We start from the raw sequence: 72,089 nt of genomic DNA on the forward strand, positions 1-72,089 counted from the left end.
CGACGTGACGCCGACGTCACGTGCTCCTTGCAAAGGAGTTCAGGAATGGCGTCCTGACCCCGCTGGACCACCAGGGAGTTTTGGTAAGTCTTGGGGGGGGGCGGGATTAAGGCGGGTGAGGGGTTTAAATTTTTATTTGCACATATGGACATAGACTCAACTTATGGAATTCTCCATATGTCCATATTGACCGCAAATGGGACCCCCTTTCGACTTATGGACTTATGAACTTAAACTTTTGGTCTGCACATCCCTAATAAATGCTTTGTTACCTCTCTTTACCTCTTTGGCAATCCTTTCTTCTGCTCGACCTTTTGCTTTCCTAATTTCTTTCTTCCTCTCCCTTAGTTTCACCAGGTAGTCTTCTTTGTATTTTTCTTTTTGGGATCTTTTATTGTTATGCTCAGCCTTGTGAACCCTTGAGCCGACGGGAGGATGGTATACCTTAGGAGGAAGATCCGTAGGTTCTCCCGTCGGGTGGCGAGGCAGAACAGAAGATGCGACCAGCTGACCCTCGGCACTGGAGACTGAGGCGACTGTGGAAGCAGATGAAGAGTCGTGACGTCAAGGAGAGGAATGGAGTCTTCGCCACTGGAAGTCTGCGGGCCCCACAGGAGGAGCCCATTGGGACCCTGACCGCTGGGACTTAGGTGGACCTTTGAGAGGTCAAGGAGTCGAGAGTTCGGTGCAAGGGCTAACTGGAGCGTCACCCCTGGAAGCCCACGGTCCCCCCGGGAGGAGCCCATAGGGACCCAGGCCGCTGGGACTTAGGTGAGCCCTTGGAGACGATGGTCCAGAAGAAGTCCGAGGTCAAGTGCCAGAGGGTCGTCGCTTACCAGTCCGAGGTCTTATACCAAGGGATCACCGCTTTCCAGTCCGAAGTCACACACCAGGAAGCACCACTTGCCAGTCCGAAATCACACACCAGGAATCACCGCTTGCCAGTCCAAAGTCATACATCAGGAATCACCGCTAGCCAATCCGAAGTCAGGAACCAGGAACACCAAGACAAAACAGGAACAAGGATCTGAAGTACAAGAACCAACCGAAGCAAGCAGACCTGACTACGAAGAATGTTGCCAAGTCGAGGAATGAGGAGAGGAAGCCTCCTTTTATACTTCCTCTGCTCTGGCTCATAGAGAACAGCTGTAGATGGTTAAAGGGATCAGGTCCCTTTAAATCTAATGAGGAGGCACGGCCTCGTGCCTAAAGATGGCGGCGGCCATCTTGGATTTCCTCCACGGAGGAAAGACTGCAGGACGCTGCGAGGGAGGAGCAGGGACGGCTCCCCACCCGGCGGCCAGACCGGGGACCTGTGCCGGAGCGATGGGCACTGGCTCAGGGGTTATTCTGGCAGACCCACCACGGGTGAGGTAGGGGGCCGCGCCCATGGCCATCCACGGGCGCAGAACACAACATTTTTACTTCCTGAACACTGTTTTTTTGCCTTTGCTTTTCAGCCTTTGAGAGAAAAATTGTTTTCTTTTTCCTTGTACTTTTGTTTACATTTCTAACATATAGATTTATTGCCTTTGTAATAGCTCCTTTTAATTTGGCCCATTGGTGTTCCATGTCACCCATTTTCTACCAGTCTTCTAGTTCTTCCTTCAGGTACATAGCCATTTTATCAAAGTCTGTATTTTTGAAATTCAAAATTTGGGTCTTCGTGTGGCTTCTCTTTATCTTATTCACGATATCAAACCAAACCATCTGATGATCACTAGTGCTTAGATGGCCACCTGTATGGAATTTGAGACATTATACCAATTAGTGAGCACTAGGTTGAGAATTGCACCCTCCCTCGTGGGTTCCATTTTGAGCAGAACCCCTTGAAGGGCATCCACTATCTCTCTACTTCTTGCAGACTCTGCAGAAGGGGTACTCCAATCCACATCCAGCAGTTTAAAATCTCCAATGATCAAAACTTCTTCCTTCTCTACCAGCTTTTGGATGTCTTTCACCAGATCTTGATCCAGATATTCAGTTTGATAGCCAATCGAAAGCAAAAATTATAAAGAAATTGTGATCAATGAAAGAAATTCAGATGCTCACTGCATCAGAATTTAGGTCAGGTTTGGACTTTTTGATTGGTCAAAAAATCCTGACCCAGCCAATTGGGTCAGTTCAGGATTTTTAGGATGATGACAAAGCTTAGACAGTAACTTTCAAAGTGGTGCTTGTATGCGTTCATTAGCCCATGCCTAGGGACGCAGCTATTTTATAACATATGCAGATATATGTCTGCATGTTATAAAATAGCTTGGCCGAGCACACAAGTGCACCTAATTTTAAGTGGTCGTGTGCCTGTGCGAGCAAAAGCTGCTTCTACCGTGTAAGTGGGGAAACTTTAAAAGGGACCCGAGGCGACACCATTTCCTGTTTTACCAGTTCCTTCCCAATCTAACCAGTTAACAGGTAAGTCCTCCAACCCTCCCTGGTTTGATAGCCTCTACACCCCCCCCAGTTGCCCCAGATGCTATACACCCCATAGATATGGCTCATTAGGGGTTTTTTTTTAAACTTACACACCATCCATAGCAGAAGTAAAGTTAAATGGCAAGGGACCTCAGTGCGTGTCAGATTACAGAAGTATTTACACCCAAATTTCTGGTTCAAAATGCCCATGTATCTCCCATGCCTTGCCCAGACCATGCCCACACCCAGCCTCTTTTTCAGAAGTTCTGAGATGGGCATGCAGTGGCATATACACGCATATGTAGTAGCTTTTAATATCCGCTCGGTGAGCATGAGCGCAACATATTCGTGCATCCCCTAATTAATGCGCACATTGGGCTTTTAAAATTCACCTTTTAGAACTCAACTGTAAGTAATTGGAAAAGACCAGACAAGATCAATGTCAATCTCAATAAACAGGGATATGAAGAGCAGGACTATGCATGGGAAAAACTTCATTTTGTTTCATTTTTATTTTTGTTACCCTTTTTTCCTTTTTTTTTGTTCCATTTCAGCAATTTGGTTAAAGACATGGTTTAATGGGACACAGTCAAGATGGATTTACCCAATGGAAGTCTTGCCTAACAAATCTGCTTCATTTTTTTGAAGGGGTTAATAAACATGTGGATAAAGGTGAACCGGTAGATGTAGTGTATTTGGATTTTCAGAAGGCGTTTGACAAAGACCCTCATAAGAGGCTTCTAGGAAAACTAAAAAGTCATGGGATAGGAGGCGATGTCCTTTCGTGGATCACAAACTGGCTAAAAGACAGGAAACAGGGAGTAGGATTAAATGGTCAATTTTCTCAGTGGAAAAGGGTAAACAGTGGAGTGCCTCAGGGATCTGTACTTGGACTTGTGCTTTTCAATATATATATAAATGATCTGGAAAGGAATACGACGAGTGAGGTTATCACATTTGTGGATGAAACAAAATTATTCAGAGTAGTTAAATCACAAGCGGATTGTGATTCATTACAGGAGGACTTTGCAAGACTGGAAGATTGGGTATCCAAATGGCAGATGAAATTTAATATGGACAAGTGCAAGGTGTTGCATATAGGGAACAATAACCCATGCTATAGTTACCAATGTTAGGTTCCATATTAAGAGCTACCACCCAGGAAAAAGATCTAGGTGTCATAGTGGATAATAATTTAAAATCGTCGGCTCAGTGTGCTGCAGCAGTCAAAAAAGCAAATAGAATGTTAGGAATTATTAGGAAAGGAATGGTTAATAAAACGGAAAATGTCATAATGCCTCTGTATCGCTCCATGGTGAGACCGCACCTTGAATACTGTGTACAATTCTGGTCGCCACATCTCAAAAAAGATATAGTTGCAATGTACAGAGAAGGGCAACCAAAATGATAAAGGGGATGGAACAGCTCCCCTATGAGGAAAGGCTGAAGAGGTTAGGGCTGTTCAGCTTGGACAAGAGATGGCTGAGAGGGGATATGATAGAGGTCTTTAAGATCATGAGAGGTCTTGAACGAGTAGATGTGAATCAGTTATTTACACTTTAGGATAATAGAAGGACTAGGGGGGGCATTCCATGAAGTTAGCAAGTAGCACATTTAAGACTAATCGGAGAAAATTCTTTTTCACTCAATGCACAATTAAGCTCTGGAATTTGTTGCCAGAGGATGTGATTAGTGCAGTTAGTGTAGCTGGGTTCAAAAAAGGTTTGGATAAGTTCTTGTAGGAGAAGTCCATTAACTGCTATTAATTAAGTTTACTTAGGGAATAGCCACTGCTATTAATTGCATCAGTAGCATGGGATCTTCTTGGTGTTTGAGTAATTGCCAGGTTCTTGTGGCCTGGTTTGGCCTCTGTTGGAAACAGGATGCTGGGCTTGATGGACCCTTGGTCTGACCCAGCATGGCAATTTCTTATGTTCCTAAAAAGTATGCACATAAATTCACATGTACAAGTTAAGTATGGCAAAGAGCAGGTGGGTGGGGTTATGTGCATACTTTCACATAAATGCATATTGAGAATTAATGTAATTTGTGCATGTAGGTGCTACAAAAGTTAGGATTTGGATTTTACATTTAATTACTTTATTTTTTTAAATATGTGCTCAAGGCAAGTTACAATTCAAGTGCTGTAGTTATTTCCTGCCCAAGGGAACTTACAATCTAACCCTTAGATTCTTCATTCTGCTATATTTCTAGCAGAATGATGTTTCACGATAAAAAAGGGGCAGGGGTGGTGATAGTGGGCAGCTGGCTGCATCGCGGAGGTGTGGTTTCGCCCACTGCAATGTGGCCGCATCGCACACTATCGCCCCCATAGTGCCACGGGAAAAGGTGTTGTTATTTCCCGTGGTGCTGCAGGCGATAATGTGAAAAACATTATCGCCTGCAGCATTGCCCGGAGATAACTCCGTCCAAACCCCACCCATGTTCCTCCCCTTCCCCTAATTTTAATCATACTGCCGTGATGCAGCCGGTAATCGATTTTCAGTATGCATAATTATTGTTACAGTGGTGTTATTTATATGATTTTTTTCACATAACTGGTATCCAGTGCAATCAAATCCTCCATTTGTTTCCCAGAAGGAAGAACACATTTTGACACATCAAATAAAAGGAGAAAAGGTAGTGAATGTTGGTATTATTGGAAAAAAAATTATTATTCAAGCAACTGTAATTAGTACCTTCTAAACTGAACCACTTTCAAATTCACTAGAGATTCTTTAGAAATATCTGCTGTAATTTTAGTTATCATAATTTATAATTAATTTCCATACTCAAACTGAGTTTACAAGTGAGCTTTAGTAGTGTATATGTAAAAACATTTTTAATTACAAAATTGTTAACCTGTACATTTTTAATATTAATCTACACACATGTTTATAAATCCACTAGGAACATAAGTCAAACTATATCAAGCTTAAAAATAAGCCATTTAGGTCTATATTTATAAATATAATTTAAAAGCTCTGCTATGAAAGCTAACACCTATAAATGTTAATGGTTTATAAAACTCAGAAACTAACCACTGCTTTGTAGCTTTGTGACTTTTGATTCTTTTATCTGCAGTACAGCATGATATTAAGGATATGGATTCATTTTTAATGAATGCCAAAAAGGCAACAAATAAGGCCTTTTTTGGTTCATTCCAAATGGAACAAACTAAAAATAGCTTCCTATGAATATACTAAAAAATGTTCAGATGTTATGGGGTAGATATGCATGCAACCCCCGAAAACCTACCCCTGCCTCCCCCTGCGTGCGCCGAGCCTATCTTGCATCCGCTCGGTGGCGCGCGCAAGCCCCGGGACGCACATATGTCCCAGGGCTTCGAAAAACGGGCAGTCTGAGGGCGTGGCTGTGGGCGTGGCCGTGGCCAGAGGGCATGGCTGGGGGCATAGCTGCGGTCCGGGGGCAGTCTGGGGGTGTGTCCGAGTGCTCCAATACAGCAGTCTGTGTCGGGGCCTGGCCAGCCAGCGGGTGCAAGTTACGCCTGCCTTGGGCAGGCGTAACTTTCTCAACAAAGGTAGGGGGGTGATTTAGTTAGGGCTGGGGGGTGGGTTAGATAGGGAAGGGAGGGGAAGGTGGGGAGCCGGAAAAAAGTTCCCTCCGAGGCCGCTCTGATTTCGGAGCGGCCTCGGAGGGAACGGAGGCAGGCTGCTCGGCTCGGCGCGTGCAGGTTGCACAACTGTGCAACCTCTGCGTGCGCCGACCCTAGATTTTATAACATGCGCGCGGGAGCGCGCTCATGTTATAAAATCGGGCGTAGATTTGCTCGCGCCGGGTTGTGCGAACAAATCTACGCCTGTGCATATGTTTTAAGATCTGCCCCTATATTTGTAGCATAAAAAAATGGACCTCCAGAGGCCTTGGCTTGGCCTTCTTGGCTTGGCCTAGGTCATGTCCAGCCCTGAAGTCTAGGCCCAGCACTGAGGCCTATGCCCAGGCCAGATCTGGTTCTAAGGCCTAGGCTTGGGTCATGCCTGGTACAGAGGCCTAAGCCCAGGCAGGGCTAGAATCCAAGTCCTCCTGCTTTTTCATTGCTGGGGCTGGGGAGTTCTGATCCTAGCCCCCCATTTACCCCTTTCCTGGATCCAGTCAAAACAGGCTGGAATGAGGCTCATTTGCTTCTTACCAATTCCTATTCATTTAGAAATTGTGCCATTGTAAACAGTGGGCTGAGTGGGAATATATTACATCATAGAACACACAACACATACTGGTAAAAGCAAATATTTGTTTTACTAAATATTGTAAAATCTAATAAAAATCAGCAAAGGTAAATAATATAACAATGGATATCAATAAAGGCAAATGGCATCATAGCAATATTGCATAAAGTAGTAAAAAGCAAATAGTGTTATAATAATAAAAGATAAAATAATGGATGTCATAATGCCTCTGTATCGCTCTATGGTGAAACTGTATCTTGAATACTGTGTGCAATTCTGGTCGCTGCATCTCAAAAAAAATATAGCTGCACTGGGGAAAGTGCAGAGACCAAAATGATCAGTGGCATGGAATGGTGGCCCTATGAAGTAAGGCTGAGGAAGTTAGGGCTGTTTAGTTTGGAGAAGAGAAGACAGAGAGGGGATATGATAGAGGTTTACAAAATCATGAAAGGACTTGAAAACGTTATTTACTCTCTCAGATAATAGGAGGACTAGTGGGCACTCCGTGAAGTTAGAAAGTAGCTCATTTAAAATGAATCAAAGAAAATTATTTTTCACTCAGTGCATAGCTAAGCTCTAGAATTCATTGCCAGAGGATGTGGTTACAGCAGTTAATATAACTGGGTTTAAAAAAGGTTTGGATAAGTTCCTAGAGGAAAAAAAATCCATAAACTGCTATTAATTAATAAGCAATAGTAGCTTGAGATTTATTTAATATTTGGGTACTTGCCAGGTACTTGTGACTTGGATTGGCCACTGTTGGAAACAGGATATTGGGCTTGATGGACCCTTGGTCTGACCCAGTAAGGCAATTCTTATGTTCTTATAATGATTTATAAGACATAATAAAGCTTTATAAAGAAGATACATCCCTCACAAGTCTAACATTTTGAGAATCAATTTATCTGTGAAGAAAAAGGGAGACACAGGCCTAGAGATCATAGATGGGACACTAGTAGTGCTCTCCCTCTCACATGATCTAAAGGGCACTGTTGCAATTAGCATTATACTTTCATTTTCTGGCTATAGTCCAGATGCTGCAAATTCAGTTGGTCTTATTTTGCAAATTCAGTTGGCTTATTTTGAACTCATAACTTCAGTAGATTTATGACTTAATTGTGGTTTCTTCCAGCAGAAGACATCCTGCTACTGCATGAGTCACCAATAGTTCAGACACTAGCCCTTATCAACAGTCAGAAGATGTTTCCTGTTCCTATTTCAATTACTAGCAGACTTAAGAGAAAGAGCATTGAAAACTAGCATGGTTTAATAAGAATCTCATGTTAAGCTCTTGTGCAATTAATATTGATATATATTTTATTTATTGATTGGGGATTTGTTGCGACCGTCGCTGCCCGACATCTTCACCCCACCCACTTCACCTCTGTGGCGACTGCCTCTTTGCTTGTTGGATGTTTGGCTACCGCGGCGTCATCTTGCCGTCTTCCTCCGGCATCCCCAGACCAGCAAGACGCTGCACTCCGCCATGTTTCCCAGAAGCCTATGGGCGCGCGCGCGGCCCCGACTCAAGTACGAACAGTGGTGCAAACCTCAGGGGCGTTCCCCTGAGATGACGTCATCCGCACTGGATATTTAAGGTCTCTGAATTCGCTAACGAATCGAGTTAGCAAGGAAAGGAAAGGTTTCTTACTCTCCTAGCTACTCTGCCTCCTCGGACTTACCAGGGGTACCTGCTCCTCAGGGGCCTCGTTCTCTTTTGCCTTTCAGGTCACAGTCTGGAACCGGTACTCGCTCCTCGAGGGCCCACATTCTCGGACCTGCTTCTGAATACCACTTCTGCCAGGAAGTCATCGCTGCCTACAACACCAGTGAGTTACCGTCCTTCTCTCAGAGCTTTCCCTGGAACCAGGCACTCGCTCCTCGAGGGCCTAATCCATTCCAGCTCCTGGGCTGCTTCAAGAGACTATTGTGTGAGTGTTACCATCAAGGTTCTATTCCTGAACTCTGCATACTCTGCCTACTCACTATACTTAGTTTCTCTACAGCTTTGCCATCCTGGGATCACTGTTCCAGTATCTGAGGGACTACAGCCCAGCAGGGTGCTTCCAGCTCACTACTGCCACCTCTGGTGGTTCAATATACTGTTTAATAAAAGAACTAGTGTGTGTCTGTCTCCAAACTCTGAGCCTGACCGGGGTCCCTCTCGGGATCTTCCCCCGGGGGCGTGGTCATCTGCCACTGGCCCAAGGATCCACCCACAACTATCCCAAACAATAACAGGATTGCTTTGTCCCACTGTTATTATTCCCACTGCTTGCCTAACAAAGTTCTTCATGTAATCTAAAAATAATTCCTTTTTACTTCAGACACTTTACCCACCAAGTCTTGGAACAAAGGAATCACATAAAATGTCTGTTAAGAAAAATGTGGATTTCTGTGATGCCTTAAGTTATATTAGCAAAGCCAACCTAAATGAGTTTATTTTTATTTTCATTCAAAATTATCACGTGACAGTTCTTTATGCTGTCTTATGTACTATAGCATATGCATGATGTTCTTCATATGAGTTCTTAGTTTTTGATTTATGTGGTACTTCATATATAGTGAATGGCATGAGATAACAATCCTTTATAGTATTTTCAATTTCTCAATAAACCATGTACCACATCTCTCAGTTATTGCACCCTCTCTATGCTCCTTGTAAAATGTGTTTTCTCTGTCCATTCATTTTACAAGGAGCATAGAGAGGGTGCAATAACTGAGAGATGTGGTACATGGCTTATTGAGAAATTAAAAATACCACAAACTCATGTATGTACCTCTTTCTGTAAGGTTGGAGTTGCCAATTGCTGGATTTTATTAATTTCTGAATTAGGAATACACCGTTTACATGTTTGCCAGCTTATACCCAGAAATTTTACATCCTGACTATGTCCCTGAATGTTTGTCTGATTGACAGCCTACCCATCCTTTTCCAACACCTGACATACTAAGGCTAATGCATCTGCAATCTCCTCAGCCCTTATACCTGCTTGGGTTACCCCCTAATAATAGTGGCCTCTGCCCTTGTATCCATCAGGACATTAATCTGTTGCCTATTTCCCCCTTTCCATGAAACAGTTATATTCATATGGGGCCATTGATCACCTGTAGGGGAGAAATGTTTTAATGTAGCAATAGAGACTTGGCCAATTTCCTACCAGAAACTAGCAGAGTCTGGGAGGTGGTGGGGGAGGGGGGGGCTGAACAACCCATGATGCCTGTAGACTCTTGCTTGTTCAGTAACATCTGCATCAGATGTTCCCTGGGTAACCTGTCCATATCTTTTTTATCAACACCCATACAGCTGAGGGCATGTCAGATTTTACCCTGAAGGGACTGGAATGGTGGTTTATGCAAATGATCCTGCATAGAATAAGGAGGAGAGGGGCCCGTCAATGTAAATTCCCCCCCCCCCCCCTCATGACTGTCTCCTGTGCCATCATCTAAAGCCAGTGCATATAGGTCTTCTAATTTAGCAATCAGTTCTTTAATCATGTTATTGTTGCAACCTTGATCTGCCACTTCCTGAACTAAAGATAAGATCAAACCTTCCCATGCTGGTCTGGCAGTTTGTACAAAAGGCTTCATTACACAACATGTAAACGGAATATCCTCATACTCACCAAGGGGCATGTGTTTCTACACTGCTAATTGTAGGCCCAAATTCCTCAGGACCCTTGTCTCTTCAGAATTAGCTTCCCATGATTCTGGCCACCATGGACCAGGCCAGTCTCCTGGATCTTGGTACTTCTTAAAGCTGCACCAATGACATTAAGTAGACACGGGAAGGATTCACCATCAGGTAAGGCATCCACTACTTGTTTGGAGCACTCATGGAGAAAGTGTTCCTCATATGTAGGTCCCAAGAGTGCAATTTCTTCCTCATTAAGCTGTATTGAGGCACCAATCTGGTTAGCAAGGTGAACCAACCAGTCCCCTAAATTTTCCTTATCTTTATGTTTAAATCTATCTGCTAACTGAGCCAACTGTTTTGCAGTATATGTTGTGGTTATGGTCTACCGTGTTGCTATCTTACCCCCCTTTTTTCCCCCTGAATCTGGACCTTAATTCCTATCTAGGCTCTCACCCTTATCCTCATCTTCCTCGTCAGACTCAACTGACTTATCTTTTGAATGTTTGATAACCACCAGGAGGTGCAACCTCCTAGTGGAGCTACCTCACAGTGCTTCCTCCTCTGCCTCCTCCTAATCACTATCACATGTCTTCCAGATATCAGGGTTTGCAGTTGAGGCATCTCCCCTAATAATGGCAGCCACCTTTGCTGCAGATACCTGTAACCTCTGTTGCATGCGTTGTGTTAATACACGAGCATGACACACTGTTGAGTCTTGAACAGACATGGCTGGGACTGTGCTGACTCAAACAGTGTCCTCTTATAGCTAGTAATTGTGCTTCATAGTCCTGATTCTATTTTTCTAAAAAAGCAATCTGGCTGTTTAACCTCTCTTTCTTATAATGTTGCAAATTAGCCTGCAATAATAACTAACAAGCCTGACCTCCATTCACATCCATTTTTTCCCAACCATATTCCTCCTAAAATTGTGGATACTTTGACCTTTAATGCTCCAACATTATTGTTCAAAACCTTCTCCCACTGATCACAAGTAACATGAAACCTCACAATTTGCTCTGTAACACAGTACAAAGGTGTAGCCAACAATCAGCCTGGCATCCACAGAGTCTAATCCTTATTTTTCTTAAACAAGATTTTAACAATTAACACTCAATAAAATATTGCTATGACATAATATCCTGTTCTGGGATGCCAAATTCAAATGGTGGGCTGAGTGGCAGTATATTACAACAGAGAACACACAACACAAACTGGTAAAAGCAAATATTTGGTTTACTGCATATTGTAAAATACAATAAAAATCAGCAAAGGAAAAAAGGTATCACAATGAATATCAATAAAGGCAAACAGTATCACAGCAATATTGCATAAAGCAGTAAAAACAAAATAGCATAACAATAATAAAATAAAGATTTATAAAGAGATAATAAAGCTTTATAAAGAAGACACCTCTCTCACAAGTTTTCCATTTGTGAGTCAACATAACTGTGAAGAAACCGAGAGATACTGGCCGAGAGATCATAGACAGGACAACTCATAGTGCTCTCCCTCTCATATGATCTAAATTTATACTTTCATTTTCTGGCTCCAGTCCAGATGTTGCAAATTCAGTTGGTCTTAGTTTGTAAATTCATGGGCTTATTTTGAACTTACAACGTTAGCAGATTTATGCCTTAATTGTGGTTTCTGCCTGCAGAAGACATCCTGCTATTGCATGAGTCACCAACAGTTCAGACACTGGCCTTTATCAGCAGTCAGCAGATAATTCCTGTTCCTATTTCAACTGATCACTTACTAGCAGACTTAAGAGAAAGAGCATGTGAAACTAGCTTGGTGTAAAAAGAAGCTCATGTTAAGCTCTTGTAATAATGATCCACAATTTATTTATTGATTGGTGATTGCTTTGTCCCGCTATTATTATTCCCACCTGCCACATAACAAAGTTCTTCACGTAATCTAAAAATAACTCCTTATCACTTCGGATAGCCATCCACCTAGAGGACAGTGTTAAAGTGACATCATTTTGGCATCTTCCTCTGGTGCAGCTGGCACCATTTTATTGTACTACCTCAGCACTGGGCCTAGACCTCACTGCCAGGAAAACCCAGCCAAGACCACCGGAGGCCCTTTCCTTTTTTTTGTTTTAGTGTTTTTTTTGTTGTTTATTGGGGGGGTTGGGGGATGGCAGATGAACTGAACCAAAAAACATTAAATAAACTGAATTAAAATAAAAAATAAAATAAAAATAAAAAAATGTAGGGGCTGAACATCTCTAGATGTTGATAATGTATTTTGTATTCATATATCTGGTTCCCTTCATTTAAATAGAAGACTAAAAATGTTCATATTATTTAAAAAATGTGAAATATGTAGGGGTTGATTTATTAAAGATTGTATGGGTTTGGCTCTGCAAAACATATTTATTTTGATTTATAGTCTGCCTTTCATCCACTTCAAAATGTATTATATTCAGGTACTGAAGGTTATACCAGAATTACTGAAAAGGTTGCCCAAAAAGTCAACCAAGAAGTCAAACAAGTGCAAAGAATTTACCTTAGCAACCAAAGGTCTGATGCATACAACAAGGGGCAGATTTTCAAAAGGGTATGCACATAAGATACACGCGTACCTACCCCCCCCCCCTGAAAACCTGCCACAAGCTCCCCCTGCACGCGCTGAGCCTATGTTGCATAGGCTGCCGGCATACGCAGGTCCTGGGGCTTTGCTTGAGAGGGCGTGTCGGGGACCTGGTGCTGGCCCAGGGGCATTCTGGGGGCATGGCCGAGGCCTCCGAAATTGTTCCCAGGCTGGGGAATGGCGCTCCAGCAGCCGGCCCACGGGCACGAGTTATGCCTGCCTTGGGCAGGCATAACTTTTAAAATAAAGGTGGGGGGCGATTTAATTAGGGCTGGGGGTGTGGGTTAGGTAGGGGAAGGGAGGGAAAGGTGTGGGGGGGAACATAAAAAAAATTCCCTCCGAGGCCGCTCCGATTTCGGAGCGGCCTCGGAGGGAACGGGCACAAGAGTGCGTCAGATTTTAATAGATACACATAGCCACGTGTATCTTTTTTAAAATCCGGGTTTGGCGTGCTCAAGGGGGTGAACATTTGTGCACCTTGCGTGCACCGAGCCCTGCGCGCGCAAGGTGCACAAATGTTCACCCCCTTGCACACGCCAACCCCGGATTTCAAAAGATACACGCGGCTACGTGCGTATCTATTAAAATCCGGCGCACTCTTGTTTGCGCAGGGTTGTGCGAACAAAAGTATGCCCGCGCGCTTCTTATAAAATCTACCCCCAAATGAACATCTTATACCTTCTTGTGGTGTTCAGCAGTAAGTCCACACTGTGCAGAAGTACTCTGCTATTTTTTTTTAGTGATAACAGATCTCTGATATCTCTAAGGCAAGTTCTAGACATTCAAACACGCTACAGTCCATATCACAACTACAATCACAGCAGTTGCTGTTAATGAGTTCCTCGTTGATGGGAGGGTGGTATCCATGAGATGGACAGCATGTTTTGGCAAATATATGTTCACAGGCTGCAGGTAACATCAGCAGAAAGTCGCAAAATTTGCAGAACAAGCAGGCCAGGATTAAGGAAGCACATTCATCTGGCAAAATAAATAAAGAACCAAGACGATTAGTCAAACACAGTAAGCAAGCAATGTGGACAAAAGCTACAGACCACATGTCAAAGTTATAGAATGGTTTCAATAATATAAATAAATGGCACTGACAAACAATATGTTCTTCTAGCTTCCCCCAAATTAAAATGTTTTAGAGCTATTTACCCAGGTAAATAGCTGTTTATCTGAGTAAAATGTGTTATCAAAAAATTGCCCTCAGTCTGCATGAAAGTACGCATATATATATATATATGAAGATTCCTTTTCAATGGAACACATGAGCATATGGAAAATAAAGGATAGATATTATGACCCTTTCTACATCATGTTCTTGGATTAATAAGGACAAAAGGTTGTGGTTGATGAGCAATGAACATGGGATTATATACCATCTGAGGAAGGGCACCTATGCGGTCTTCAGAGATCATGCACTAGGAAACAGTGGAGTAAAGATAAGTATAGCATAATCAAGGAGAAATGTGTGATAAAATTTCAAGCTGCTCATTAAGGGGTCGATTTTAAAAGGAGCACACGGCCATGTGCGCGATACTCGGTGCATGCACATGGATGCGCTGATTTTATAATATGTGCACGCATGTGATAAAATCCAGAGGCTGCACGCTGGAGGGGAGGGGTGAATTTTCCTTAAATACGCGTGTCAACGCAATTGAGCCTCCGCCAGTTCCCTCCCAGTCCGCCAGTTTCCTCCCAGTCCGCTCCAATTAAGGAGCGGACTGAGAGGGTACTTCCCTACCCCCCTGCCTAACCTTCCTACCCTTTTCCCTCTCTTTCCTCCCTGACCACTACCCCCTACCTAACTCTTACTTTTTTTTTTTGTTTGTTTGTTACCTTCCTGCTCCTCTGGAGCAGCAGTAGATTGCGCGCGCCAGCCAGCTGCTGGTGCGCGCTTCCCCGGGACAGCGTATCATGATGGAGGGTCTGTGACATTTTCCGGACCAACTCTAAATTCTTTGATTTTTGACTTAACTTTTCCCTTAGAAGTCTTATCTTATGGTTAAATGCAAAGACCAAGACCAAGTTTTTCTTTCTGAGCCTAGGACCATTGCTCTTAGTGGCTCCATTGATCAATTTGTAGACCATTCCAGGTCCTTAGTGGCAGTGTCTGGTAAGATGCCAGTGGTATCCTTGGGTTTGGAGATCTTCTTTAACTGAGAGGAGTGGGTTCCTCCATTCCCTCTGAGTTTGGAGAGCTTTGAGAGCAGCAGTGATTGGCAGATTATTCTGAAATCATTAGGCTGCAGGCATGGCACATGGATGCGCTGATTTTATAATATGTGCACGCATGTGATAAAATCCCCCCCAGGGACTTTTGGCCAGCTTGGGGGGGCCTCCTGACCCCCACAAGACTTGCCAAAAGTCCAGCGGGGGTCTGGAACGACCTCCTGCAGTCGAATCGTGTTGCCGTACGGCCGGCGCCATTTTTCACAAAATGGCGCCGGCCGTACGGCAACGCACGGAGGTCCGAGAGTAAAAGATCACACTGGGACCCTTCCTCTGGACCCCAGGTAATTTAAGGCATTTTGGGGGGGTTCGGGAGGGTGGGGGATTTATTTTAAAAGGTCGGGGTGGGTTTTAGGGTTGTTTTAGTGTGCCGGTTTTCCCGCCTTCCCCCTTCCCCTCCCCCTTCCCCCGATTTACGATTTTTTGACGATAAATCGGGGGAATTGTTATTGTATCGCGGCTCTAATGATTTTTGACGATTTAAAATATATCGGACGATATTTTAAATCGTCAAAAAACGATTCACATCCCTAGCCTGCACTGTGCAGTATTGCTGTGCTTGTTTGGGAATGAAGGCCGCTTGTGCACTATGGGGTCCCTGCTCCTTGCTGACAGAAGAAAGGACACTGCTGTCAGTGGAGCCCATGCTGCTGAAGAAGGATCCTGTAATCAGCCAGCTTTGCAGGGAATGAGGCTGCTGTGCACTGCACCCATGAGGGGAAAGGCTGCTGCTCTCAGCCAGGTCTGTTCAGAGAGTGAGATTGCTGCTGTTGGCCATGATTGTACTACATTTGTGCTGCATTAGCCAGGCTGCTGTTGTTTGCACCACCAAGGAAAGGAGGATGCTACTGCTTTCTGCATACTCCACATTTTGGGGAGAGAGTAAGTGAGTGTGAGCATGTGAGAGAGAGAGTGTGTGTTTGTGTATGTGTGTTTAAGAGAGAGAGCAAGAGAGTGGATGTGGATGAGAGCATGTGACATAGTATGTATGTGTGTAAGAGAGAGAAAACGTATGTGTGTGTGTGTGTGAGCATGTGTGACTGTGTGTGTGAGATAGAATATTATGTGTGTGTGTTTGTGAGAGAGAAAAATAGCATGTGTGTGTATTTGAGATTATATGTGCGAGTGTGAGAGAAAGCATTTGTGTGAGTTACAGGTTCAAAGAGGAGGAAGCTGCTTCTACCTGCACATTCCAGGAAGTTAGAGAGTGCATGCATGTGTGTGAGAAAGCATATGGGAGAGAAAGAGTGGAAATAGTGGAAAGTGTTCTAAACATCAAAATCACAGAACATATGGAAAGACATGGTTTAATGGAACAAAGTCAGCATGGCTTTACCCAAGGCAAGTCTTGCCTCACAAATCTGCTTCACTTTTTTGAAGGAGTTAATAAACATGTGGATAAAGGTGAACCGGTAGATGTAGTATACTTGGATTTTCAGAAGGCGTTTGACAAAGTTCCTCATGAGAGGTTTCTAGAAAAAGTAAAAAGTCATGGGATAGGTGGCGATGCCCTTTCGTGGAGTCCAAACTGGCTAAAAGACAGGAAACAGAGAGTAGGATTAAATGGACAATTTTCTCAGTGGAAGGAAGTGGGCAGTGGAGTGCCTCAGGGATCTGTATTGGGATTCTTACTTTTCAATATATTTATAAATGATCTGGAAAGAAATATGACGAGTGAGACAATCAAATTTGCAGATGATACAAAATTGTTCAGAGTAATTAAATCACAAGCAGATTGTGATAAATTGCAGGAAGACCTTGTGAGATTGGAAAATTGGGCATCAAAATGGCAAATTAAATGTAATGTGGATAAGTGCAAGGTGATGCATATAGGGAAAAAAAACCCATGCTATAGTTACACAATGTTAGGTTTCATATTAGGTGCTACAACCCAAGAAAGAGATCTAGGCGTCATAGTGGATAACACATTGAAATCGTCGGTTCAGTGTGCTGCAGCAGTCAAAAAAGCAAACAGAATGTTGGGAATTATTAGAAAGGGAATGGTGAATAAAACGGAAAATGTCATAATGCCTCTGTATCGCTCCATGGTGTGACCGCACCTTGAATACTGTGTACAATTCTGGTCGCCGCATCTCAAAAAAGTTATAATTGCAATGGAGAAGGTACAGAGAAGGGCTACCAAAATGATAAGGGGAATGGAACAGCTCCCCTATGATGAAAGACTAAAGAGGTTAGGACTTTTCAGCTTGGAGAAGAGACGGCTGAGGGGGGATATGATAGAGGTGTTTAAAATCATGAGAGGTCTGAATCGGTTATTTACTCTTTCGGATAATAGAAAGACTAGGGGACACTCCATGAAGTTAGCATGTGGCACATTTAAAACTAATCGGAGAAAATTCTTTTTAACTCAACGCACAATTAAACTCTGGAATTTGTTGCCAGAGGATGTGGTTAGTGCAGTTAGTATAGCTGTGTTTAAAAAAGGATTGGATAAGTTCTTGGAGGAGAAGTCCATTACCTGCTATTAATTAAGTTGACTTAGAAAATAGCCACTGCTATTACTTGCAATGGTAACATGGAATAGACTTAGTTTTTGGGTACTTCCCAGGTTCTTATGGTCTGGATTGGCCACTGTTGGAAACAGGATGCTGGGCTTGATGGACCCTTGGTCTGATCCAGTATGGCATGTTCTTATGTTCTTCTTAAAGAAAGTTTGTTTGTATATGTACGCATGTGCGAGTAAGCAGGTATGTATGTGTGCTGGAGACTGAGAGAATAGAAGGTTTGTGCACAATTTCCCCCATTCACTAATCCATAAAAATCTCAGGGTGACTAGAAATCAGAAGTTTCCAGGTATGGAGAGTGGGAGATTATTTAATTTTTATTTGTTTTAATTATTGCATGTTATTTAATGTTTGCTGTTCTGAAATATTTTATTAGTATTTGAGAAATTCTTTAAAACATTTTGTATGTTTTTTAAAATTATTGGATATTTGTTTCATCAACTGTTTTGAAATATTTATTCTTTTTGAACCAGATTTTAGTACCTACGCGTGGGTGTAGATTTGTGAGCGAAATCCGGCGTGCACAAATCTATGCCTGATTTTATAATATGCACGCGCAGCTGTGCGCATGTTATAAAATCCGGGGTCGGCGAGCGCAAAGGGGTATACACTTGTGCACGCCGAGCCCTAGGGGAGCCCCAATGGCTTTCCCTGTTCCCTCCGCTCCCTCCCTTCCCCTACCTAACCTGCCCCCAGCCCTACCTAAACCCCCACGACCTTTATTTAAGAAGTTGCGCCTGCCTCTGGGTAGGCGTAGGTTGCGCGCGCCGGCCGAGTGGCCCTACGGAGGCCTCTGGCCATGCCCCGCCCCTCGGACTACCCATACCCCCCCCTTTTTTCAAGCCCTGGGACATATGCGTGTGCCGGGGCTTGCGCACGTCGCCGGGCCTATGCAAAATAGGCTCGGCGCGCGTAATCCTCCTGCGCGCGTAAGGCTTTTAAAATCTGCCCCTTTATGAGTAGGGTTTTACTATTATGATGTTTTATATTTCTTGCTTTTCTTTTTTGTTTTATGTGAATGGTAATTTTTCTGTTTTTCCAATATTGCACTGTATTCATTCTGGCTTGTTATGATTTCCAATCCAGGTTTTGTCTGCATGCATCCATTTAAACTGTATGGTTATTCTGTATTTGGCATGCTCTGCATGAGTGACAGAGTGAGATATTCTGTTAGCATGTACTTTCTGTGTAAGGAAATATAGCAGCTTGGCTTGTTCTGTTTTTCAAATAGAAGGTATATTGTTTTTTAGGGCCTGGTGTAATATTTGAGTATTGCCTTTTCATAGTAGGGTTGTTTCTGTTTGAATGCTGGCAATTAGTGGTGTTTTGGTATGGGAGGTTTAGTATATTGTAATTGTACTTCACTTTTTTTCGAGGATTCATTGTCAGTTTGTTTTCAGCATCAAATTAAAGTCAGAACAATGTTTAAATGTCTACAGTACTGTAACCCAAAGGCTGTATGTAAGTAACTATGTGCCGTACTGTGCTTGGCTCCCTCAGTTAGCTGTGACAGCTCCTTAAGAAAAAAATCAGTGAAGAGTATGGATGATTGATGCACTCATAATATTTCAATAACATTGGGAAAAATGTGCAATACCCCCATAATACACATGTTTGCACAATTAATAGAATGCATACAGCTGCAGATTATGCTCCATCATTCATTATGGTGTTTCACATTGATTCATTAATATCATTGATGGTCTTGTTGGTTTGTTGATCCATTGAAAGATTGTTCATTATCAGTGTCCTGAGGACGCTAGAATAGAAGGCACAGAGGGACGAGACAGAGGAGGTAGATTCAGGGGCAGTGACAACTTTATGCAAGTGATGTGATGCTCAGGTCCTCCCCTCCCAGTCTAGAGATGTGAATCGTGTGATCGATCGTCTTAACAATCGATTTCGGCTGGGAGGGGGAGGGAATCAGATCGTCGCAGTTTGGGTTTTTAAAATATCGTGTAAATCGTGTAAATCGAAAACCGGCACACTAAAACATCCCTAAAACCCACCCCGACCCTTTAAAATAAATCCCCCACCATCCCGAACCCCCCCAAAATGCCTTAAATTACCTGGGGTCCAGTGGGGGGGGGGAGGGGAAGGGGGAGGGCGGGAAAACCGGCACACTAAAACAACCCTAAAACCCACCCCGACCCTTTAAAATAAATCCCCCACCCTCCCGAACCCCCCCAAAATACCTTAAATTACCTGGGGTCCAGAGGAAGGGTCCCGGTGTGATCTTTCACTCTCTGACCTCCGTGCGTTGTAGAAATGGCGCCGGCGCTACCTTTGACCTGTCATATGACAGGTCAAAGGTAGCGCTGGCGCCATTTTGTTTTTTTGTCCCCCGACGTCAGGAGATTAGGAGATCGCTCCCGGACCCCCGCTGGACCCCCAGGGACTTTTGGCCAGCTTGGGGGGGGCCTCCTGACCCCCACAAGACTTGCCAAAAGTCCAGCAGGGGTCCGGAACGATCTCCTACCGCGAATCGTTTTTCCGTACGGAAAATGGCGCATTTGGTCCCCGTTTGGATGTGACTCGAGACTGATACTACTAAATGTAAAGCTGAGCTGAAGATGTATCTATTTAGATTAGCATTTGCATGAATATGCAGAACTTTTTAGATTGGGTTTCTGATCAGACTGGCTATGTTTGGTTTATTTGCTCTAGCTATGTGTGTCTGTGAAATATGATTATGTATGTATTATTGTAAATTGCCTAGAGCCCCATGCACAGGGTGATTCATACATTTTAATAAAGTTATAAAATTATAAGATGAGAACACTATTCCTTAAACAGGGCTGGGGCTGGGGCTGTAGCAAAACTCAAGAAGAAGCTGAGAGTTCAGATCGACCCTTAGGGTTGGTTGAGGTAAAAATTAGTCATATGGAAAGAGATGGAGAAGGAGGAATGTAAAATTTATGTTCCCAAGTGGTATGTTATTTTTATGTCAGTCTGATTGTTGGAAGCCCATGAATTTCTGATGTATTCAATATCCATAATTTTTATCTACTTCCCATCCATGTACATAGTTGCTGGCTGGATCATCCAGAAATAAAGTTAATGGTTTGAATTTGAAACCTTTTACCTTCTACACTTTATTTAGCCAGCATTAGCAGAAAGCAGAGACCAGAGTTGAATTTTAGCTATAAACTCCCATGTTAGTATATATTTATTTTATTGTACATCGCATTGATCTTTATTTATGATTTGCAATTAATTCATTTTTAAATAAACTAAACTAAATAACTATACTTCATGTGAATCCTCCTTTTCCAGCCAGAGGGAAAGATGCTTAAAGGTAACTCCCACTGTCTCTGTACAGGTTCACTTCACCATCTGTTTTTCCTATTTTAGGAATCCCCATAATAAATTTGAAATAGAGGACTCTTATCCAACAGAGTAACCCTTTCCATCATTGTATCTACCCAAAGCAGGGGTTATACCTACAAAAAAGCAAGAAAGACATTTGGAAGTCATATGGTACTAAGCCTATTGCAACATGTGTTGGGTGTGGACAAAAACTCAGAAACCATGAATAAACTAATTATAATTACATATAGTAAAATTTCATGCCAAAACAGCACTAACTGCTAGCACTCAAACAGTAACAACTGTACCTATGAAAAGGGAACACTGCAAATATTATACTAGACCTTAAAATAGCAATACACCTCCTTTTAGGAAAACAGAACAAGCCATCAATATATAGAAATATGCTAGCAGAATACCTTGCTCTGGTCATATATGCAGAACACAGATAGACCCTCACAAAATACAGAATAAATAGATCTTAAAGTATAAATAGAAATAATCAGAAAAAAATAAACAAGCAAGATTCTATATGCTGTGCAATAATGGAAATACAGAACCATTACAGTTTCTCATAAAACATCAATGAAATAAATAAAAACATATAAATCATCAATAATAGAAAAGCCATACTAATAAAAAGCATAAATATTTCAAAGCAGTTGAGGAATTGAACAACACCCAATAATTTATAGCTCATATTTTTTTTTTTTATTTTGCAGAGACCAATAAAATATTTCAAAGCAGCAGCACATCAAACACCCAATAATTAAAAATAATAAGGCTAAAAAAATCTACTGTGCTCCATACCTGAAAACGTTTTATTTCCATATGCCGTGGATTTTCACGACAGGAGTGGGGTAGGGTGTTATACACAAACTTTCTCCTCTCTCTCTCATGTACTCACTCACACACATACAAATACTCACTCCCACGCACACACCTATTCACTCACACATGCTATTTCTCACTCACACACACATGCTCACTCATTCTCATACACATGCTTACTATCATGCATATACACATGCTCACTCACTCTTACACACGCTCACTGACATTCACTCTCACTTTATGTTCCCTCACTCACACTCTCCCTCTCTCACATATGCTCTCTCATTCACACACTGCTTCTAGCTCACACACACACACATGCTCTCTTTCTCAGTCACACATTCTCAATCACCCTCATGTTCACTCTAACTCACAAACATGCTCAAAGTGACATCAATTAGGGCATCGCTTCTGCCCCTTGCTTCACCATCAACATCCATGGAATGAATAAATGGAGGGTTCTTGACCCCAGCATATTTTCCAGAGTGGGGTTGGAGGGCCCCAAGGAGACCCTAGCTGGGCTTAGCTCAGCCCAGCTGGTAAGCCTGGTCTCTGAGGTATTCTTTATAGGGCAAGAGAGGGGTTGGAAACTCTGGCGAGGGTCATCTCAGTCCAGCCAGGTAGGCCCGAGCGCGAAACTTTCCTAGTGGGTGAGATGGGGATTGGATGGCTTTAGGGAGGCCATTTTTTTTAAACAAATTAAAAATACCTGAACATTTTCATGTATTTTTGTGCAAGGCCATTGTTGATGTGTTCCATCTGGAATGAAACGAAAATGGCCTTTTTCAGTTTGGATGTGCCTTTTTCTCTGGGCTGTGGGGGGCTGACAATGCTGCTGCTTCTGCTCCTGCCAAACGCTGCTTTGCCTCCTGCTTTTTCTCCTTTCTTTGACCTTGCAAGGTGATGTTGATTCATCTCCTGCTGTTTTCAGCTGTGCAGACTAATGTTATTCCTCCTCCTGCTCCTTTCAGCTCTGCAGACCTATGCTGTTTTGCGTTCTTCTCCTTCCCGCGATGCAAACTGATGATGCAGCCTGTTCTTGCTCTTTCTGATGGTAGTGATGGCATCTCCTTCCTACCTGCATGGGCATGGAAGAGGCATGGGCCTACATGGGCAGAAAGGAAGAGATGAAAAATCCAACAAGGAAGGGGCCTTGGCACGCCCAAAATTCAGGCCACCAACGGCAATGACCGCTCCCTTCTCCTACATTTCCACCTGGCTCCCTACTTACCAAGCATATCTGTGTGGCAGACCCCAGCCCTCCTCATCTGGTCACTAAATGCCACTATCCACCCTTCAGTCCCTCCCACCTGGAAGGCCTGGATTGGATACCTAAACACTATTTAGCCTAGCCATTTTAGAACACCATGGATCAGTTTGAGGAAGCCTTTGAACAGTAAGGAGGTTTCAGTTTTGCACTCTGGTGAGGCCTCCCAGCTTCACCTAGATGGAGTTTCTGTTAGAAGTTATACCTCAATGTGCACTCGCTGCCAGAGGGGTCCTTCTTCTACTAATTTACAGGGAGATAGATTTTTAAGCCTGATATCCTTTTGGGGCAAAAGGGCTCTCACCAGGGGACCAAACACCTGTGAGCTCACTCTAAAACTAGATGGGCAAGCACTAGTGATGGATCCTGCTGCGAAAGACAGTGTTGGCAGAAGATGTATCCAGTTTAACTTATGAAGTACTTTTTGGACTTGAACAGAGTGAGGAGGTTTTGGATCCCCCCTCCCCACTTGGATGTAGTGCTGAGGTAGCTTGATCCCCCTCTGACTTTTCCCCATGAGAAGTCCCCCCAGAAATAACAAGAAAGGATGGAAGAACAAGATCTGGAGACACGCATGTTATAATATCGGCGCATCCTTGTGCATGCACCGGGAACTGCACGCACATGGATGCCCACATGCACCTTTTAAAATTTACCCCCAAGTGAGCACATGAGCAGCAGTAGAAGCATTGTATATGCCTGTGTGTGTGAGTATGTCCGAATGTCTGGGAAAGTGTGTGTGTGTCTGTGTCTGAGAGAGTATGAGAGTGTGTCAATGTCTGAGCGTGTCAAATACAAGTATGTGTCAGCTTCTGAGACAGCAAGATTGTGTATGTGAGTGTGAGCTACCCCTCTTTTCTCACCAATTTTAGGATCATCAGTCATGCTGACACCACTGTGCAACAACATGGTTTTTACTTAATCTGGAGACTTTTCACAGTGAATTTGGTGATGTTCTTCAAGTGGGAGTTGGCAACACTGCATAGGCATCAGAACAGTATGGGCCACTCAGGCCCTGTCCCATCCAGTTTTATCTCAGGGGCAGGCCATCCCTGCCAACAGGCAGAAAGAAGACCCTAGCATTTTTCTAGCATCAATTATTTTATTGGTAGGTCTGGGAATGAATAATTCTAATATATGATTTATGCAAAGAATGTACGTAAGAAAAAATGGCATTAACCATAAATGTAAAGTAAGGAATTGGCAATAGGGCAGAGCTGGGGGTGGAACTAGGGGTGCAGCTTGGTTGGCCCCCTCAACCAAAAATGCATTCTGCTGCCCCTGATACCAACATGTAAATACCTCAAAGGAGTAAGTGTACAGGAGGTGGGCTTCTTTCAACAGAATGTTCTGGAATAAGGGGTCCTGGAATGATGATATAAGGATGTAGACTCAGGTGTAATCAAAGGAAATATTTCTTTACAAAAAGGGTAATGGAAGAGCATCCCTTTGGAGGTAAGGACATTATCAAAATTTAAATCATGGGACAAGCATAGAAGATCTGTGAAAGAGAAGAAAGGCTATAAAGCTGAATAAGAAATGTTAATGGGCAGTATAGTATTTATCCACTGCCATGTTCTAGTCTTCTAAATTTGCACAAATCTGTAAACCTTTCTGCTAACTCCCTTGAGTGGAGACTATAGTTTTCACATTTTTGGTACACAATTTTGTTCATCTTTATTCAAAGCGTCTTCAGCTTGATTTATTTATTTTTTATTTACAAGTATTTCTAGACCACCTTCCTGATTATAAAGATCACCCAAGGTGGTACATAGAGTAATAAATACAAAGCATAATAAATAGCATGTGAGTTTTTCTACAAATAGCTTATTACCAAGAATGATATCAATCTTAATATTTATTTAAATATGTCAATATCTATTTAGGCCCACACCAGCACAACTAGCTTCTAGGTCAGTTTTTCAGAATTAGAATGGCTACATTCTAGAGAGAGTTAGTAAATTCACGCTTACATTTTTTTCTGAGTAAATGAACTGAAATAATTATAAAATTGAAACATTTTATAGGGTGACACTGACGCATTTAATTGTATGAAATTTACAGTGTAGAAAATGTAATCATTTTATTCAGCAGTCCATGGTATAATTAAGGTTATTCTTATTAGGTTCAATATCTTATATTTATGATTTTTTTCTCCTCCTGCACCTAGATAAGTGATATTAAATTAAACTATATAACCCCATAGGCACATTCTCAGCTTTATTTTAATATTAAAATCTATTTGCAAAAACATTTATTTTCTTGAATTTATTAACACCAGTTGTGTTCAAGAATTCTCTGGAGACCAGATGATAGAACAGATACAGTTTTTACTTCTTAAAGTTTTATTATGCTGGAATGAGACCATGCAAAAAGCGCAATATTTAAATAATAAAGTGATGTTGTAGCACACATTCTGTGATGTGCAGTAAAAATGCTTTTAAATTCCTATCAGAGCACACACCATGAACTGTACTAATGGATACATCAGATTTGACAAAATCTGCATATGTGAGGTCTTTTAATCCTGTTTTAAGAGTATTAATGTACATAAATAATAGATATTAGCAATAAAGCATCAAGTCCTATGCATTCCTTTATCTATTGAAGAATAAATTAACCACAAAGGGCATAAAAATAGACACCATCATGTTCTATTCTGTTCTTTCTTTCTTTCTTTCCTTTTATTCACTTCTGTCCTATAAAGAAACTATGATGTTTTTTGAGATAATGCTGTGGACCAGCCTTTCCATTTTTATGTTCTTAGATGGATAACAGCATGGCTAATTCATTGGTTCTGCAGAAGGATGCGTTCTACAAAATGGGTGATCTCAGTCTGTGCTCAGTTGTGAACAAGAGCCTCCTGTGCTATTGACTGCAAAAGTGATGAGTATTGTAGACATGACAGTCAGTTCGTATGGGACCCTGTGAGGGGAAGAGGGTCTTGGTTGAGTGCCAGTGCTATAAAATGCTGCCTATGAAAGAGTAGCAATGAACTAGATAATAAATACTAATAGTGGTCAACTGTAAAAACCCTTCCCCAATTATAACCATGTGCTAGACAGATTTAAACCTTTACCTGTTCAAATGGCTGTTCTGTAGATTTCATTTTATGTTTGACGTTAATTGCTTATTTAAGAAATTTAAGAAAATATTCTTTTCAGTCATTACTCAAGTTGTGGAATTTGTTGCCAGAGATATTGTCGAAGCTGAAAATATAGATGGGTTTGAAATAGCTATGGACAAGTTTCTGGAGATCATGTCTATTAACATTTGTTAGCCAGGTAAATGTGGCGATCACCACATCTTATTTCTGGGAGTGAACAGCAGATAATGGACCTGCTGTCATCTTCCGAGTGATCCAGATTGGTATCTGTCAGAGATAGGATGATGAACTTAATGAACCATTGGTCTGACCCGTCATGACACTTCTTACAGTCTTATGGTTGTATTACTGACTGCAGTGTTGACATATCATGACCAGTGCTTTCTTCACCTGGATATATTCTGTGCAGTCAAAAATTATGGACAATAGCCCTGCTACTCTTTCATAGACAGCATTTTACAGCACCGGCACTCAACCAAGACCCTCTTCCCCTCACAGGGTCCCATACAAACTGACTGTCATGTCTACATTATTCATCACTTTTGCAGTCAATAGCACAGGAGGCTCTTGTGTTACCGGTCTTGTTGCTTTGTACTTTGACCAATAATGCTGGATCCCTGGGTAGTGGGGGTTAGAATTATTTCATCTTAGTTTCTGGCACATTTATCTTTAGAGTATTAGTGCCAAGAGGTTCTGACTCCTATTTGGTCTCCGAAACAAGGTTTGAATGTGAATGCAAACTCTCTTCAAGAATGCTGCAGAGAATGACAAACCTTTACAAAAAAACCTCAAGATTGCTAGAGATCTAGAGTTCTCCCTGCTTCCTTTTTTTTTTCAGAGTCCCACTCAGGCTGACACTTCAAGATAAACAGTAACTGCTTTCTAGGCAGAAAAACAATGCTGCAGCAGTTTGAGTAAAAGCATTCCGCACACGCCGGTGTGCGCATGTTATAAAATCGGCGCATCCAGGTGTGTGCGCCGGGAACCACACGCACGTGGACTCACGCACGCGGGTCTTAAAATCAACCCCAAAATGTATTGTAGTTTAGATTCACTTTGAGTGTAATCAATGGAAAAGCAAAGGAAAAAAAATAGATTCATTCATTGATTCATTGATTCAGCATTCTTTTTTTCTTTTTTTTTTTTTTTCCAAAATCTGTTTATTGTGACATAGCAAACAAGAAACAATAGTACAGACCAAGTATGCATAGGTGTAACAAGCCAAACAGCAATACAAAGTAGTAAAAGCTCACCATCCAAAAATATGAAATGATTGTTTTGCCATGTCATTTACAGAAAAAATGTTCCCTCCACTAAACCTCTGAATGTGTCCCCTTCCATGTGCTAACACCCCATCTACTCACACTCACACCCATTCATCCATCCTTTCATCCTACTCTTGTCATTTAAGTAATGAAGGTCTATCACCAGGGTGTTTCTTCCTTTTCCATACCGAAGAATATCCCACATTTTATAATTGTGCATGCTCGTCACCAGGCAATAGTTCATAAAAACATTTCCATGCTGCTATATATTCCCCAGAAACTTTCTTTGCCAAAAGACCCATCAAACCTTTCCATTTGCATGAATTTAACCATATGTTCTTGCCATTCTGCAAAAGAGGGAGAACTATCATTAATCCATTCTTTGAGAATGCATTTATGTGCCGCTAATAAGGGCACCTGTAGGTGAATCAGGTATTAAGTTCTCTAAAACCTTCATATCCCCTAAAAGGAGAATGTCATCTTGGAAAGGTAAGGTCACTTCTGTGCACTGAGCCAAACAAAATATTACTTTCGGCCAGTATGTATAATTCTTGTGATGTGAGGAAAAATTGTACAAATATATCCTTTTTAATTTAACCTTTGTGGAAAACATCCGTCTCCACTAGAGATGTGAATCGGAACCGGAATCGGTTCGGTTCCGGTTCCGATTCAAATCGTGCATTTTTTTTCATCCAGCCCGATCGTTTTTTTTTTATCGGCTGCGCCCAATCCGATAAACAAAAAACCCACCCCAACCCTTTAAAACTGCTCCCTTAGCCTCCACCACCCTCCTGACCCCCCAAAAAATGTTTTAAAATTACCTGGTGGTCCAGCGGGGGTCCGGGGAGCGTTCTCTCACGCTCAGGCTGTCGGCCGATAAACAAAAAACCCACCCCGACCCTTTAAAACCACTCCCTTAGCCTCCACCACCCTCCTGACCCCCCCAAAAATGTTTTAAAATTACCTGGTGGGCCAGTGGGCCCCGGGAGCGATCTCCTGCTCTCAGGTTGTCGGCTGCCACTAATAAAAATGGTGCCGATGGCCCTTTGCCCTTACCATGTGACAGTGGATGGCCGGCACCATCTTTAAAAATGGCACGTGCCATCCAGTGGATGGCCGGCGCCATCTTTAAAAATGGCACCGGCCTTCCAGTGCTCCTACCATGTGACAGAGGCCAGCCAATGGCATGGTTACCCTGTCACATGGTAAGGGCAAAGGGCCATCGGCGCCATTTTTATTAGTGGCAGCCGACGGCCCGAGAGCGGGAGATCGCTCCCGGGGCCCACTGGACCACCAGGTAATTTTAAAACATTTTGGGGGGGGGGGGGGGTCGGGAGGGTGGTGGAGGCTAAGGGAGCAGTTTTAAAGGGTCGGGGTAGGTTTTTTTGTTTATCGGCCGACAGTCCGAGCACGAGAGAACGCTTCCGGGACCCCCCGCTGGACCACCAGGTAATTTTAAAACATTTTTTTTTGGGGGGGGGGGGGTCGGGAGGGTGGTAGAGGCTAAGGGAGCGGTTTTAAAGGGTCGGGGTGGGTTTTTAGGTTGTGTCCTAACTCCCGTTAGTGTGCACTAACCCGATTAACGATTTTTTCACGATAAATCGGTGGAATTTCTATTGTATCACACTCTTTAATGATTAATGACGATTTAAAAAATATCAGACGATATTTTAAATCGTCAAAAAATGATTCACATCCCTAGTCTCCACCATCCCCATGCTAAACAAGCATGGCCCCTCTGCCTGGAAATGGTGCAATATTTTACATTGAAGCATTCACTTTTTGTAGCAATGCACTATAAGGAAATGCAAACATGCATGTGAAAAGTACATTTAAGTAACATATTTCTTACCTCCACTGTGGGTTTGCTGGGTTATTGTATTATTCTCCATGAACGTCCATTTTGTTCCATATTCATCAAGAGATGGGAACAATGTTGTAGAGTCTGACCGCTTCCTTTCATGTTGGACTTCCTTAGATGGTTCATCTTTGACCATTGCTTCTGATGCTGAATATTTAACAGTATTACTGTTAATGGCTTTTTCATCTGTATGCCTTGAACTCATGAGATGATCATCTACAAAATAGAATGTTCACATATAAACTTGCATTACAAGAATCTGAATGCTGTAAACCATGTTTGTCTAAAAAAATATCAGCAGTGAAAATACTCTGTTATTTTTGTGTATCTTTTATGGGTTTATTTATTCTTACTTAGAGAACTTCACTAATCTAATTGAACAATTTTAAAAATCTTTATGTAAACACTTAATTTTGTATTTGAATAATTTTGCCACATGAAAATTTAAAAAAAACCTAGTGTAACGTAACAACCATCCATGAATACAAATCTTTGTTATGCTTTAGAATGTTGACACATATCATAAATGTGCCAAGAAAAAGTCTTTTTAAATTTTAAGAACTTACAAAAAACAGGATAAATGTGATTTTATACATCTCTTTTTAAACTTGATAAATTAGCATACAGTAGTTATTAATCCTACAGTTATGATATACAGTGATCATGTGATCAGAAAACTAACAACCTATTGCTTGCAGGTTCTAAAATCAAACGCTTTTATTTTCAACTAATTCTCATATTCCTCATGCTAAAGCAGTGATGCAGTTTTTATGAAATCTTACAGTAAATGTTGCACTGCTTTCCTATAACCAAGAAGTCAACTCAGACCAACAACCTGAGTAAATGAGCATTAATTCTGAATATAGCAAAAAAAAAAAACCCCAAAAAAACCTACTACCCAAAACTTGTCTTTTCTTAAGGAAAGAGAAAAAATTGTCTGCTTGTTATATCTCTGTCTATGCATGTGCTTAGAACTGTGTATTAGGGAAAAGCTGAGCAGGAATGGTTGACAGACAGAGAAACCTCAATGATTATGGAGATTGCAGCAGCTATTTACTTACAGAGTTAATTAACAATCGGTTCAAATTATCACACACGGTCAGATTGCATGTAATTTAAATTGCTTTCGCTTACAATAATTTATATGACAAAAAAAGTTGACTCGGGGTTAGTGAAGTGAAGGAACATGGAAGGAATAGGAAACTGAAGTACATTTGCTCATGCCTAGTTTACTGCCATTTGTTCAAGGCATGGTGTATAAAGGTATCAATTAAATTAATTCAGTATTTAGACAGCTTTGTGAGGATTCAAAGCACAAACATCTTCATATTTGCAAGTAATAGTATGGTTGCTTTTATGCTTAACATTTTTTTACACTTTTCTTGTATCTGAAATTTTTCACATTTTTAAATGCTGAATTCTCAGACGTCAAAATAGTCTACATCATTAATGGGTCAGTTTATCAATTTAACACCCAAATTTAACGTGCTTGTCAATGCTGGCATTACCATAGTATTCCCAAAATAATTAAATGCAAATTATGCTTGAGTGTGCTAATTAACATGCACATAAACACTGGTATTAATGCAAAATTTAACTACGCCTCTTGTGTTGTAGCTTCATTTTTGGCGTTAACACTTTAGTGTTAAGATTTGCGTTATATCATCTTTATCTGGTGTACCCACAGTAATAGATAATGAGGTAATTTACATAGCTTTCATCTCATTACCACATTATCATTAAAATTAGTATTGACAATACTGCAAATGCATTAATGCTGATGTAGTGTGCGATAAATGCGCTTGTTAATTAACAAAGAAATCTAATGCATGTTAACACTTGCTTTAGCACTAACACATTTTAGTAAATATACCCTTAAAACTGATTAGGTCATGTAAGGGGCAGAAAGGAACAGAGAAGAACTGTTAACATTTAGGAAGTGGTCATGGTGTTACTAGGTGTGGAGCATGTCATGCTCATTCCTTTCTAGGTAGAATTTTAAATTGAAATCACTAAAGGAGCATGCAGATCTTTTCACTTTGCATGATAATGAGAGAACCACATGTTCAGATATTTTTTGGCCGCTGGCTGGCACACCTGAGTTATTTTTTTTTGTACTTCCTAAGCTCTACAAAGCCACTGGGAAACAATGAGGCTATATATATTATATCACTCAGCAACAATAAACAACCAGCATATAAATAAGCAAGCTAGGCTCATGGAGGCTTTTTATTTTTTTATCTTTTTTTATTTCTACCTGTCCTTGAGAGGACTATGTCCTTCTCAACAACAGCTAATTTGACATTGACTAACATAAATACGTCTGGCCTAGTCTGTTAAGACCAGAATTCCTATACTTAAAAGGCAGTTATAGTCATTGGATACACATGTAATTGTCATTCTCCATCTTCGACTGGACAGGCTACTGACAGACTCTCTGATCTTTTCTTCACCATCCAAGCCATAATTACTGTCTCCTACACCCACGGATTCTCAAGTGAGAGAAGGAAAAATAAGAATTAATTTGAAATTCTATCTATTGTCATGCTACGGAGAACATGTGTAGGTGGCTCCTACAATACTTTCAGTTCCCACTGGACCAGAACTTGGTAGGGATGTGCACCTATTTTCTAATGAAATGAAAAAAATCACAACAAAAACTTTGTTTCATTAGGAAATGAACAAAAAAAAATGCCATTGAAAATTGTTTTATTCTTGTTAGCTTTCATTTTGGAAATGGGAAAAAAATCCCACTAAGGACCACCGAAATTTAACAAATTAACTGGGTCATTTATCATTTTGTGTTAGGGCCTTAACACTAGCATTAAAGGCCAAAATGCATGGGTTAAATAGTGCAATGCATGCTACTATGCAAATGTCACATTGGTTATGTAAGTGGGAAGAGTTTGGGCAGAGATAATGGTAATGAGCAGCTCCTCATGTCAAATGTGATAGAGTAATGCACAGCAACATGGGTTTTAACGCCAGAAATATCTACTTTTTTTCTGTGCGTTGTTCCCCCCCATTAGCTGTGTGATACTGACCAAAAAGGTTTTTATCACACATGCCAGTTGAGAGAGAGAGAGAGAGAGTGAGAGAGCCAGAGTCGCTGTAGAGACCAATATGTAAGTTTACTATTTATACCACTATAAGAGGGGACATTTTTAATTAGGGTAAGGTTTGGTGGATGTGGTAGGTTTGGGGGGGGAGCAGTTTTACATCATAGTCAAAGGTACAAACAGCAAAGTTGACATTACTGAAGATTTTCTGTCATTTTGAGCTATGAAAAGTAAAAGAGGAATTGATTTGTACAATGAACTCTCTACCTAGCTTGATTGAAACTAGGTAGAGAGTGAATCACAGTAGAGAGTGCATTTATTCCATGATTCTTTTTTTGTAATAAATGTATCATGCAATGTAGGAGCAGGGAAATTAGCCTAACCATGCCCCCTTTGTTATCGCGGCACTATTTCCTCTATATTTATAGCATTTTGATGAATCTAGGTCTAAACCCCCACCTACCCTCCCTAGACCTGATCTTACCACATCAAACCCCAGTTACTCCTGCCCCACCGGGTCCTGTTTTCAAAATGGTACAAGCCAGCCATGAGGCCATCATCATTTTGTCATATTGAAAATGGTGCTCAGTGAGGCAGGAGCGACTGGGGCCTTCTCCTGTCCCATTTTGACTGCTTCTTGTGCTTGCAACCCCACACATGGGATAAAGTCAGGTTTGGATGGGGGTGGGGCATACAGCTAGGCTTGGTAGAAGGAGGTGGTGTTTAAATTCTTTATTTCAGTGATGTTTTGGGTTTTTGGCGGCAGGGAGAGGAGGGAACTCAGCCCCTTCCTTTCTGAAACCTCCCTCACAAGAGACAGAGGTTTGAGCATGCTACCATTTAAGTGAACTGCAGCAGAAAAGAAAAAGCGGGACAATGCAACTATGAAACTTGAGCCATCAGCCCAGGAAATTGAAAAGATTGCCAGAACCCTTACTGTGAAGGTACTTAAATGTCCATTGAATAGATTAGTCAGAGATTCAGGTAGGAAATTTGCATGTCACAGCCCCCTGGAATACTGCTGGTAATTTTGTAAAAGTCAAAGGATTCAAACTCCTAAATTACAGAACTATGACTGGGAAAGGGATTTCTGAGAGAAATGTACTGGAGAACAGTCCTAGGAGCAAATAGATTCTCACCCTGACTCAGACACTTGGGTACTGAGTTCCCAGACATGAGAAGGATAGCCAGGCAGGATGGAGAGATCTGCACATGGTCTCTTTCTGTGGTCCTGCCTCAATCTTGGTCTTTTGGCTGACTTATCCAGGCTGGGTGACAGCAAATGACTGGCTATGAACTTAGCAGACCTGAAATCACTGAAAGCTGAAACTGCATAGGGTCTGAATCACTGAATGTTAAACAGCCATGAGCTTAGTGGAGCTATAAAACCCACGCCAGGGAAAACCCTCCTACTAAGGAAGAAGAACAGAAAGACAGTGGCGGATCCAGAGGCAGAGTTGGGTGTCCCAGGAGGGCGTGGATCCCAGTGGCAGACCAGGAGGTGGAGTCAGTTCCTCCAGGAGGGCATGGACCCCAGTCTTGGCATAGACCTTTCCACAGAATGGACTTCTCAGTGGAATGGGAGGAGATAGTTTACATATAATGGACCCCCCTAGGCCAACACTGCCCACCAGCTCAGTTGCATCTTTTCACATGGGTGAGACTTGGGGAAAAAAGGGGGAGGATAATAATATTTGCTTAAGCAGGAGCATAAGAGGTCCCTTCTATTCCATATGGTGTTATACTGTGGGGGCCAACAACCCCAAATTGCCAAATATTAAATGTTCTTGCAGTCTTGTAGAAATGTATATAGTTGCATGGCCTACTAACCATGAGTTTGACATCCTATTAGCAATGTACATAGTCATGTAGAAATGTATATGCTTGTATAGACTATTAAACCTGTATATATTTGTAAATATTGCTAGCCTTGTTCACAGTCCCATTTGTTTCCTGGGGTGAAGGGAGGGAAATTCCACCCACTATCATAGTCTTCCCCAGGTGGGTACACCAGGCACCAAGAACGTGAGGATCAACAGAATCTGCCCTAGAGGGGCTCCCACTAGGTCCGTCCTGGACCCAGGAACACCCCGCAAGTTAAGTGGTCGAGGGGATGTTACATTTCTTTTTGTTTTGTTTTTTTTCATTTTTTTCATTTTGCTTTTTCTTTTAGTTTGACTAATCCAAATGAACAAAAATAAACATCATACAAAATGCAAAAAGGAATTAAAAAAAAAAAGAATGAAATGAAAACATTTTTTGTGCAAACCTCTAAAATCATGGCATCTTCAATCTTTAATATCACTCATGCCAGATAATTAGCAGGCATAACAATATGCGAGTAAGTTGGCAAATTTACGTGTGTGTGCGTCTTTTAAAATAACAACTTGCACATGTAAGTGTTGGTCCTACCCTAGACCACCCCTTTTTTATGATTCTTCAGTATTTGTGTGTGTGAAAGTGAAATACACTCATATTTTTTACTTTTGCAAAATGTGGAATATACGAGTAGGAGGCTACTTACGCACGTAAATGCTCATTTTTACACATGTAAAGTCTTGAAAAGTTCTCCCCTAAGTGTATTTTTCTTCAGGTTGCTGGACTGCAATTCCTCATGAATCTCTGGGAGTGATTGTCTTAGAATGAGTGTCCCAAATTACTTCACATGGAATTGGACCCAGGTGGTTCAAGGAGTAAGTATAATTTAATTCGGGACATCAGTGTTAATATGAATTAGTCCACTTAGTGGCATAAGTTGAAATCCCAGGCCCTCAAGCAAACATTTTGGAGAAGGCAACCCCGATGGCTTTTCCCCAGGGCAAGAAGGAGGGGAATCTCTCTCTTTTGCTCTTGAGTGTGGGTGGGGGTGCCCCCTGCACAGATCCAGCTCTTCTCCTCAATGTGTGCAGCTGGCCCACTAGCCCCTGTGTCAAGTATGGAAGCATCCTTTCTAATCCCCTTAAAGGCATACAGGCTTGTGAACCAGTACAAGGACACCAGCATTCAGGGCTCCTGTGTATACAATTGAGGCACAAGCCCCATGTGCCAGCAATGCCATGCTGTGACTCCCCAGTAGCCTCTTCCTGACTCCACTCATTCCTACTCCTCTTCTCCATGACCCCTTCCTGGATCTTCATCCTCCTGCTCCTCCATAACCCCTTTCCTGAGACCTCCACCCACGGTCCTTCACAGGTCCTTTCCCTTCTACTCTCTCCTGCCTTCCATGACCTCCTTCCCAGATTCTTCTCCCCCACCTTTGGCCCTCTCCTCTTTTGGCTGGTTTGGTGTCCAGTAGCAGCAGAAATAGAAGAGAAAATCAATGTAGGGCCCTTGAGCTGACATGTGCGCAAAGACTGCAGTGGCTCTTCCTCTCACATGAGGGAAGAGCTGATGGAACCACCATCAGCCCTGTAAGCACGAGCCAACTTGTGAAGCTCATATATTGACTTTTCTTCCTATTGCTGTCACAGGTGCAGGCTACCAAGCCCGTTTCTTTCTCGGTACCCTGCTTGGGTGAAATTTATGCCCTGAGAATGATCTAATGAGTATTAAGCAATCTGAATTTCTTTTACTACCTAAGAAATTGCAGTAAAGTTGCTTAAACAAATATTTCAAAATAATAACTTGAAGTCAAAGTTTTAATTGGAACCGTGAAAATTCTATTTCTTATGTGTAGTTTTAAAACTCAGCATAAGGCACAGTTTTCTTTTAATTATGCAATAGACTGGAAACCATAGTGTTTCCTTGTGGGTCCATGAATGCATTCAGTATTATAACTGAAAAGTCAGGTGATATTAATCAATGCCTGTGACATCAATGCTCAATGCACTGCATATAAATACTTCCATTAATCACAAAATGTAATCATTTAGGAAAAATTCTGTTTTAATTAATTAATATTTATATATTTGAAACTTTTGCTACATGCCATATTGCTGAAGGCACACAGGGCATGGTACAATATAGTTCATAACATAACAACAGGAATTCAACATAAATTTTTACCTGTCAACTTCCTCATGCTTCTTTGGATTTCCAGTTTATTAGAATCAGGGTTGGGATTTGGTACCATAAACCTTCATTTGCAATAACCTGGAGTTCTTCCTCCCCCCCTCCCCCAACATGTTTTATCCCCTCCCAACTTACCGAAGGGCCATCATTGCAGTGATGGTACTCAGACAGGGGCCAAACACCATGGCTCTTTCCAGAATCCTGCAATTACGGGCTCTGGAATTTGTTGCCAGAGGATGTGGTTAGTACAGTTAGTGTAGCTGGGTTCAAAAAAGGTTTGGATAAGTTCTTGGAGGAGAAGTCCATTAATGACTATTAATCAAGTTGACTTAGGGAATAGCCACTGCTATTAATTGCATCAGTAGCATGGGATCTTCTTAGTGTTTGGGTAATTGTCAGGTTCTTGTGGCCTGGTTTGGCCTCTGTTGGAAACAGGATGCTGGGCTTGATGGACCCTTGGTCTGACCCAGCACGGCAATTTCCTATGTTCTTATGTTCTTATGCTCTATATCTAGCAACCAGGTGTAGGCATTGCACATTGATTATAACTTTCTCCATCCTCAGGGAGCTGTGAATGTTGCCTCCACAGCATCACCAGCCCCTGCCAATTCAGAGAGCGGAAAACCTGATCTGGAAATTGAAATCCAGGTGCTTGAGAGTCACTGGGACAGTCCCAGAGAGATTCTGTTGTAATACATTGTCACCAACAAAACTTAAATCAGACACAGACAGAGGGATCTGACAGATAAGGTGTAAAGCTGGGAGGAAGAACTCCTGGACTCTAGACTGCTAGAAGGTCTTTCTGTTTTCATATTAGATCTCTACATTCCAATTATAATTTCTCCTTTAGTCTCATCTTCATTATAATTATTATTTGTATCACACTGCCAGATGTACACAGATTTTTACAGAGATAATAGACAGTGCCTGCTCCATGAAGCATATAATCCAGTGGTTATCAACCCAGTCTTCGGACTCACCTAGCCAGGCAGGTTTTTCAGGACATCTACAAAGAATATGCATGAAATAGATTTGCATCAATGGCCTTTGCTGTATGTAAATATGCATATTCATTGTAGATAGCCTGAAAATCTGACCTGGTAGGTGTGTCCTGGGCACTGGTTTGAGAAACCCTAGAATAATCCAGTAAAGGCAAAAAAAGAAACACTGGGGGGTGGAGATTGGTATTTGAGTTAAAAACAGCAGGGCCAGCTGCAGATAAGAACTTGAGGAGAACCAGGGATAACGTATAAGTCTCAGAGAAAGGTTAGGAGGTGGAAGCAGTTATGTAATTGGTCCTCTATTTCTAAAGGTAATTGAATGTTTTTCAAATGCTGTAAGATGAAAGGTACTTAAGATAATAAGTTCTTATTAATTAAAAATGCTAAAAAAATAGTCATCCCAGAACGCTGCCAGGTCTTTTTATTTATAGTATTATTATGCACATACTCTATCAAAATACAGTGCTTTCTCGGTACAGACTCTTTGCTTTGCAAGGGTTCTGCTTGACTTGTTTTGTTACTGTAGATGAAGTCTTGGTTATAATAAGCACCCTAACAAGCACCTCTCTATGGCAGGCTTGATCCGCATTCCCAGACAACAGTGTGATAGGGAGGAAGCAGTGTCCAATTATTGGTCTCAATTTCATCTTTATGCAATTACCTTCAGCTTAGTTTGTGGGTCCATCAGCATTACGCCTTTTATCAATTTAATGTTTGAACAAAGTGTCTCAAGAAATAAAGATTATGCTACACCAGCATAAAAGCGTGGTTAGCAATTTTTATATGTTGATGCTACACTATATGGATCTGTAATGGGTTGAAAGCTTGGAAAAATAAATGAAGCCAAATAGGCTTTTAAAATAACATTATGTACAAATTGGTAATGTTTAGTGTCAGTCTTAAATATGAATATGAAAAATTACATTGCAATTAGAAATAAACTGTAGCTGTACTACTTGCCATCATCAACAATATACCTAGGAGTTTTCCCGTGCCTTCAACTACTAGTTTGATCAGCTAAAGTCACCAGTATTCCCTCTCCTTCAAGCCATATTACTGATAGTGGCTAGTGGGAAATGACATAGGTAGTGAAACACTTATGGTCTCTTTTAAGTCTTACCCCTCTCTTGCTCCATCCCACCACTTCAACTCCTCCCATCCTCCCCTTCACTGCCTCATACGTTATCTTTTCAACCTTCTTCCACCCTCCTCATTTTGTCTTCTCCCCTACTTGTGTCTTGCTTCCACCCCTTCACCTCCGAATCATCCTTTCTTTCCTGCATTCCTACCTCTCATCCTGATTCCCTCCATTATTCCCCTTGATCTGTTTTACCTTTCCTAGATCTCAGTGTCAGCCTTAGTATGCACTTGATATATAGGTTCAATTCTGCTCTGCTTCCTTCTCCATTGCTGGGCCTCAATGGCACCAACATGGACTCAGCTCCATCCAGGGGCGGATTGGCCTATCGGGGGATCGGGTATCCCCCGGTGGGCCGGTCGCTCTAGTCACGTGGTCTGCCGAGCGCGGCTGTGACAGAGCCGCATTCGGCAGACCGCGTGGTATCTCCTGGGCCGGCCTGGGCGGCGAAACCCCGGGCCGGCCGTCATCGGGAATCCGCCCCGGCTCCATCCCCACCTCTTCCGCTACTGGGACAAGGACTGGAGGCAATAGCATGGGCTCAGTTGAACCCTACCTCCTTTTCCATTGATGGGATCAGGAAGAGCAGCAACAGTGTGCAAGCTCAGCTGTCTCCTGCCTCCTCTTCCACTGCTGGCTCAGGACAGGCAGCGAAAGCACTAGCTCAGCTCTGCCATGTCGCCGCCTCTGCTGTGTCTAGAAACTGCAGCAACAAAGGGGTCTTGATTCCCTTCTTGTCAGTAGTAGTTTTCAGTTCCATCATTCTACCTAGCAACATTTCTGCTTTAAACCTGCTGCAGCTGAGCTATAATTGTACCAGAGGGTCACATGACAGCAATAATGCTATAGGTTCCAGAGACCAACATCATCCAACTAATCATCATCTGCACACCCCCTCCCCACCCATTTTACAATGAGCAACTCGGACCTTCTAAACACTACTCTTCTCGAGTGTTTACGTTGAGGGTTTATGTTTGCAAGCACAAACACTATCAGATCGGTTGGCAGTCAGAGGCTATCCTAGACAGGTTATAAATCATGCGTACAAAAGGGCTACCTACTCCGATAGGGAATCCCTCTTGCAATACAAACACAAACCGGATAGTCCACAATTAATTTGTGTGCTTCAACACACACACAGCTGACTACACAGATTAGAAACATCCTTATCAAGTACTGGCATGTCCTGAGTCCATATCCAATATTCACCCAATTGCCCATGTTTGCATACTCAAGAGGACGCAACATAAGACAACATATCATCAGAGCAGCCGTTCCAGAATCAATCAATCCCGTGAGTACAGGGCAAACAATTTGTGGCAAATGCAAATTTTGTGCTCAAGCCCATCAGGGCATCAGCTGGACCCATCCAAGCACAGGGTATGTGGTCAAGCTCAATAGTGACGTCGATTGCAACTCGGACCATGTGATATACACCTTACAATGTCCGTGTCCAAAGATATATATCGGCAGGACAAAGAGGAGAGTACGAATCCGATTAATAGAACACAAATGCAGGATAACCAACAAAGATCTGAAAGCTCCAGTGGTACAACATTGTGTGGACAAAGGGCACACGTTTGGGGAATTACAATGGGCAGTGCTGGAACAAGTTAAAGCATCATGGCGAGGAGGCAACCGTGAAATGATTCTCAACAGAAAAGAAAACCAGTGGATTCATCGATTGAACACATTAGAACCCCACGGATTGAATGATAAAATAGAATGGCTGTCACTGATCTAGCATCTACCCACGTCACAATAATCAGAGTCACGTCAGCAGCACCGCCCCACACGTCACGAGCCTACGTGACAGAACCACTTTAAAAATGGCGATTTCTCCCGCCGATTCCCGCGCTAGCCAGAGGAGCAGGTTCAGGCAGCCGTGGCTTCAGAACAGTAAGTACCGATCACACCATTTGGCAAGCACCGTTCAAACCATTTGGCAAGTAATGCCATTAAAGCCTTTGTTTTAACCGGCTCTAATCCGCACTCAACCTTAAGCAAGCCCGATTAGGAATTTATTCTGTACTCTACAGCGGAGCATGATAACCAGCGTCTCCAGCGCCGCAGTCCACGACCATTTGAACAGCCACAGCAATAAGTACGTATTCGGAACTCCAACCAGAAGTACCTTGCTAAGTGACAGCTAAATGTCAATAGCCTCAGGATGATAGTAATGGTTTATTTTTATGTTGCATAGTTGCCACAGTGTTTTTGCGGTCTCTCTTGTCAAAGCAAAGCCCGTGAAGAAGGAGCACAAGCTCCGAAACGCCTTGGTGTCGGCAGCACAAGATTGACTACACACACGCAAGTATAATACAAGTGGTGGCTTGAATATCTAGAAAACATTTTGCAGAGCACGCAAACCCGTGGACACAACCATAAATTTAAAACCTGTATTGAGGTGCCTAATGATTTAGAAGCCATTTAAGGCTCACATACACGATAGCTAAACTTCACAGGTTGGCATCGTATGAAGGCACGCTCAATCCACATCCTCCATACATAACAAGTTGTATAACTTTTCTTATTTTGTATCTTGTTATTATAGTTTGGGTTTAGTACTTGAGTATCTGTAAATATGCATATCATCTGAGAAAACATTACTTTGATTTTTCCTTGCCCCATGATTGCGGCTGTGGATAAGTATGCAAAACTTCAAAAAATGTTCAACATAAAAATCAACAGATTTCCCCCCCCCCAAAAAAAAAAATTAAAAATCCAAAATTTGTCTTCCAAGGTACAAATGCAAGTGGTACTGATATTCCTACCTCCAAGGAATTCACTGCAGTGCATTCTAAACTGACAAGTATTTTTTAGCAGAAAATTGGGTATCACTTCATTGTTAACAGTTGGTATAATTGCTATTAACAGTTGTTATTAGATCCCCCTGCAATCTTCCCTTAGTAAAGTAAAAAAAAAAAAACAGACTGTGCCCTCATCACACAAGAGCATAAGATCTGCCATGCTAAGCCAAACCAAAGATCCGTGGAGTCCAGCATCCTGTCTCTAACCATGGCCACTAGTTTCAGTCACAAGTATCTGGCAGATTCCAAAGAGTAGATCCATTCCTTGTTGCTCACTCCTAGCTAAGCAGTGTCTTTCCCAAGTGTACGTGGCTCATGATGGTTTATAGACTTATCCTTTAGAAACTTGTCTCAACCCCTTTTAAACCCAGCTGGACCAGATGCCTTGACTACGTCCTCCAATAATAAATTCCACAGCTTGATTGTGCTTTGAGTGGAAAAAAAACAAACAACTTTCTCCAATTTGTTTTAAATCTGCTACTTATTAGTTGCATGCAGTGTCCATCCCTGAGTGTTAAATAACTTGGGGCTTATCCACTTTCTCCTCATTTTTCATTTTTGTTTGTTTGTTTGTTAACAGCCTGGGGTGTAACAGTTTATGCAGTCATTTTTTTCCTGTTGCACTATAACGAGGAGAGGCCTGTGCTGGGATCAATTACAATGTGTTGCACACCAAAAACAAAATGCTATTTAAATATATTTTTTTCTAGAAGAAAACAAGTAAATAACTATTATTTCTTTAAGCATGGAATTATGATTTTAATAACTAGCTGAGAATATTACTGATTTGTAAAAGTGCACATCTGTTTGCTGTAACTCACTGCTTGGGAGGATTATTCATTGCCTCAGCACTCACTGTCATCACCACAATAGCACGATACCTTTTTTTTTTTTTGTCTTGCTACTTGAAATACAAAATTCTGTTTTTTCACAATTCACTGAACAGCCTGACATGGTTATTTGTACCGTTTACACATTCCATTTCTTCACATGTTGTTTGATCAGTTGAAGGCACACTACCACTAGCTCCCCAGCCTATCATCACTACTGCTCAGCTGTTCGTTTGATCTTTCAATACTTATGTTTTGAACTGGTGACAAATAAAATACAGTAACATTAAAGGTTTTATTTTTCTTAGGCAATGGAGAAGCAAGAAAAATCCAAATCCATATTATTTTCTGAATAAGCATTCAACACTGATGTTGCTTATACATGTTTACAAGTTCCATCTTATCTGGATGGGAAATTGGTGGCAAGTAAACACAGTGCTTTTGAAGGCTTTGCCCTTGCTCTGTGGAATTTGTTACCACTGGATGTATGCTTGGAATTAAATTATTTATAATTCCAAAAAACAGCAATGGCCTGGATTTTTCAACATCTGTTTAATTGAATTCTGGTTGAATATTTATAAATTGTAGAATTATATTGTTATTTTTTTATATATTTGAACTGGCTTGTATAATATTGCCATATGCCTTATAACATTTTAATTTGCCTGTAATCTGCCATGGGCCTTGAATTAAGCTAAAGGCAGAAAAAAAAAAAAAAAAAAAAACCATTTCTTGATTTATTTAAAAAATCTAGATTTAAAATGAGTAATTTAGAGATTAAATATATGTAGGAGATATAGACATATATTATTATGTTAGCACTACTATTAGTAAAATACTCTTAGTCAAATATGTCAACTAGAACCCAACTGAACTAGCTGGAAAGTGATAAAAAGTTGTTACTGTTTTACTTTTTATACTTCAGTAATGCATTTATGTATTTATAATTCTTTTCAAAAGTTATTTTTCCTGTGTAAATCAACTGTATGAAAATTTATCTCCCTCTCTATGGGGAAAAGCACATGCCTAACATATTAAAGGTTTGCTCACTATTTGTATCTACAAGTGAAAATGCTTAGAACGTATGGCTCGATTAATGGTATCTGATTGGTCTCCAATATGTGCGTGACCAGCTATGTGGAACAATCATATCTGTGTCAGGTACTTTGTAATTTTGCTCTGGAAAGGGTAGCTCCCAGGGATTCAAGGAATTATAGGGGGGGAGTATATGAAGAATATCAGAAATATCCATGGATATGCATATTTTTAAATTGATATGGGGACAAGCTTTCAAACTGGGCAGGTTTAAAGTCCTGTGGATTGTGCACCAGTACTTTCCTTTTGAAAATATGCCAAAGGAAAGAAAGCACTGGCAGAGATTTGCATCTGCTTTTTTCTGTGGGTATTTATTCCAGTGAAAGCAACTCCTATAATTTTGAAAAATGCAAAACTTATGTATATCATTGACTCTCCTGGCCTAATCCCACCCCAGAAACACCTCGAGGAAAATGTGGGTAAAAGTAGGTACAATTTTCAAATAGGCATTTTACCTAGGAAAACCAGCATTTACCTGAGTAACTGGCTTTTGAAAACTGCCTTCATAAAGGGGTAGATTTTCAAAACCTACGCGTGCACATCCATGTGTGTGCGCTACCCGGCATGCACCCATAGATGCGCAATTTTATAATATGTGTGCACTGGTGAGCGCATATTATAAAATGCCGGGTTGGCGTGCGCAAGGGGGGGTTCAACTTTTGCAATTATGTGCGGTGACGCATTGGGGCCTTCCCCAGTTCCCTCCCAGTCCGCTCCAATTAATGAGCGAACTGGAAGGGAACTTCCCAACCCGCTAGCCTAACCTCCCTTCCCCTTCCCCTTCCCCTATCCTGCCGTCCCCCATCCCTATCCTAACTACCCCAAATTTTGTTATTTTACCTTTTGCTTCTGCCGTCACAGTGGCAAATGACCGTTGTGCTGGGCGCCTCTAGCCCCGCCCCCAACCGCCCTGCCCCCAGACTGCCCCCGTCCCCGGACCGCCCCTTTTTCAAGCCTGGGACTTGCACGCATGGCCGAGCCATTTGAAAATTGGCTCGGTGTGGCATAAGGCCCGGCCACGCGCATAAACCCTGGGATTTATGCGTACCCGGATTTGAAATTCTACCCCAAAGTGCATATGCACTTGTCCTGTACACTTGGGATATTACCCATACCAGTAAATATAAAGGGTCTGATTCATCTAGATCTTTCTCATAGATACACAATGGGAGAAAAGCCCTAGTGAATCTGGCTCTGAGTATAGCTTTCTTTAATCTTTAATTTAACTGGGCAGCAATCTCCATTGAACAGGATAACAGGCAAGTGAGGGTAAAAGGTACTTGAGTTTTTCCAAGGATAGCTAGTGATTTTTGAAGTGTTAGATCTTCCTTCTGATAATTATGAGTATAATGCAGGGAATATGGCTTCAAAACATTATAAGTTAAGGGTTTATTAATTTCTATAACCCCATGCAAACTTGTAGTCATGGAAGAACTTTTGAGTTTTATGACTCATAATGACTTTCCATTATAATAGATGGGGATTTTAATAGTTGTAGTGATTCGTGGGGTAGCGATTTCACTGCCATTCATGGTAAATGCTTTGAGGAGATGATGGATGCACGTGACCTAGTACAGTAAGGATGATGCCCTTACCACATTTTGATTCTTGCAGTGGAAAAAGAGAGCATATTTCTTTAATGCTGATGCTATGTCTTGTTCAGTGGTGTTTTCATTGCAAGCTAATCTGTCCTCATGTATCATTTTCCTTACTTTCTGAAGGCAGACGCCACTGCACTTAGTTGTGACTCCATTGAGGAAGGATCAGTTTGAAAATTGGAAAACACAAAATAGGAGATGTTTGATTTGCATGTGATTATGAGAAATAATGAATGAAGGCATATATACTTTATACTGCTCTTCATGGCATCTCCGAATAAGCTTTCTAGATCCCAATTTCTCCTTCAGTTTGATCATGCAATGGTGAATTCTTAGCATACGCATGATTATAGTACCACAAATTCAACAGTAGGACTTCAATGCAAGATGAAACAAAAAGAATGAAAGAGAAATTCTCTAATTAAATTTAATTTCTTGATGGTAACTGAATGTATCAAAATAGTTATAAAAAAAACTAACCAGGAAAGTGGATTTAAGTGTAAGTAAGAGAGATGGGGAGGGCAGTTTTCAAAGCAATGAATGTATGTGAGTTAAAAAAAAAGTATTTTACCCACTTTAATCGACTCCCTGAAAAATTGCCCTACATCAATGCATTTATAAAAGTACATGAGCTTTTAAGAACATAAGAAATTGCCATGCTGGGTCAGACCAAGGGTCCATCAAGCCCAGCATCCTGTTTCCAACAGAGGCCAAAACCAGGCCATAAGAACCTGGCAATTACCCAAACACTAAGAAGATCCCATGCTATTGATGCAATTAATAGCAGTGGCTATTCCTAAGTAAACTTGATTAATAGCCGTTAATGGACTTTCCTCCAAGAACTTATCCAAACCTTTTTTGAACCCAGCTACACTAACTGCACTAACCACATCCTCTGGCAACAAATTCAGAGCTTTATTGTGTGTTGAGTGAAAAAGAATTTTCTCCGATTAGTCTTAAATGTGCTACTTGCTAACTTCATGGAATGCCCCCCTAGTCCTTCTATTATTCGAAAGTGTAAATAACCGATTCACATCTACTCGTTCAAAACCTCTCATGATCTTAAAGACCTCTATCATATCCCCCCTCAGCCGACTCTTCTCCAAGCTGAACAGCCCTAACCTCTTCAGCCTTCCTCATAGGGGAGCGGTTCCATCCCCTTTATCATTTTTCAGGCCGATACAGTACATTGCACTCGGTGGAGCGCACTGTTAGCCCAGGTTTGGACGCACATTTTCGACACGCTAGGTTTACCCCTTATTCAGTAAGCTCCATTTAACCAGCTATATTCTTTTGAATATAGCCAGTTAGGGCTAAAGTTTTCCGAGAACATGTACTTGGATGAATTTAGATCTGTTCTCAGGCACATTTTGAGTTAGCCAAATAATTAATTCAACTACGTCCAAATATTGGAATTAACCAGATAAGTTATTTGGCTAAACCCAATCCCACTCCATAACTTCCCCAACACACCCTGTTCTTATTTGGCTAAATCTTTAGCCAGATAAGCAAGAGGTATATTCAAAAGTTCTCATCTAGGTGAATAACTTGTGAAATATCTGGCTAAATGGCTCTGAAAATTGATCTCAAGAAGACTAGGAAATGTGCCTTCCTTGGGTTAGATAGAAGCTACACATCCGCTGATTTTCTTTTTTTTTTTAGCATGGTACTTAAAAGTCTTAGAATAAAATTAGCAAGCAGCTTTGATATTCAATTCTGCCCTACCTTAGCACAAGCATCCTTAATACCTAACCTTCTTCTCTGATAATACATTTTGTGTATTCAAAAGCTTATTTTTAGTTTAATAAAAATTAATTTCTGTCATGCTGATATGTTGCCATGTTTTTCAATAAACTTTTTTCACAGTTATTTTTTTTTTAATTCTCTTCACTCTGAAACTGATAATTATATGCCTTCCTCCCACTTTCAAAGCAGCACAGGGTGCTCATTTGTAGAACACCACTGTTCAAATCTTAAACTGAGAAAAGAAATGTCATGACTCAGATAACAATGCTTTATTATTCACATTGATCTTTTTTATGGTGTTCTTTATCTCAAAAACATTGTAAATCAGATATCCGCCTCCTACTCTTTTGTTCATTTGCAAATTTGTGTTATTCAGGTGTACGAATGTCAAGAGTCAGAGTATCTTACTCCTGCTTTTTGCCTTTACATTATATTTAACTATAGAAAGTAAGGATGTAAAGCTCGTTAAATGAACACATTTATGTCTTTTTATAGATTCTTATAAGTTCCTGGTGGAAATAGTCATTTCTTTTGAATAATCAGTTCCCATTTAAGCTAAAATAAATGATGTTCTAAGCATAGCAATTGTCTTTTTTTTTTTTTTGCAATGAGTTCTATTCTTTAAAAATAAAGTTTTATTGAAAGTTTTCAAAATTTTAATTTTTTTTCAATGCATTCTTATTTTAACATGTTGCCATGCTTGGCGTGATCACTACAGTGTATGGTGTTATAGCACAGATATTAGCTATTCTAAATGCATTTTGTCTTCTTTGTCCTAAATAAAGCATTGGTAAATACAAGTCATATCTAAAAGAGTTTAAGATGTAGAACAGAACATACACATCTCTGCAATAAACTGTTCAAGCCTCTTTTGTTTTGGGCCGGCTTGCCTTCCATCACGCCTGCACTGCAAGCCCAGTCGGAGCTGGCGCCCTCTCAGCTCACTTTCCCTTTTGATGGAACATGGAGTCTGAGGTACAGAGAGCAGTCATTTGTGGTCAGAACTTCAGTCCCATTTAGGCCCCAGCGTCCTCCCGCTACAGCCCAGCCATCACTACGACAGTCTGGCAGGGGACCATGGACTGCTGCTTCCCTAGGTACCCAGTACATGTACACCCTGACTCCCACCCGCTGTTGTGTAATAGCAGACATTCCTTTCTCTGGGTGGTGTGAATGCAGCCTCCACACTAAATCACCTCCTCCTGATCTGCTGAGCAGAAGCCATGTTGGAAAGCTGAACCCAGCCTTCCTGCATGGCAGCTCAGAGTGCTAACACTTGGCCATCCCAGCAGTTGAATGTTAGATCTCTTGATTATTTTCTGTTCCCACTGAGTACATTCTAACATATTTTTTCCATTTTGCTAGGTGAATGATGCAAATCATAAATACTTACTTATTATTTTAGCTTCTGTTTTCCTGCAAAACAGATAGGATCATATTTTGAAAGGGAATTGTCCTATTCCATGCTTGTGGCAAAACTCTTTTGCTAATTCTTTTCCTCTCTCCCTCCCCCCCCAAGTAAATGGTTTGCAATAACAAATTATACAGTATGCAATTAGACTTTTCCATCAGGGTCCGTATTGACTGTATATGCTTTCATAACAGGTAACGGGGCCTCTGAGTACACAACATTATGGTGTTATCATGCAATGTATACTATATAAAGTGTTCCAGTCACCATGCCCTCTGTTGATTGAAAGAAGGCCAGGAGAGTAATGTGTGGAGAGAGCTGACGAAAAAAGCAGAAACACTAAATAAATACGTCTTTTTGTTATTTATTGAAGACGACTTTTGGCAAGGACCACTGAATGTTGGCAAGAGTACATATTTATTTATTTATTTATTTATTTATTTAACATTTTTATATACCGACCTTCATGAAAGAATTCATATCAGATTGGTTTACAAATAACATGAGGGGAATAACAAAGTCAACCATATAACAAGAATGAAGTTACATATAACAAGGGGTATTAATCTGGAGGGCTAGGATAGCGGAGCGATAGAAGGCATAACTGAACAAATTAGATAATACAATATATGATGAGAAGAGGCATAAGTGTATAGGCTACACTTGTCAGAGAGTTTAGGTAGGAGTCAGTGTCTGAATTAGTGAGGAATTGCTGGAACTGTAGGTTTAAGTGAAGGCCTGGATGAAGAGCCATGTCTTAAGTTTTTTTGCGGAAGGTAGACGGGCATGGTTCTAATCTGAGTTCTGTGGGCATCTTGTTCCAGATGGCTGGGCCAGCTGTAGAGAAGGTTCGTTCTTTGGTAGATGATAGGCGGGTAGATTTCGTTTGTAGGGGGTTGCAGGGTTGCCTTTATATGCTTCTCGAATCGGTCTGTCTGATGAGTATAATTTGAGGGGAATCTGGAGGTCTAGTTGTTGTTGGTTGTGAATGACTTGTGGGATTATAGTGAGAGCCTTGTGTAATATTCTATATTTGATTGGCAGCCAGTGCAGGTTCTGTAGTATGGGGGTGATGTGTGTTCCTCTGTTGGTATTAGTCAGGATTCTTGCCGCAGCATTTTGGAGCATCTGTAATGGTTTGATAGATGAAGTAGGGAGCCCGAGGAGAAGAGAGTTACAGTAATCTGTTTTGGAAAAGAGTTGTGACTTGGAGCACTGTCCTGAAATCTTGGAAGTGGAGGAGGGGTTTGAGCCTTTTCATGACTTGTAATTTATAAAGCAGTCCTTGGTAGTGTTATTGATGGCTTTCTTAAGATTCAGACGGTTATCAATGATTACTCCAAGGTCCCTTACTTGCGTGATCTGGGTGTTGCCTGCTGGTGGATTGATTAAGGCCGAGTGGTCCGAGGAGATGATTAGGAGTTCAGTCTTATTTGCATTCAGAACTAGATTCAAGTTGGTGAGCAGACTGTTTATAGATTTGAGGCAGATTTCCCAAAAGGCGAGAGATTTAGGGAGAGATTCTGTAATGGGAATCAGAAAAGTCTGGAGTGGGGCAGATACAACATTATTTGCCAAGATGGTGGAACTAGCAGAACTGAAAGTGAACAACGCCATGGAGCCAGATGGGATGCATCCTAGGATGCTGATGGGAGCATAAAAAGCTTTTGGTCGGTCTGCTGAAGGACCTGCTCAATAGATCATTGGAGATGGGATGTGGTTCAATGACACTAAAGAAGAAGCCGATGTAGTGCCCTCTTCATAAAAGTAGTAGTAACAGAAAGGAGGTTGGAAACCATAGACTGGTAATGGGAAAATAAATGCCGACTTTTCTGAAGGTGAGCATAGTTCACTATCTACAGTCCAGTGGACTGCAGGATCCAAGACAGCATGATTTACCAGAAGCAGATCATTTTAAATGTTTGGGTGACTAGATAATTAGACTGGCAGTGGATGTAGTTTACTTGGATTTCAGCAAAGTTTTTAAAATTGTCCCATAAAAGCGGCTCATTAATAAACTCCTGGCAGTGGGTCTCAAGATGGAGTACTGGATTTGAAACTGGCTGATGTAAGACAACAGAGAGTGGTGATAAATGGAATTCGCTCTGAGGAGAGAGTGTTAATTGGCAGAGTGCCTTAGGGAGAGGTCCTGGGCCAGTTCTTTTCAATATTTATGTGAGCAATTTTACAGAGGGATTAGAAGGAAAGGTTTGCCTTTTTGCAAATGACACTAAAATCTGCAACAGGGTGGACATCCCCAAGGGACTAGACTGAATAAGAAGTGATCTAACAAGGTTTGAGGAGATGTTGAATGCTTGGCAAGCAAAATTCAATACTGAAAAGTGCAGAGTCATACATTTGGAATGCATAAATCCAAAGGAGTGTTATATGATGGAGGAGGGGGGAGGAGCTGATGTGGATCTACTAAGAGAGAGATGGTGTTTGATGATCTCAGTGTGACTGAGATGCATAGCTGGAGGCATAATCAGCAGAAAAAAGGAAGTGACCATGCCACCGTACTGGTCATTAGTTAGGCCTCACCTAGAGTTTATATCTCAGAAAGGATAGAAATATGCTTGAGGTGGTCCATAGAAAGACAACCAAAATGGTTGGGGTCTTCATCAGAAGCTATGTGAGATGAGACCTGAGGATCTAAACAAGCATATTCTAGAAGAGAAGAGAGACAGAGAGGTATGTTAAAGACATTTGCATAATGAAAATTATTAAAAATGTGCAAGAAACAAACCTTTTTCAATAGAAATTAAATTCTAGAAATAGGGGGGTCACAATATGAAACTCCAAGGGAGAAGACTCAGGAAAACTGTCAAAATATTTCTTCCCTGAAAGGGTGCCTGGAGTAATGTCTTCCCTCAGAGCTGGTCATAGGGTTACCAGTTCTCCTGATTTTTTGGGGGGCTCTACAGATTTTTGGCATACTCTACGGAAAAAAGAGGGAGGGATAAAATGATTGGAAATGTTCTCATTTTAGCCTTCTAGCTGCAGGTTAGAATCCAAACCTTCCCTGCAAATATTTATTTATTTTAAAAGATTTGTATTCCGCAGACAAGTATACAATACACTGTGGGGTAGATTTTAAAAGGTTGCGCGTGGGCGTGCGCACATGTACACCTGATTTTATAACTTGCATGCGCAAGTTATAAAATCCAGGGTTGGTGCGCGCAAGGGGGTACACAATTGTGCACCTTGAGTGCGCCGAGCCATGCAGCCTTCCCCGTTCCCTCCCCCCAACCCCACCTTCCCTTCCCTTCCCCTACCTCCCTTTCCCCCCTACCTTTTTTTTCTTTTTTTATCTCCAAACTTACTTTAGCCCTGGGGCTGAAGTAAGTTGCGCATGCTGGCCAACCTCCGGCGCGTGATCCCTGGCACAGCAGCAAATATGCCCGCTGTGCCGGGAGCCTGACCCCGCCCTCACCCCACCCCTAGGCCGCCCTCCCCGCCCCCTCCCTGCCCCTTTTTGTAAGCCCCGGGACTTACATGCATCGCTGGGCCCTTTTAAAATAGGCCCGGCGAGTGTAACCTTTTAAAAATCCAGCTCTATGTGTTAGATACATTTATTTTGTGTAACTTACATAGACTTCAGTTCACAATTTAATGAGAGGCCTAAAATATTTTTCAAAATGGTAGTTTGGCCCCTGGGCTGGTACAAGCAAATATTTATCCTTTCTAATGTTGAAGAGTAGCAATAAAAATCACATGTACGTAAACCCCATCAGTGAAGATATTAAATAACATCTGGAAATTTGATGATGGAAAGTTGGCAACCCTAGTTGGTGGTGAAGACAAAATGGTAACAGAATTGAAAATTTCTTTCTAGTGGAAAGAGGATAGAAATGAAGCACTCATGTAATCTGTGTGGAGTAGAAGTTATAGCTCAAAACAGCAGTGATATGACTGCTTTGTGTTTCCAGGAAGCACAAAGCAGTTACTAGGGATGTGTGTTCATTAAAAATGAATATGCAAGGAGATCGGGAAGGAGTGAGTGGAAGGAGGAGACCAGAGGCCTTACCGGGGGCACAGTGCTTGTTTTCTCCGACGGGATGAGCCGAGGACACTCTATAGCATCTGACGTCATCAGCTGGGTGATGTCGGAGGGGACCTTTAAGAGCAGCCCCACAACGCTTTCCCTTGGAGATCGGGAAGGAGTGAGTGGAAGGAGGAGACCGGAGGCCTTACCAGGGGCACAGTGCTTGTTTGCCCCGATGGGGTGAGCCGAGGACACTCTATAGCGTCTGATGTCATCAGCTGGGCGACGCCGGAGGGGGCCTTTAAGAATGGCCCTGCAACGCTTTCCCTTGGAGATTGGGAAGGAGTGAGTGGAAGGAAGAGACCAGAGGCCTTACCAGGGGCACAGTGCTTGTTTGCCCCGATGGGGCGAGCCAAGGACACTCTATAGCGTCTGACGACATCAGCTGGGTGACGCCAGAGGGGGCTTTTAAGAGCAGCCCTGCTGCGGTACACAGCTGCCACTGGTGTGTCACCGAAGCCGCGCGTGCCAAAGGGGCACGGCGGCTTTGTTTCATCTTTTGGATAGAGCATCGATAATTTCTATCAGTTCTCCTGACCCTTCCTATCTCTACCAGGCGAAATCCAGAAACTACACGATCCTACAGAGCTAAGTGCACTTTCATTGTACATTGTTTCTTTTTATTGGGTTTCCTATATAAAATTAATGCCTCACTTGGGGGAGGCCAGTTATGGAAGGCACTATAGCAAGCCCGGTGTTGGGCCAAATGGATGCCCAGATCAGGAGAGGCATTACGAATCCAGTTGAGGTGTTGCTTGAAGGGAATCAGGAAGGCATGTTTTCCATTTGTGACTCTGTGATCTCACTGTCCCCAGATCAAAGAACACCTCCTGAGAATCCTGTGATAGTAAGATCTGTATCAACTTTGGCTACCCTGCTGCTTCTCGATAAGAGTAGCGAAGCAGGAGGAAACCCAGGAATAACTATGATACCAATAGCAGAGGAGGCCAATTCAGTTGGCACCTCAGAAGGAATTGTAACAATTAAGAGAGATCAGGTGATAGAGTCTACTAGACATGTTTGAAAGAAGTTAAGCGAGCAAAATGAAATGATGTTAAAAGAAAATTTGTATTTAACAAGAAAAAAGGGAAATCTTGAAAACCAGATTCGTGGTAAAAATTTAAGACTGGTAAATTTTCCAAAATTGCCAGCACTTTCAGCTAAAGAAATGTGCAGTAAATTTGCATTGGAAGTTTTAAAAATTCCTCAGCAAGCTCTTCCTCCACTAACTCAAATTTACTATCTTCCTTCATGGAAGACTAGACCTGGTAGTGATCAAGATTTCCAAGTTATATCTCCTTTAAATGTGTCAGATATATTAGAATCTTCTAAATCGATAGTGACCCAATCAGCCACCATGATTATATCTTTTATGTTAAATACTGATAAAGAGTGGGTCCTAAGGTTATACTTTAGGAACATTAAATAACAATTCTGTCAATTGAATGTTAGGATGTTTCCCAATGTCACCAAAGAAACACAAAAGAGAAGAAAACAATTTTTGATAATGAGACCAAAGATTTTGCAAATGGGAGCCTTGTATAAATTAAGGTTCCCTTGTAAATGCTGTATAACATATCAGAATGTAAAATATTGCTTTTTTCAGACTTTTTTCACATCTTACTAAATTTATTATGGATAGAAGTATGGACGAATATCATGGTGTAGCGACCCCTTAGAATGTTACGATGTTCTCTAACTTGGAATATGTAACCCTTATCAGTTAGGATCGTGTGAATTTCGATATTACTTAAATGTTAATTTATGCCTTTATGTGTTAAAGGAAGCCCCCTTATTGAGGACTTTGATAAATTATGGCTTTGGTTATTAATTTCCTTAATTATAACTATGTTGTATTCAAATTTCTTTATGCATATAATGTTTTGACATATCAAGATGTGCTTGATTATATAAATGGTAAAATTGATAAAGAAAAATAAAGAAAAAATGAATATGCAAAATGCAACGAATGACTTGATTTTTGATTTGGTTCATTACAACCAAACTGAAAATCGAGTAATTTTGAAATATTCAATTTTTTAACATTTTCATTTGGGAATTAGTGCACGCTATTAACAAATAGCGCGCACTATTTTCCAAAAGATTGTTTTAAAACCACCATCCTTCTCTCACCCATGGCCTTCCGGCTCACCTTGCCCATCCTGTGGGGATCTGCATAGCAAAAAGAAGCAGGAGTCCTACCCAACCCGTCCTGCCCCACAGTGGCTGGTTGAAAAATGGTGCTGGTCAGATCTAAGACTCATGCCATTTTGTTTTAGGCTTTCTGGCCCGTAAAACATATTTGCACCAGAGTCAGCCTGTGCCATTTTCATTCAGAAGCTGCAGGGCAGGAACAACTGGGGATCTCTCCTGCCCCTTTGTTCTATGGAGACCCTGCAGAAGAGGTAAGTGGGGGCAGGGGCTGCAAGGGAGCATTATTTCTTTTGTTTTATGTTCGTGGATTGTTGTTTTTTTTTTAAATGTAATGTGCATTTCAGTTCAGCAAACAAATTAATCCAAAATAAACATTAAACAAGCAGAAAATGAGAATTAAAAAAATCTACCCACTACGAAAGAACGAACTAAAATGAAAATTTGCCCCATGCACATCCCTAGAGGTTGCAATCTTAAAAGTCAGTGGCACAACTTTGAGAGGTTGTGTGAGGGTACGTGGGGGAGATGGGGTGTCAGGTTCCATATGGGAATCTGTGTGTTTATTACCGAAAGTGGACAAATTACTACTGGGCAGACTGAATTGGCCATTATGGTCTTTATCTGCTGTCATGTGCTATGTAATGCTTACCATATACAATACATTTATAGAATGTCTGCATTGCATGTAAAGTATTTGTTACATGAGGTGTTTCAATGAATAAGTAAAAAAAAAAAATTATTGCAGCAAACAGTACTAAAGAATGGTAAGCAATGCAGAACAATGGTAATTGCTCCTTTAAACACTGACAGCCCATACTTGCTTAATCTGTCTGCTCTTCTGTCTCTGCCTCCTCTAGACCCAGAGGATCAGTTAGACAAGCAGCTAGCCACCTCTCTCTGGGATCAACCTGTCAATGAGAACTTGCCTTCCTTCTGGCTTTTTTTTTCCTGAGCTCGGTTATACCCCCTGAGCTCCAGCAGCTTTTGTGAGTGAAAGCTTTAAAAAAAAAAAGAGCTCCATGCCAAATTACTCTATACTAGCAAGTCTATTCAAACTGACAGAACAAAAGAGAACCATTGCTAAAGTATTCTCTCACTGAGTGCCTACCTCCTAAATGGGTTATCAGTAGAGACTGACCTAGTCTTGAACTTGCATAACTAAACCTTGCACGGAGCTTCTCTAATTAATTTCTAATTTAAAAAAAAAAAAAAAGTGGCGTCATCTCAACATTACTTCGAGTAGAGCATTCTGAGCCTTCTTTAGAAAACAGTGGCCGAAAGAGATTGCTAGAAAATCTGGGACAACATTCTTGAAAAGTTGGAATAATTTAGCAAAAATAGCAGAGGCTACATTTCACACTGGAGGAGTGTAAGTAAGCAAAAGGCACAGAAGGGCTTTTGAATGAAAGGATTTCGACACATACTTCATGTGTATTGTGACGAGAAAAACCAAAGGCCAATGTCCTTTAGTACCTAGGCATGAATTTTCAAAGGCATGTATGCACATAAAACACAGTTTTAGAAAGCAAACCGGAAACCGATCCAAGATGGCTGTGTAGCGTACAGAAGAAGCAAGGTCGGTATATGAGAAAAACTTTTATTCTGACAATATTCGAGCCCGACTCTGGCCGAGTATCACTCTTTTTTGGAAGAGCTGCTTCAGGGACTACTAAAATTCAACATTAAAATTAAATACAAATTAAAACACATATATAAGATAAAATACAAATCAAACAACATACATGAGTGTGTGAACATTGTGGACAACTAACAACGTAAAGAATATAAACTAATACATAAATAAACAGTAACTCACATATTATGTGAGTTATTGTTTTAATTTGTATTTAATTTTAATTTTGAAGTTTTGTAGCCCCTGAGGCTGCTCTTTCAAAAAAGAGTGAAACTTGGCCAGAGTCAGGCTCAAATATTGTCAGAAGAAAAGTTTTTCTCATATACCGACCTTGCTTCATACACAGTTTTATGCATGGAAATGGCTGTTATGAAATCTCTTGGGGCTCAAATCATATAAAATTATGTGTAACCTCATTTTACGTGTTACCTTTGTACACACAAGCTTAACTTACAAACCTATTTGTAGTACTGCATTTGTGTGAGTATATGGATATGTGGAGATATATCCTAGTATTTTATAAACTATGCAGTATAATAACCCTGATTTATATGTTGGAGGCAGGTATTTTCTAAAGTATGCCAGGTATATCATTTTGAAAATGCTTGCATGCACGCGTACTTGAAATCACCAGTTCGCCAATACCTCTGCCAGTTCACCCAGTCTGTCTTCAGTTCCCCAAGACCCTCTAACACTTCACCCTAATTCCCCACCTGTTCACCCAGACCTCCCACCCAAAAAGTTGCAGAAAACAGACAAATCCAAATTTCACTCATGCTAGTCAATTAGTAAGTGTGAAACCATATGAATGAGTTCTACAATTTATATGTATATATATATATATCTTAGAAAATAGCGACTACCATGTGAACTTCTTGACCCTGCCCCAAACTGGGCCTGTATTGCCCCTTTTTAGCACTGGTAAAATGTGCATGAAACAAAAAATGTGCACAGACTTTTGATGTTTATAAAATAGCATATATGTAAATGCATGCTAATTATGTATGTACATGCTATTTTTCGACACAGAATGGGTCCCCACCGTTGGAGTTGTGGGCAGAGCTGGGATTTACATGCTTACTTTTTTTTCAAAATTATGCATGTATGTTAACCAGCACAAGTTACGTCCTACTAAAAGCAAGGGTAACTTTATGTAGGTTATTTTTTAAAACTTTATTTCTATTGAAATAAACAAAAATACCTTGCTACAGAAAAAGGATTTCATGATGAAACAAATTAGCGAAAGAAAAAAAAAATCACACAGAAGAAAATCCAAATATGACACGAGTCCTTAAAATCCAGAAATATAAAGGGGAAACCCAAGAGTTCCAAACTTGAACAAAATAAAGTGAAAGGAAATCTAATAAAAGGGAGGAAGCAGCATTACCTTAGACAAACACGGAGAACAGTGTCAGTCAGTTAAGTTCCCTGTGGAGACTTCTTGGAGTCTAAAAAAAAGTGCATTTGAGAAGACTCAAAGAAAATATATTTAACATTGCTCAACTGCAAAATACATTTACAAGGAAATCAAATTATGAAAGAGGCCCCAAGGGCCAAACGGAACACATAGCAAGAAATGTTTTCCCACGGGCCTGAGTAGCCCTGGAAAGGTCAGGAAAAAGCCAAACTTTCTGATCACACTATAAAGCTGCTCTATTCCTGAAGAAAACCTTAATTATAGAGTCTATTCTGGAAGAAGACTAACGTAATAAGAATAGTGTCTGAAGATAACTCTTTTGCATCAGCAGGTCTAGCCAACACATCCATAAGATTCAGGGAAGCTGCTTGACCATCTGCTTCACGCCCTTCTCCCACAGAAGATGATAGAAAAAAAAAGCTTTAGAGATAGGAGGAAGTACTTCTGAGGGTAGTTGCAAAATCTTCAAAAGATATTCCCTAAAACTCTCAATATTCAAGGCCTTTCCTGAATACTTGGGAAAATGTTTCTAAATTATTGATCCTCCTAAGGGCCACAGAAATTGATTACAAAATCTCGGTTTGTACAGTGATAACACGATCCGTGCATTTCTCCAAACTTCCAATTGTGAATTCAAAGAAACTTCATTAGATTTTAATAATGTCATATGTGTTTCAATGGTCAGAATGGCCTATAGCTTTCTCTAAGGATGCCAGCATGCTCCACAGGGCTCCATGGTGATAATGGCAGGCTCTCAAGAAAGCCAGTGAGCACAGATGAAAAATCATCCTCAGACAGGGAGTTCACTCCAACAGTACCATCTGTTGCACGGGAGGTGGACCCTTGGGCCAAGGTGGGGTTGATGCTACCCGTAGGAGGGAACCTACAGGTCCCCATCATTGGCAAGCGGAGTGGGCTGATGGACGGAGGTCAGCTGGAGCTTCGCCAATACCAGTCCACGTTCCCCGCGGGTTGAGCTTTTGGGTACCGGGGCCAGCTGGAGTTAGGTGGGCCTCCATATGCAGTCGTTGAGAAGAAGATGAAGAGGTCATCCCAGAGACTGCAACTGTAGAACTGAGGAGTCTGTGCTGGATGAGGCAGAGTCCTGGAGACCTAGGCGCTAATAGGAACCAAAGTCTGACAGGGGGTGCCCGAGAAGAACAGGCTGAAGCCTGAGAGGCCATGTCCAGGACAAAGACTAGAGAAGCATCATAGAACAAGCTGAAGTCAGGGCAGGTGGCAATCCAGGAGCAGTGGCAAGGCAAGGCAGTGGTTGGGTCAGGGAGAAGATCAATGGCGTGGTCAGGCAAAGCAGAGGCCGGGTCCAGGAGAAGATCAATGGCGTGGTCAGGCAAAGCAGAGGTCGGGGCAGGAGAAGATCAATGGCGTGGTCAAGCAAAGCAGTGGGCAGGTCCAAGAGGTCAGTCTGAAGATAAGCTGGGAATCAGGAACGCAGGAACGAAGAAGGCAATCAGGAACAGGAACTCGCAGGGATCAGGAACCAGGAACACGGAGGAATCACCAGGAGGCAACAAAGTACACGACCAGTGTGGAGACCTGTTGCGAAGGTGACTAACAGCAGCTGAGCCCGGCCTTAAGTACCAGAGCTTCAGCGATGTCATCATCCGGAGTTGCAGCCAAGTTCCCACCCGGGCCCTTTGAAAGACAGAGGTGTGCGCGCGCGCCTAGGGAGAGGTGCAGCATTGGACGGCGGCGTCTCTCCGCGGACCACAGGAGTTAGTCATAGTACCAGGAGTGCCAGGGACAGCCCGAGGATGGAGCTGGCGGCCTACCGCTGCAAGGGAAGAGGAACCAGACGCTGGATTGGGCAGCCAAGGGTAAGAGGGCCGAGCCGCGGGCCTGCCGCGGCGGCACATGCAACACCATCAGCTACACCCAGAGCTGCTGTTCTTCCCTGTGCTTTCAAACCACTCTCCCCGCAGAAGCATTGACACTGTGAGTCCCCGAAAAAAGGCAATCAGTGGTTGCGCCACTTGGCTTGTCTCTGTACGTAACTGCCGGCAACAATGCTTCTCCTCAAAAATCACCAGAAAACAAAGGAGCAGCAGCACCCGGATTCAGTGTTGCTTCATGATCTGACTGGAGGGTACCTTGATCTGCACCAAACAAGGACTCCATTCTGGGCGCATCTATAGCTGCTTGCACCAGGAATCCTTCTATATTAGTCTGCTGAAGAGGGGATTTCCCAGGGAAGGCCGAAAGATTAGCCTGGAGCTTCTCGTGCTTCTTCACCATCTTTCAGCTACAGAGAAGAAAGTACGGCAGAAGGAGGGCTCCTGATGCGTCCTCCCTTTGTTCTCCGTGCAGTTATTTTGTGTGTGATAATGGGCTCTTACTTGGGCATTTTCAAAGCAAACTGATGTGCATAAATTCATTTTGAAAATGCAGAGTAAAGTCTGTGTGTAAAAGTTACACGCAAACTTTACCCCCAACCTACTCAGGTATAAAATGACCCTCCCTGTACACACCCCAGCATGTGATAGCATGGAGCAGATGCAGATATTTTAACATTTTGTTCCAGGGTAAAAATGTGTTCCTAGTTTATCATTGGAAACCTTCTGATATTTTCAACAGGTAAAAACATTAGAGCAAACCCGCGACACATCTGCTCCATCAAATATTTTGGGGGGAAAAAAACCCTCAGATATGAAACATTCTCTTTAATCCTTTTTTAACTGTGTGCTCAGTTGACTTTGAAATTCCAGCGACACTATTATTCTGCTGTCATCTGCTATCACTCTAGCACTGCTTTGCCATTGGTCACTGCATTATAATGTGACGCCTGAATGTATGTAAAATCACATGATGCTGTTTGACAAATCTGAATGCTTGATTTTTCCTAACTAATTTATAGATGTAGTTAATATTATGGGCTCATCCTCATTGCTTCCCTCTGCCTTCATAAGTCTTATAAAAGTAATTTTCACCTTTTTGGTGTTTTGCATGGCCTGGAGAACCATATAGAGTATTTAACAAGTGAAATTGTACAGTATTAAAAGAAATATCATTATGTGTGGCTTTTTCTTTTTGAGGTGGGAATGTGACACTATTTATTTGTATTTAAACTATTTTTTTTTCTCAGTTTTGTCATTTCTTCATGTGAGATACGACTCAAGGACAAAATTTCCAAAGGGAAGTAATTCATGAAATGTTAAATATATCCTTGTGATAGACATACCCTATAATTTGGCATTTTGCTTTGTTGCCTCTTCCAACTTTTTCATAGAACTGAATTTTCAGATTGTGATAGCATAATGTTCTTAGATATAATTATTTGTTACTATTCATAGTCTCAAAATGCGTAAGTTGTGTACACACACACACACATATGTATATATATATATGTGTGTGTGTGTGTGTGTACAATTAATCTATGCAAGAGAGGCACAAGCAAATATAAATTAATTCAGATGCTTACACATAATATTATCTATTCCTTATTACAGGATAATAATTATTTTTGGTATTATGAAGTACACAAAATCCTCAAAGTGTGGTTTAAATTAGGAATTATAAAGCACTATAAGAAAAAATAAATTTTGCAGGAATGGTTCTACAACTTATTTTTAAAAAATAGACATTTGCTACGATCATTTATTTAAACATGCTTCTTTACCACCCGTAGACTGTAGAGAAGTGGGCTGTACTGATTATGTTTAATAGGAATAGAACTTGTCTTGTCTACCAGTGTTTACTGCTAGAATATTAAACAGGTTAAAGATCATAAGGAATAATCTCATTAATAAACTTTTTCTTTAGAATAGGGGTGCTGAAAAAGCACTGTGAGATTTCTGCTTGATCAATATATAGGTTGTTAAAAAATACAAAATTGAGTGATTAATACAGTGAAACTGACACAAATAGCTTGCGGTAAGTTGCAAATCTCTTTAGGGCAAATGCAATTAACTTACAATAATAAGCTCAGATTTGATGGTTAGAAATTCATTTTTATTAACAATCACAGCACCAATCATTCTGCATAGATATAACAAACGTGTGCTGATGTCAGAAACAAGAAAACCAATACCGACAATATTGCTTTTTGGTGATTAGATAGACACTCAACAGCAGGACTGTAATAAAAAAAAATATGAAATTGTCTTTTGGAACATAGGTTCTAAATACTCTTCAGAACTACACCCAATCAGGCACACTGTTGGCAAAGTCTTTAAACTCTGGTCTCAGAACCTGCTTGGTCCTTGGGGATTTGAAATTACAATCAAGGATACAGATTTCATTTTGAAGAGGGAAAGTCATTACTAGAAGCCTAAGCCCCGATCTCCTTACTTTAATAGATATTTTAAATTGTTCATTTAGGAAATGCTTCAACTATTTATTATATCTGCAATATGTTTCTGTTGGCATTAATTCTGCATGCTTTTATAATCCCTTTGTATGAATTATTTCATTTACAGAATGCTAAAATTAGCACAATGATCCAACTCATTTACTGGCTTTCGCCAATGCAGTTCCTGAAAAGAATGCTTTTTTTTTTTCTCTCAGTGTCTATTAAGCCTTTACATATTCAGAAAAAGCTATCAAATAGAGACTTTCAGTTTTGACCTTCCTTGCCAATTGCTATGTGAATGTAATTTAAAATATCTATGTGATAACTGAGGAAGTCAATTGGAATTTGGATTTCTTTCTTCTTTAGCAAACTAGGACAAATGACAGAGCCAGAGAAGACACAAAATGGAAGAAGTCCCTTCATGTGTCTGGGCTTTAATATGTGTTTTACCTACAAAATATCATTATTTCATTGAACAGTGCACACATATGGAAAACGATTGACATGTTCAAACTAGCAAACTGTGGTTTTATTTGACAGCAGTTGTGTAGAAAATATTGCAATTGGCTTTTAATAATATCAAACATGAAGCACTCATAGTCTGGAATCACAGAATTATAGACTGAACTGGACCTTTACAGTTTAGAGGGGCTGATGTAATAAGCCGAGTTAAAGCTGCCACGGGTTTTTGCACATACTTGTGTATGTGTCTGCATTCATTTTTCCTGTGCTAGTCTTACGTGTGTAAATAATAATGTGTTCAGTCGGGAAACCATGTGCATAAGCCCACTTAAAAACCCATGGCTGGCTTTTCATGAGTGCAGGCAAATAGCATGCAAAGGAGGCACTTAATTATTCACAGGCTATGCAGGAAGTCGTTCTTTGGTTAGTGAGGGTTTTTTAGCACCTGGGTCGGGGCAGGAGTTAAGTTAAAGTGTGTGTCTGGAGGCTAGCTTACTCCATTGCTGGCATTAGTGTGGTTGTGTTTCCAGGCAGCTTTGGGGCAATCATGATTTAACTTCACTTTTTCTGGATGCTATGGTACATTTTGCAGGTCAGCTCAAGAAATCTCTGCTGCATTTCCCGCGCTTACTGGTATTTGCTGGTACACCTGCCACGCGATCAGAGACGGAATATGAAGGGGTTAGGCATTGCTCCACCCACTTTCAGTCCCACTCTCAGACCACAAACTTCATCACTGTTTTATGATAGGGGAAAGGTTTCACCCTGAGAATCACTCATGGTGCACCACATTAATGTGGGTTTTTGTGCGGTTTATTACATTAGGGCCTTGAGTGCACGTATTTGTGTGCGGTTTTGCACGTGTTTTACTTTAGCGTTAATTTTCTGCATGCATTTCATATGCATACCCATCCTTTATTACATCCTGTGAAGGCACCTGCTTTTGCTGCATGCGCTAAAAATATAGACAGACAACTAGCGCTGATTTCACCGTGGGTCATATTACATCTGTCCCCTAGTCATTACCCTCTTCCTCGGGCAATCTCTAAACAATTCCACAGATATTTACCTAAAACCTCCAGTGCTAGAGATTCCATCACATCACTAGATTCTAGTAATAATAATTACCCTCAGAGTTAGAAAGAGCTTCTTCATATCTATCCTAAATTTCCCCTACTTTAATTTAAACCCATTACGATTAAGTGTTTTAACAAACTTTTCCATTTAATTTCATTTGTTTTCATGAAATGAAAGAAAAATGAACATATTTTCTTCATTTTTGTTTTTTTGCTTTAAAAATAAAAAGGCGATCACCCACAAACAACAACCTCCCACTCCCCGGCTCTACCCCTAAACTTCCCCAGCCATTAAAATTGGTGCCGGCCAGGCTCAGGACCAGAACCAGGCACAGGCTGGTGCCAGTTTATATGGCCTTAGTCTGCAGGCACCATATCCAATAGCAGCACAACTGTGAGACAGGAGTGACTGGGGATTGCTCTTGGCTCTATGAAGAAATTTTCAACAAGAAGGTAAGAGGGTATGGGGTGCTGAGGAGGCTCAGGAGAGAGCCCAGGAGATTGTGTGTTTGTTGGGGGGGGGGGGAGAGGGAATTTGGCAGAGGATCTGCTTTTTTTTTGTTTTGCTTTTCCCTTTTTTTTTTTTTAATTTCATTGTTTGTTTATAATAAATTAAAAGGAAAAAAAACCCAAACACAAAATGAAAAACAAAATAAAACAAATTTCTGTGCATAAACCCTAAAGCTCAATACTCTTCATCCTATCCGCAGAGGAGATGGAGAACACTATCCCTATCATGCCCCTTATGTCTCTGTGTACAACAATCAAAACACTGCTCAGTCTTCCTTTTTCTAGGCTAAATTGACCCATCTCCCTGAACCTATCCTCTAAGTTTATATTACCTGAATCCCTTCATCTTTTTGCTGTTCTTGTTTGGTCTTAAACTATGATTGATTGACTGAATTAAGCAACAGTAGAATACAAAATGCAATTTCCTTAATTTACCATGCAAACTTTGTTGAAAAGTATAAAACAAAAATAACTCCTCTTTACATTGCAGTTTATAATTTAGATTTTACAGATTAAGGGGGGTCATTTTGTAAAGCTTATCACATGCGATAAACCGCTATCGCATGCGAAAAGTCCTGGGATAGAATGGTGAATCCAGGACCAAAGTGGTTTGCTTTCTGGAACTATAAGGCTCCGTGGAGCTGCAGGCTTTAACAGAATTAAAATCCAAAGTTGATTCTCTGATCGTATATACACTAGAATACACATTGTAGCACCTGCTTACTCTTTATTTTTTAAACTTTGCATAAAGATTTTTGTTTCTCAGGGATGGGCATTATTTGTTTGTTTATGGATTTAATATCCACATAAGATTAATCACTAGTTGGGGAGGCAAGGGAAAGATGATGTTTAAGCAATGGGAATTTGTGTGCCTATCTACCCAAGGTGATAGATAACCAGAGAAAAAGAATTTCAAATGTTTGGGCAGACTGGATTGATCAATTGGTCTTTATCTGTCATTATTTATTCTGGGATCTATTTATGAAAGTGCACTAAAAAACAGGGTAGCATGAATTTTTAATGTATATTAGGCAGGTCATTTACCCCTAGATTCATCATTCCGTTATAATTATAGCGGAATGATGCCATGAAAAAAAAAGGGCGAGGAGGCAATAGTGACAAATAGAGAGCGGTAGTGAGTTCCAAAAACTGGGACCAAATTAAAGAAGCAAGTCTCCCTAGTCCTCTCAAACTGGATCTCCCTAACTGAAGGTAGCACTAATAATTCTTGCTGGGATGATTACAAAGAAAGTGATGAATATGGAGAGGTATGAAGGAATTCCCCATCGCAGAGTTTGGGGAATTCCTTCATAACTCTCACATATGTCAAACATCAATCTTAAATTGAATATAGAAAGATACGGGATACCAGGGCAGTTCAGAGAGGTGACTTGATCAAACTTTGAATTTCCAAAATATCGTCTTGGCAGCTGTATTTTGAACCATGTGGAAACGTATGAGTTGGATGTAAGAGAGACCATGAAATAATACATTACAGTAATCAAATCTAGACAGAATGAGTGAATGAGTGTCTTAAGATCAGATAAATCTAAGAAGGATCAAAATCGATGAATAAATCCACCCGTGCTCCTGTCTATTTCCAGTGTTACAGGTCTTGCCAAGCACTGTCTCAGCCAATCTGTGCCTTGAGCCTCCGCTTGTTCACGAAGCTCGGGCATTTATATGCACAAACCCAGGCAATTTTATAACAAGCCATTTACACATGTAAACCCATGGTTTGTGCATGTAAATGGCATTGAAAATTCACCCCTTAATGTGTACGAAAGTTAGACGTGTACAAAACCCTCCTGGAGTATATTTACACAGTGAGTTTCTGTTTAAGAAGCTTTGAGAGAGATTAGGGCATAAAGCTTGCTTGGTTGGATGCTATTGCTTTACATCTGCCATGCTTACAGGCAATACACAAGCTAGATAGATGGAGAAACTGCATGTGGAATAAATGCATGGAGCCAGCAGGAAGGTGAGATTTTCTCAGTTCTGCATAGACCCCCAGAGGAGGTAGCAAACCTGTGCTACCAACAGGATAGCTGTAGGCCAGAGGCCAGTGGAAATTGGAGGGGTCCTTTCAATAAGACGTGCATTAAAATGGGCGCTCGTATTGAGCACCCAGTATCCTAATGCGCGCACAGCTACCCCTCCTGGGCACCTGAAGCAATATTTAAAGGAGCTGCTGCGTTAAAAAAAGGAAGTGCTAGGGAAGAATTGTGTGTCCCTAGTGCTCAAATGCATCGGGTGCCCGCATTTGCAATGGGCACTCAATATGAGCGTCCATTTTATCCCTCTTCAGGTCGATTTTGCCCAATATACATGCACATTGCACAATATACACCAACAACAGCGAAATTGGCCTGGAGCATGTATATTGTGTGTCCAGAATTTTTTTTTTTTTTACATCAAACCATTACATCATAACTTTATTCTTAAACATCGCAAGCAGCAGATTTAAGTACTGAAACAATACTAAGTAGGAGGAACCACAGAGGACAGTATTCTTTTAATTTCTCCTGAGTCCTTGACTCATGAATTGACTTAACACTACCTCCAGGGCTGGAGTTAAATTTGCCATGATAAAAATTGTGTGCTGGGCACCCAGTGTTTTTCTGCAAGGCGGGGGGGGGAGGTGTTAATAGTTAATATCATCTACATGGAATTTACATGCAATGAGTGCTATTGGCTATGGTTTGGTCACGCATTTTTACACGCGCTAATCTCCTTATCACATTGGGTGCTAGTCTACCGCGTCCAAAACATGCGTAAACCTGTGCGCTAGGCTGGGCGCACTTTATTGTAAACGGTTCCTGAGTGCAAGGCTCACGTTATGGAAACTTTCCTTTCAGGTTAGAGATAATTGTATTAAGAAGTACAACTGATGGTATCTGTTTCCCGTGCAGATAAATTATATTTCTATGGATGTAAACCTGTGTAAAACATTTAAGGAGATTCAGATTGTATTGCTTTGGCAATAACAATTAACAGAAATGTAAACAATAGGCTAAAGGCTTGTAAAAGTGCTTGTATCAGTCCTGCAGCGGAGTCAGCGAACAGGATAAGTGTAGACCAGAGGACAGTGGAAATCTGAGTGGTTGCAGGACTGAAGTTGTGGAAACTTTCCTTTCAGACGGAGTAATGGACTCCTAAAAATAGTGGAGGCAGAAGAATGAGATTACTTCAGGAACTGGGCCCCTATCAAAGAAGAAAGTTGCAAGAAACAAAAGGTCTGCTCTAAGGAGAAGGACTGGGCAATTTGGAAATTCTGTTTTGTTTTCCTGTTAAAAAAAAAATCAGAAAGGTGTATTGTAGAAAATGATCGTTTGCATTGTTTTAATAGTATCCCCTGGGCAGGACGAATCCCTCAAATTAGCCATAGGCACATAGAAAGAGGGTTAGACCTTATCTGCTCAACGAATAGCTTCACACACCTGAGGTCCAGGGCTCCCTGTGGAGGGGCGCATAACTTCAAGGCCCTTTTACATTTAAACTCAACGCAAGCCCTTTTTTTCTTTCATTATAAACAGCACTGATATTAGTCACAGTCTTTGGCATCTGAAAATCACACTGAGAAGCAATGTGGTTTCCAACTTCTTTACTGATAGGTGATCAGATGAATATTTACAGCACTCAAATCAGATTTCAAATAGAATCAATGAAATAAGCAGAAGATAGATTAATACATTTGTGACCTCACTTCTCTAGTAAAACCATTGCCTTTTAATGGAAGCCAATTCCTTAATACTTGCTTTCCTTCTCCTTTCAGTTATTCATATCTTTCTTCCTTTTCCAAATTTATCACACATCTTCTCCCCACTGTAGAATGGTTAAAATAAAGAACCAATTATCCATCAGAACATAAGTCACAATTCTCATAACTCTCTTGAAGTCTTCTTAAATATTTTAGATCTCCTTCTGAAAGTACCTGTGGACACTCCTGAGTCAGCATCAGCAAAGTTCTCAAACAGTACCTTCAGATCCTTCCTTCCTCTGCAAAGAGCAATGATCCAGTCATGCCAGATAACTCCTCCGGCCTTTGGATGCCTTCAGTGATGAAAAGTGCCTCTTTCCCCAATATTGGAAACTGATTCCCTGGTAACCAGGGCACTCAGTTCCAAGTGGCACAAAAATAAACATTTAACTCAAAAAGGTCTGACTCAGTATGGCATGTTCTTAAGTTCTTATGAATTTCCCCAGATAGTTGGTATATTCTTTCTGATAAGGAAACTGGAGGTTCCTTACATAATGAATATTGGATTTAATATTATTTTCATGGTTGATGAAGAAGCAGTGTAAGTTATATAAAGTTATATCTTTGGTTAAAACAAATAACTGTTTCTCCTCCTCTGGTTTTTCCTGAGAAGCTGGTAAGTGGTTACCAAAGTGAAAACAATTTCTGTATCTGGGAATGCATGGGGTCATCATCAAAATAGCACTCTTGACCAGTAATCCAAATTTTGTACCCCTATGTGCAGTTCCTGACAGAGCTTGTAAGAAGGTCTTCTCTTCCACACCCTTGGGGTCAGGAGGAGACAGAGGAGGATGTCCTGGGTCTGGCATGCCCTATGTCACCACTATAGTCAGAGGACCTCCTACCATCAAGAGGTAAGAGCCTTCAAGGAGATAGAAACAGGGGCAACTGTGTATAGGTATGGAACAGATGGGTGCTGGTAGGAACCAAGATGGTGGATTACAAAGGCTATCTGAGATAAAGAGAAATCTGGCAGGTGTTCACATTCTCTGGCTAGCAATTTGGAGACATCCTTATCAGTGGGGACAGTATAGTGGGACATACTGGAGGGACACAATGTTCTTTTTCTGTTTGCATTTAATGTTACTATATAATTGTTCTTAGAAGGGATGGTTGGTGCATGGAATGTGATTCCAAGGGTAGTGCTTGAGACACTAAATGGTAACTTGGTTCAAGAAAACATGGGAGAAGCACAGAGGATCCATAGATGTAAACAAGTCAGACAGCAACTGGGGTCTATGGCTATGTCCCATAAGGAAATTGGGCACACTAAATGGACATTATGATCCATCTCACATATGTTTCTATGTTTCTAGATAGAGGACTTGAAGAAAAAGGCCTGGCACCAGAGGCAGCTTTGATATTACAGCCACTACTGCCCATCTAGCCCTCTCATCTTTGCAGAAGCTGTCTCTCTACATCTCCGCCAGGCATAGGTATTGTCCTGGTAGAAATGAAACCGAAGAGTGAATAATTAGTCAAATAATAGCGAAATTTAAAATTCACCAATACTTCATAAATCCATTATTGAAGGAAATAAACAAATATGACCATCATATAAAAAACAGTAATGTCTACTTGTTAGTAGAAAAAGTGGTCTTTTTCAGACCTCGTCTAGGTTATAATCATTGGTCATACAATTGTGGGTTTTTTAAAGAATGTTTTTGTATGCAGTCTTTTGAGAAGAATAGAAAGCATGAGAACTAAACTTAAAACTCCTCTTGTCTTAAAGGAGAGCCACCGGACACTGCCAGCACTGTTTCAGTGTTTTGGTTTCTTAGAGCAATAGTGTGACGGTCTTATTTGTCCTTTCACAGAGGTATTTCACTCGCAGAGATATCAACAAAAAGAAACTGGCTTGGACCTTATAAATGCCGGTATGAAAGTTTACTAGCTTATAACTTGGTGGTTGTGCTGTGCTGAGCTGTATCACTCCTAGAAATGACAGTGTAATTTCTAGGAGCTGTTTTTCTAGGAGTGACTCTGATAGTGCTGATCCACTTGGCGATGATCCGCTGGATCCGCAAGTGGATCAGGTCGCTGGTCAGGGCACAGATCTGGTGGTGGGCTGCTGGAGGACCCGGATGCAGATGAGGTCCCTCTGGCAGAAGGAGATGACCCTAGGGTGGTTAGGTTATTCCGCAAGGATGAATTGCGGGCTCTCATTCCTCAGGTTCTGGAGAGAACTGGGGATTAAGGTGGCAGGAGGATTCTGACATGGAAGGGGTAAACCTGGTGCTGGAAGGTCTGCATGGACTGCCTTTGCCAAAGCAGGTGAAGAAGATGATTGACCAGGAGTGGGATTCCATGAATTTGGATTGAAGTTGGCCAGGGCTATGGCCAGGTTGTACCCCCTGCTGGAGAGCACCTTGGAGCTATGGAAACTGCTGAAGGTGAATGCAGCAGTGTTGGCAGTGACGAAGAAAAACAACCATTCTTGTGGCAGGGTCAGCGGCTTTGAAGGATGTTTAGGACCGGAAGCTGGAGATCCTTTTGAAGAGGCTGTTTGAGATCTCGGCGCTGAGCCTTAGGGCTGCAATCTGAGCCAGTCTTATGCACAGGGTTTGTCTGTGCTATGTGAAGAAGACACAGGAGACGGCCAGAGATATCCCTGTGACTGCTGGCCAGGATGCATGATTGGAAGTGGGAGTGGCTTATGTGGCAGATGTCTTCTATGATATGCTTTGCACTTCGGCTAGGAATATGGTGTCCGCGATGGCCGAGCGAAGGCTCCTGTGGCTATACAATTGGTCGGCGGATATTTGGTTAAAGGTGCAACTTGTTAATTTCCCTTTCAAAGGACAGTTATTGTTTGGAGAAGACCTGGAAAAGCTGACGAGGCATTTGCCTTATCTCACAGAAGTGAGATAAGGCAAACACCCTTCTTAACCTTGGGCAACCTATTCCCTTTAGAGTCTGCCAGATGCCTCAAGGGGAATAGGTTGCCCGAGGATAAGAAGGGCGCTAAGAAGACCTTCCCATCTCTCTCTCACTTCTGTGAGATAAGGCAATTTTGCTCCAACAGAAGTTCTTCCAGTTCCTCGCAGAAGCAAGGTTTAAGAAGACAGCAGTCCTTTCGGGGGATCCATAGACCAGCCAGAGAGTGTTCTGGACAGGGCTCCAGATGTGCGAAGCCCACTCAATAAAGGCAGTCTCTTCCACTCCTCCCTCGTGGCTGTCGGAGGAAGGTTATCCCATTTTTATGAGGAGTGGACCAGAATCATTTCAGATCAGTGGGTGCTGGAAGTAATAAGAGATGGCTACGCATTAGAATGTTCTCGATCTCACAAAGATGCCTTTGTAGTGTCCCTTTGCACTTCGCCTGGCAAGCGGGTGGTGTGCGGGACACTCTGCTGTGGTTGCAGCAATTAGAAGCCATTCTCCCGGTGCCGCAGGAGGAGCACGATTGGGGAAGGTATTCCATCTACTTCGTGGTTCCCAAGAAGGAGAGCTCGTTTTGACCCATTCTGGATCTACAAAGGGTCAATGCAGCATTGCGGGTCACATGTTTTCAGATGGAGATGTTGCGGACAGTGATTGCGGCAGTGTGCAAGGGGGAGTTCCTGGCCTCTCTTGATTTGACAGAGGCATATCTCCACATTCCCATCAGAGCGGACCATCAAAGGTTTCTGTGCTTCACTGTGCTAGGAGAGCATTTTCAGTTTCAAGCTCTTCCCTTTGGACTGGCTATGGTGCTGAGGATGTTCATGAAGGTGATGGTAGTAGTGGCAGCGGCCCTCAGAAGAAAGGAGATACTGGTGTATCCAACCCTTGACAATTAGTTCATTCGGGTGAAGTCAGAGGTGGAGTATTTCACCTCCATTCAGTGAGTGACTGAGTGCCAGAGTCCCTAGTCTGGGTGATAAACCAGGTGAAGAGTCAGCTGATCCTGTCCTAGTCTTTGGATTATCTGGGAGTGTGATTTGACACTCGGATAGGCAGGGTGTTTCTTACCCCAGAAAGGATACCCAAGTTGCAGTCGCAAGTGATTCGGCTGCGGGACTTGCCAGTCCCCAAGGTCTGGGATTATTTGCATATCCTAGGGTCCATGGCTTCTAAACTGGATCTGGTGCCATGGGCTTTGGGCACATGCGTCCATTACAGAAGGCTCTCCTGTCCCACTGGAATCTGATGTTGGAGGAGTTTCAAGTGCTGCTGCCGCTCCAGGAGAAATCCCGGTCCAGTCTCTTGTGGTGGCTGTCATGGTCCAATTTGGAGAAGGGAGTGGATCTGGAAGTTCCGGACTGGGTGATAGTAACCATGGATGCCAGTCTCAGTGATTAGGGAGCAGTGTGTCAAGGTTCAGAAGCCCAAGGGCACTGGCCCTCAGTGGAAGCCTACTGGTCAATCAACATTCTGGAAATAAGGATGGTTCAGAGGGCGCTATTGTTTTTTCTCCCTCGGATTTAGGGACAGGCAGTACATGTGTTCTCAGACAATGCAATGATGGTGGCCTATATTAATCGGCAGGGTGGAATAAAGAGCCATCTGGTAGCTCAGGAAGTTGACAAACTCTTTGCCTGGGTGGAGCTTCATTTAGCGGTTCTTGCAGAATCTCACATGGCAGGTGTGGACAATGTGCAGGTGGATTATCTCGCAGGCAGCAACTGGACCCAGGAGAATTGGAGTTGTCAATAGATGCCTTTGTGCTCCTTCGACGCAGGTGGGGTGAGCCCCAGTTTGATCTCAAGGCAATAAGGAAGAATGCCAAGGTGACCAATTTTTTCAGCTGCCAAAGGGAATTCGACTCTACAGGGATTGACGCCCTAGTTCAGCCATGGCCAG

General features: G+C 41.6%; 1 protein-coding gene across 1 annotated transcript; it reads right to left on the reverse strand.

The window, feature by feature from the left end:
* Positions 1-13,573: 13,573 nt before the first annotated feature.
* Positions 13,574-59,443, reverse strand: MDFIC2 (MyoD family inhibitor domain containing 2). Its single transcript, XM_029597513.1, has 3 exons — positions 59,299-59,443; positions 29,231-29,455; positions 13,574-13,815 (listed from the first exon to the last, which is right to left on the reverse strand). Exons 1-3 carry the CDS (start codon positions 59,441-59,443, stop codon positions 13,574-13,576), a joined length of 612 nt encoding a protein of 203 aa, XP_029453373.1.
* Positions 59,444-72,089: the final 12,646 nt, after the last annotated feature.

This window comes from Rhinatrema bivittatum, chromosome 4 (assembly GCF_901001135.1).
Source record: "Rhinatrema bivittatum chromosome 4, aRhiBiv1.1, whole genome shotgun sequence".
Classification (NCBI taxonomy): Eukaryota; Metazoa; Chordata; class Amphibia; order Gymnophiona; family Rhinatrematidae; genus Rhinatrema; species Rhinatrema bivittatum.

Bases quoted from the DNA above. Each gene is read 5' to 3' on its own strand.
- MDFIC2 (XM_029597513.1), bottom strand. From the start codon at position 59,443: ATGGTGAAGAAGCACGAGAAGCTCCAGGCTAATCTTTCGGCCTTCCCT. The intron at 29,456-59,298 runs GTACCCTCCAGT...TCTATTTTGTAG, and splicing joins CTTGTTTGGTGCAGATCAAG to ATGATCATCTCATGAGTTCA. The intron at 13,816-29,230 runs GTAAGAAATATG...TTATTTTGCCAG, and splicing joins CCAGCAAACCCACAGTGGAG to ATGAATGTGCTTCCTTAATC.